The sequence below is a fragment of the Bidens hawaiensis genome, unplaced genomic scaffold (assembly GCF_021521415.1).
Source record: "Bidens hawaiensis isolate Kalapana, Puna unplaced genomic scaffold, B.hawaiensis_p1.1 tig00001143_1, whole genome shotgun sequence".
NCBI classification, from domain to species: Eukaryota; Viridiplantae; Streptophyta; class Magnoliopsida; order Asterales; family Asteraceae; genus Bidens; species Bidens hawaiensis.
In genome coordinates, this window is record NW_027491065.1 from 2,843,507 (window position 1) to 2,894,889 (window position 51,383).

At 39.2% G+C, this 51,383-nt stretch overlaps 3 protein-coding genes across 3 annotated transcripts; 1 reads left to right on the top strand and 2 right to left on the bottom strand.

The window, feature by feature from the left end:
- Nucleotides 1-13,858: 13,858 nt before the first annotated feature.
- On the top strand, nt 13,859-17,316 carry LOC143560507 (uncharacterized). The gene is made up of 5 exons (XM_077048800.1): nt 13,859-14,477; nt 15,444-15,596; nt 15,842-15,907; nt 15,993-16,145; nt 16,232-17,316. The coding sequence occupies exons 1-5, from the start codon at nt 13,863-13,865 to the stop codon at nt 17,240-17,242; spliced, it is 1,998 nt and encodes a 665-aa protein (XP_076904915.1). The 5' UTR covers nt 13,859-13,862; the 3' UTR covers nt 17,243-17,316.
- A 12,043-nt stretch (nt 17,317-29,359) lies between these two features.
- On the bottom strand, nt 29,360-34,448 carry LOC143561298 (vacuolar-sorting receptor 1-like). The gene is made up of 12 exons (XM_077049420.1): nt 34,157-34,448; nt 32,864-33,556; nt 32,692-32,780; nt 32,546-32,615; nt 32,341-32,424; nt 32,184-32,260; nt 32,023-32,104; nt 31,724-31,806; nt 30,703-30,769; nt 30,500-30,628; nt 30,301-30,407; nt 29,360-29,651 (listed from the first exon to the last, which is right to left on the bottom strand). Exons 1-12 carry the CDS (start codon nt 34,446-34,448, stop codon nt 29,553-29,555), a joined length of 1,872 nt encoding a protein of 623 aa, XP_076905535.1. The 3' UTR covers nt 29,360-29,552.
- A 1,336-nt stretch (nt 34,449-35,784) lies between these two features.
- Nucleotides 35,785-38,399, bottom strand: LOC143560120 (BTB/POZ domain-containing protein At3g08570-like). Its single transcript, XM_077048498.1, has 2 exons — nt 37,153-38,399; nt 35,785-36,333 (listed from the first exon to the last, which is right to left on the bottom strand). The coding sequence occupies exons 1-2, from the start codon at nt 38,356-38,358 to the stop codon at nt 35,785-35,787; spliced, it is 1,755 nt and encodes a 584-aa protein (XP_076904613.1). The 5' UTR covers nt 38,359-38,399.
- Nucleotides 38,400-51,383: the final 12,984 nt, after the last annotated feature.

Sequence of the window (51,383 nt, forward strand, 5' to 3'; positions counted from 1 at the left end):
TAAAACTTTCGCGCAATAACTTAAAACTTCAACCATCACATTACAAAACATTCATTTTTGTCTTAACATACAAATTGTCTTTCCATTAACATTAATTAAAACAGTCATGACACTTCTTCGTAGATGCCAGTCTCTTCCGTTCATGCCATGTGTCCCCCTCCTCAAGCCAGCTGCCTCAACCTATTTGCCTGCATGCATACTAAAAGTCAGCTATGCTGAGTGAGTTCTAGTTAATCAATTAACATACATTACATTCATATCCTCACTCATACGTATCCGAAGATACGTATTCATACCTTACCTGTTATTTCTTCTTTCATATATACTTTACATACATGCATGCATTCTTACATACTTTCTTTCATATAACCCTATGGTATACCATAAGCTATTCTATCTTAAATATCACAGATATTATAAGGGTCTAGTCCCTAACATCACAGATATTATAAGGGTTTGTCCCTAACATCACAGATATTATAAGGGTCTGGTCCCTAACATCACTGATATTATGAGGGTCCGGTCCCTATCATCACAGATATTATAAGGGTCTGGTCCCTTCTGTCTCGAATAACCTTACATTTATCATACGTGCATACTTTACATATCTTCTAGTTATAAATATATATACATAATCGTTCATACAATCATTATGTAATGATACATTCAATGCGCAATCATACACGTATCATACACTCACCAATCAAGTAAGCGTATTATCTACCACAGAGGAGTATGCACATAGCCCCGAAAACATAACAGATAAGGGGCTAGAACTCACCTGGAGTCGGTTTCTCTCGCCGTTGATGGTAATGCCTTTCCTTAGTTGTGCACGGCGAACTGTACAATACATTACGCGTGTCAATTATCTGTTACTAGTATCTCTTATATCTATGCTAATGAAACCCTCAACTAACGGGGGTCATGGAATTTCTCATGGAAGAATTTCTCTTCTCATGGAAGAATTTCTCTTCTCATGGAATTTCTCTTCTCATGGAAGAATTTCGCTTCTCATGAAGTTTCTCTCTTCTCATGGAAGAATTTCGCTTCTCATGGAAGAATTTCGCTTCTCATGGAAGAATTTCTCTTCTCATGGAATTTCTCTTCGCATGGAAGAATTTCTCTTCTCATGGAAGAATTTCGCTTCTCACGGAATTTCTCTTCTCATGGAAGAATTTCTCTTCTCATGTGAAAAACCCATTTTTTACATCTCTTTTTTTTGCCATTTTAAAGCTATTTTACTCCGTGACTCTTCCTTAGGACCTGATTTTACCCTTTTTATGGGTTTTGGGTTGTACCAACTTTGTATACCCGTGTTTTATGAGGTCCGAACATCACCTTTTTGTCCTATAACATACCCGTGAGGTTTTAACTCACCAAGTTTATGTTTTTCTTACATTTCACAGCCCGATCTATCATCCTATTAGTTTGCATGTCGAAACCGACTAAAAACTTAACCATTTAAACTGAAACCTACCTTTTGCTTCGGGTTCAGTTCGGATCCAAGACGACTCGAGGATCTGGACGTGATTCTTGTTATTTGAAGACACTTTGAGCACCAAGATCTTCCTTACTTTAACCCGGATTTGGATTCGGGTCTTGAGAGAGTATGTGTGTGTGTGTGTGTGTGTTTGTTATGTTTTTGAAAGAAAAAGAAAGTGTGGGGAAGTGGTGGATGTTTATAGGAGGCTATGGGCCCCACCACCCACTCTCAATTCCAAATCCAATATTATCCAAATACCTAACACACAATTAAATAAACGACACACGGTCAATAACAAATCCTTCTGTTATTTAATATTCTGAAAAATACGGATGTTACAAGTCTACCCTCCTTAAAGAGGTTTCGTCCCCGAAAGCTAACTATTACCACTAAACAAATGTGGGTAAAAGTTGCGCATCTCTTCTTCGACCTCCCAAGTGGCATCTGATCCCTTACGGTGCTTCCATATCACTTTCACCAAGGGAATAACCTTACGACGAAGCTGCTTTTCCTTGCGGTCAACTATCTCAACAGGCTGCTCAACGTAATTCAACTGTTCATCTACCTCAATGTCTAGAAGAGGTATGTGAGACGTATCATCAGCGAGACACTTTCTCAAGTGAGAGACGTGAAACGTAGAGTGAACTCCTTCCTACTCATCGGGTAGATCAAGCTTGTAAGCCACTTCACACACATGGGCCACGATCTTAAACGGTCCTATGTACCTTGGACTCAACTTTCCCCTCTTTCTAAAACGTATAATCCCCTTCTAAGGCGAGACCTTAAGCATCACGTGGTCTCCAACACTAAACTCGATCGGCCGTCTTCGTTTATCGGCAAATGACTTCTGACGATCTTGAGCAGCTTTCATTCTGGCCTTTATCTGATCAAATCTTGAAGAGGTTTCTTGCACCACTTCCAGACTACCTATTTCCTTTTGACCAATCTCTCCCCAACAAACAGGAGTTCTGCAACGTCTTCCATACAACATCTCGAACGGCGGCATACCAATACTAGAATGGTAGCTATTGTTGTAAGAGAATTCCACCAAGTGTAGATGATCATCCCAGCTTCCTCCAAAGTCTAACACACGAGCACGTAGCATATCCTCAAGGGTTTGGATAGTCCTCTCGGATTGTACATCTGTTTGAGGATGATACGCCGTGCTGATGTTTAACCTCGTTCCCATAGCTTCATGTAACTTCTTCCAAAATCTTGAAGTAAAGCGGGTATCTCTATCGGACACGATCGACAATGGCACCCCATGCTTTGTCACAACTTCCTTAACGAACATATTTGCTAACGTTTCTGACGAGATGGCCTCTCGTATGGGCAGAAAGTGAGCACTCTTTGTTAAACGGTCCACAATCACCCATATGGCATCATGATTTCTAGCTGTATGCGGTAGCTTAGTTATGAAATCCATGGTGATGTGTTCCCATTTCCATTCGGGTATCTCCAAAGGCTGTATCTTTCCATACGGTTTCTGGTGCTCTGCCTTGACCTGCAAGCAAGTCAAGCACTTAGTGACATAATCTACCACCTCGTTCTTCATACCCGGCCACTAGTAGTCCTTCTTCAAGTCTTGGTACATCTTAGTTGATCCTGGATGAATCGAGTATCGAGCCTTATGGGCATCGTCTAGGGCTCGATTTCTAAGATTTGCATGTCGAGGGATCCACATTCTATCAAATCTGGTCTTTAACCCATGAGTATTATCCATCAACTCGGTCTGTTGCCCAAAAATTCTCTCTTTCTTCATCAACCCTTCATCGGCTAACACTTCCATCTGCACTTTGCTGATCTCTTCAAAGAAATCTGAGTTGATGATCAACTTATAAGACTTGATTGTCGCGATAACTTCTGCGTTCTTCCGGCTCAAGGAGTCGGCGACCACGTTAGCCTTTCCCGGATAATACTTGATCTCACAGTCATAATCCTTTATCAGTTCTAACCATCTCCTTTGCCTCATATTCAACTCTTTCTACTCAAAGAAGTACTTCAAACTCTTATGATCAGTATAAATTGTACACTTAGTACCATACAAGTAGTGCCTCCAAATCTTGAAAGCATGCACCACGGCTGCTAACTCTAAGTCGTGCGTCGGGTACGTACATTCGTGAACTTTCAATTGCCTAGATGCATAAGCTATGACCTTCCCTCATTGCATCAACACGCAACCTAACCCCTGATATGAAGCATCAGTGCAAACTACCAAATCCTCTTTGCCATCAGGCAGAACAAGGATTGGAGCCTGTGTGAGTCTCTTCTTCAGCTCTTCGAATGCCTCTACCTGAAACTTACCCCAACTGAACACCACAGTCTTTCGGGTCATACCGGTCAACGATGAGGCTATCTTGGAGAAGCCCGGAATGAATCTCCTATAATAGCCAGCTAACCCTAGGAAACTGCGTATCTCGGTTGGGTTTCGCGGAGTCTTCCAATTCTTTATCGCTTCAATCTTGGTTGGGTTCACAGCAATCCCCTCAGGATTAATTATGTGACCTAAAAACTGCACTTCTAGTAACCAGAACGCGCACTTCGATAACTTAGCGTACAGTTTCTCGACCTTCAATACTTCCAACACTTCTTTCAGATGCTTGGCGTGGTCAGACTCGCTCTTCGAATAGATCAATATATCGTCGATAAAGACGATAACCGACTTGTCTAACATCGGCCGACATACCCTGTTCATCATATCCATAAATGTTGCGGGAGCATTTGTTAAACCAAACGACATTACGAGGAACTCGTAGTGTCCATACCGCGTCCGAAACGCTATCTTAGGGATGTCAGCCTCTTTCACCTTCAGCTGATGATAACCTGATCTGAGATCTATTCACGAGAACCAGCTTGCACCTTGTAGCTGATCAAACAAATCATCAATCCGTGGCAACGGATATCTATTCTTTACCGTAAGCTTATTCAACTCCCTGTAGTCAATACACATTCTCATGCTTCCATCTTTCTTCTTAACAAATAACACCGGTGCGCCCCACGGGGAAACACTCGGCCTTATGAAACCTTTTTCGAGGAGTTCTTGCAGTTGGGACATCAATTCCTTCATCTCGGATGACGCCAGACGATAAGGTGCTTTCACGACGGGCTGTGCTTCTAGTATTAACTCTATCTGGAATTCTACTTCTTGTTCCGGTGGTAACCCTGGAAGGTCCTTAGGGAACACTTCTGGGTAGTCACACACTACAGGAACATCTTTCACTTCTTTCATCTCGACTGTAGTTTTGACAACATACGCCAGGTAGGCACTGCACCCTCGCCTTAACAAACCTTCGGCTTTTATCATCGAAATGACATTAAGCCCTGAACTTTCTCTATAACCATAAACCGTTATCGTACCACCATCCGAAGACTTCAGTCTTATCAATCTACTCTTGCACACTATTTGAGCTTCGAATTCAGACAACCAATCCATCCCCAGCACTACATCGAATCCTCCTAAGGTCATCACATACAGGGTAGCAGGAAATTCGTGTCCTTCCAACTCTATCTTACAACTCTTAACCATTCTCAAAATTTTAACCGAAGTCTCACTGGCGGTCTCTACCATAAAAGTTTCAGGCACACGACAACACTTCATCTTAGCTGTTTTACAAAACGGGGTAGCTACAAAACTCCTAGTTGCACCTTAGTCAAACAATACGGAAGCGGAAATACCGTTTACTAAAAATGTACCTGTCACGACATCTGGGATCTGCTTGGCTTGTTCTTGTGTCAGCATGTAGGCCCTGGTCTTTGGCTTAGATTGCTCAGCAGTCTTCTTTCCGCTTCCCCCAGCTTCACCTTCGGTACACTCTCTTGCCATATGGCTCGTCTTTCCACATTTGTAACAGGCGGGTTTCGCGTTACATTCGTTTGCATAATGCCCCACCTTTCCACATTTATAACAGGCATTTGACCCTAGCCTGCACTCCCCTCCATGGGTCTTCCCACACCTGCTGCACACATCACTACTCTTACTCCACTTGCACTCACCGCCGTGAATTTTCCCACAAGTCTTGCATGACTTTTTCTCCCGCACCTTCTGTTTCTTATCCTTGGGGTTCCACATTTGAGTACCAGGCCGCTTGGCAGGAGCAACCCACTTCTTCTCCTTCTGCTCTTCCACCACCACATCATCCACAACCAGGTCATCATAAACCATTTCTGCAGGTTCGACAGCAGAATCAAAAGTAGCAGGTTTACTAGCCCGGACAAAGGTGCGGATATTTTGTGGCAGTCCCCTCAAGTAGCACTTAATCCTCTTCGCTTCAGTGTTTACCATGTCAGGGACAAGTCTGGACATACGGTTGAACTCTGTGGTGTACTCGCGGAGTGTCATCTTCCCCGCCCTCAAATTCAGGAACTTCATCTCTACCCTCTCAATTTCAGCATCCGCACAGAACTTCTTCATGACCATCTCCTTCAAGTCTTCCCATTTCATAGCCTTAACTTCAGCGGCGGTCTTCCTTTGCTTAACAGTTTCCCACCAAAACATAGCTTCGTCCTCAAATGACTGGGTAGCAAAACCTACCGCTTGATTGGGACCGCATTCGCTAATTCGGATAACCTTGTCCATCGCGGTTATCCATTAGAGTGTAGCGATTGCATCCCCTGTACCAGACAGCTTTGGAGGGTCACAACCCTTGAACAACCTGTAGCTGCAGCCACCTCGGCCTCTCTTATCGTTGTTGACTTTCACAGATCGGTCTTCACTCGATTCCTCTCTCACAGTCTCTTCACCTTTCTTACTACTTTCCCCTGTCCTCTCAGCGGTTCTTTCACGGCTCTCAGTTGACTTTTCCTGCTGCTGATTCTGCACCGCAGCAACCACTGCCTGAGTAATGGCTGCTTGGATAGCAGGGTCGAGCTGATACCCTTCGCTTCTCACAATTGGGCTTCTTCCCTCATCAGACTCGATAATCGGTTCCTCGAGGGGTACTCGGGTAGCTCGTGGTCTACCACGGCGTCTCGAACTTTCTCTTTCCCCAGCAGTCTTCTTAGAACCATCCATTCATATTCTATGGGAAAACACAAACATCATCACTTTAGGAACCATTTAGTACAAGGATAGTAAGGCTAACAAGTAATAACAGTGACCAGTTGTGATTAGCCGATCACGTTACTCTCCGTGTTCTATATACTTCCCTTTGTGAGTCCACTTGTGCTAGTTTCCTACTTATAACAGTTCAACCATCATACAGTTCACATCATCACATATCAAAATCTATTCTACTTCTAGCAAGTAATCTAACTTCCTTACAAATTCTTTTAATATACAGAACACCATCAACTTACTAAGCTTTCTCGGGTGACACATGGTATTCTCGGACTGGCATCTTCTTTCTCTTATTCCTTAAGTCCCATTCTCTATTCGAGTCTAAGCATGTAGGATACTTATTTCTCTCGAACTTATGCTCTGATACCAACTTGTAAGGCCCCGTTCCCGATAACCCTACTTTGGTGTTGGATTTACTCATAAACACAATTCTAAAATCAGAGTCAATTAAAACTTTCGCGGAATAACTTAAAACTTCAACCATCACATTACAAAACATTCATTTTTGTCTTAACATACAAATTGTCTTTCCATAAGCATTAATTGAAACAGTCATGACACTTCTTCGTAGATGCCAGTCTCTTCCGTTCATGCCATGTGTCCCCCTCCTCAAGTCAACTGCCTCAACCTATTTGCCTGCATGCATACTAAAAGTCAGCTATGCTGAGTGAGTTCTAGTTAATCAATTAACATACATTACATTCATATCCTCACTCATACGTGTCCGAAGATACTTATTCATACCTTACATGTTATTTCTTCTTTCATACATACTTTACATACATGCATGCATTCTTACATACTTTCTTTCATATAACACTATGGTATACCATAAGCTATTCTATCTTAAACATCGCAGATATTATAAGAGTCTGGTCCCAAACATCACAGATATTATAAAGGTCTGGTCCCTAACATCACAGATATTATAAGGGTCTGGTCCCTAACATCACTGATATTATGAGGGTCCGGTCCCTATCATCACAGATATTATAAGGGTCTGGTCCCTTCTGTCTCGAATAACCTTACATTTATCATACGTGCATACTTTACATATCTTCTAGTTATAAATATATATACATAATCGTTCATACAATCATTATGTAATGATACATTCAATGCGCAATCATACACGTATCATACACTCACCAATCAAGTAAGCGTATTATCTACCACATAGGAGTATGCACATAGCCCCGAAAACATAACAGATAAGGGGCTAGAACTCACATGGAGTCGGTTTCTCTCGCCGTTGATGGTAATGCCCTTTCTTAGTTGTGCACGGCTAACTGTACAATACATTACACGTGTCAATTATCTGTTACTAGTATCTCTTATATCTATGCTAATGAAACCCTCAACTAACGGGGGTCATGGAATTTCGCATGGAAGAATTTCTCATGGAAGAATTTCTCTTCTCATGGGAGAATTTCTCTTCTCATGGAAGAATGTCGCTTCTCATGGAGTTTCTCTTCTCATGGAATTTCTCTTCTCATGGAAGAATTTCGCTTCTCATGGAATTTCTCTTCTCATGGAAGAATTTCTCTTCTCATGTGAAAAACCCATTTTTTTACATCTCTTTTTTTGCCATTTTAAAGCTATTTTACTCCGTGACTCTTCCTTAGGACCTGATTTTACCCTTTTTATGGGTTTTGGGTTGTACCAACTTTGTATACCCGTGTTTTATGAGGTCCGAACATCACATTTTTGTCCTATAACATACCCATGAGGTTACAACTCACCAAGTTTATATTTTTCTTACATTTCACAGCCCGATCTATCATCCTATCAGTTTGCATGTCGAAACCGACTAAAAACTTAACCATTTAAACTGAAACCTACCTTTTGCTTCGGATTCGGTTCGGATCCGAGACGACTCGAGGATCTGGACGTGATTCTTGTTATTTGAAGACACTTTGAGCACCAAGATCTTCCTTACTTTAACCCGGATTTGGATTCGGGTCTTGAGAGAGTATGTGTGTGTGTGTTTGTTATGTTTTTGAAAGAAAAAGAAAGTGTGGGGAAGTGGTGGATATTTATAGGAGGCTATGGGCCCCACCACCCACTCTCAATTCCAAATCCAATATTATCCAAATACTAACACACAATTAAATAAACGACACACGGTTAATAACAAATCCTTCTATTATTTAATATTCTGAAAATACGGATGTTACAATTTCATAATAGTCTTTAGTAACATTGTGGTGCAAACAAAAAAAAACTAATTGAACTACAACCGAGTTGATGAAAGTTTAATGCAGTATGAATGACATGACAGAAAATTAGAACTTCATTTTTCTACAGTATTGAATATAGTTTTCTGCTACAATCATAATTAAATGACCTAAATAACCTCAATGTTAAATTATAAACAACATTAATTGCAAACCATTCTATAAGGTCAAATGTAGTATATGTTAGTTGTTAATGAAAATTACAAAAACATTTACAGAATAGAGAACTATAAACATGCCTGGATATTATTATTATCAATGTTGTGATGTAACCATAACAAAAAAACTTAAAACATAATGATGTAAATTCATAGTAAAAAAAATTCAATATCAAATATCATAGAATCAATCAAACAAAACATGAACTGGTTGATCTTAACCATAAAATTCACGGTAAAAAAAGTTCAATGTAAAATATCATAGAATCAATCAAACAAAACATAAACGGGTTGATCTTAACCCTAATTAGCCCTAAACACAATGAAACAACACTAATCTTTAACAAATATAGTTTATTCAATGTAAATACAACCCTAAAAAGTTACAGTCATTGACAAACAGGACATTGGAGAATTCGTCAATGGAAAAATTATACCGATAAAGATGCAGCCCTAAACACACAATGAAACAACACTAATCTTTAACAAATATAGTTTATCAATGTAAATAAAACCCTAAAAAGTTATCGGCGTTTGATGAAACCGGATCCTAGAGAATTCATCAATGGAAAATCGTAGAGATGAAGATGCATAATATATATCGCTGAAAGATGCTTCAAAAGTCGATTAGTATGAAGAAACATTGAATAGTGGAGGAGTTAAGAGGTTGGTTGAAGGTATTAAGGTTTTGATGGAAACAATTGTGAAAGAAACGGGTTATTTCATATCCAATTTGGAGGATCCGAATGAGAACCGTTGACCCGCGAATTCCTTTTAAAAAAACCCAAATCAATGAGAGACCATCATTTTGAAATTGAACAATCTGGTGGCACAATAGGGGGTGGGGGGGAGCGACGTAAGGCCTCCAATCATATGCAATTATATATATTGATAGATATTCTAAATATATTATTTTATAAACTATATGAAATTATAATAATTGAAAACGTGGATACAATGAAATACAAATAATTCAGTTATTTTATAGTCTGAATTTTCGTTTTCTTAGTTAACAAATTCTAATCTAACTATCTAATTGCATTATTATGGTTTAGTTAAGATATGATCTTAGATTTCTTATGGTATTTTGAAGTATCAAAAGAAAAACATGCTCAAGACATTTGGGGGGTTTGGGATTCCTTATTTTATCTCCTTGTAACATTTTCTATAAGTTAATAAGTTACAACTTTGTAACTTATTAACTTATCTCCTCACAATAACACACAATACCAGACACCTTTTAACTTTTTAATAAGCCATAAGTTGCTTAAAATAAGCAATCCCAAACACCCTCTATATATATATATATATATATATATATATATATGAAAAATGAAGAGATTGCACGTGAGGAGGATGCAGTCTTAGCTTTAAATGTTGAGTCTAGTATTCATAATTCAGTTTACAACGGTATATCTGGTGAAGAATTTGGAACATTTGCAGCATATGACACCGAAGTCAATCCAGTTTTGGAAAATGTTTCATTGGATGAAAGAGAAATGCAAGTGTCCATGTGTTCATCTTTGATTAGTATGTTAAGATTTTAGATTTATCAAAACCTGATAAGAAATTTGAAACTTATTGAGAAAACCTGAAATCCAATGGGAAATTACATGATTAATACCGATGGGTTTCGGACGAGCTTTAACAACCAATTACAGGTTTGGGATTTTACTTAAACCCGATCCATTGCTATCCTTACTTACACCAGCGTTTGATTTGATTTTTTTTTTGAGTTCATAGAGGGTTATTGTTTTTGTGTGTGTAGAATATTGGTAGAAAATTTTGCTTTTGGTTAATAAAATTGGTAAAATAAAAATAAGGTATTTAAACCGTTAAAATTTCTTTTTCTTTTCATATATAATTTTAATGTAACAACTTTATTGCCGTTGGATAACGTTTACAACTCATAAAATACCACTGGTATCACAACCCGAAATCATACCTTTCAACAAGTACCCCACAATTGTGACCAGTGCCGGCTCCGATAAAACAAAAAAAAGTTTTTGATCGAATGCGAAAAATTTTTAGGCCTTAAATAAAAGGAGTATTTTATTGGGTTTAAACAGTCAAATGCTTATATCGGCTTACTTGGTTATAATTTGGTTTGGGTAAAAAACTTTTGTATAAAAAAAGATAAAACATGTCTCAAGTGGGGCTAGAACTCACAACCTCTTGATTGTGTGTAATATCCATTTGCCATTAGACCAAGCTAGTGGTTATATAATTGTGCTTAAACATTAAATATACATAACGTTTTTAATAAAAACACATATAATTTTTTTCAAAAAAAAAAAAATCGGACCTAGCAGGGTGTCGGGCCTATAGCCGTCGACCACCAAGCCACAGCCGGCCCTGATTGTGACACCTGTTTATTTCACATGCTAAAGGTGTGCATAAAACCGAAAAATCCAACCTGAAACTAAAAAAACCAAATAAAAAAAACTAAACCGAAACAAAAATCGGCAATTTGGTTTTATGTTTCCATAAAAAATGAGCTTAGGATTCAGTTTTGGGTTTACATGTAACAAAAAAAACCGAACCGAATTTCTAGATTTTTATTATTTTTTTAATTTGAGTCATTTGTAAGAATTTAACAAATGTGTAAGCCAAATATTTTTGTCTAAATGCATACTAACCAATTAGTTATTACTAATTGCAAAATGGTTTATATCTAAGTTCTATATTTTGGTCTCTAGAACATACATAGTCCTGCCAGATTGAGGCATTCAAATTTGATATAAGAAAGAGTTATTTAAAAAGAATATTGAAAAAAAAACAATAATTGAAGTGGGAGTTTGTGTAAAATAAAAGTAAGGATTTTAAGTAACATTTGGTTTTGGCGCTTCATTCGGTCTCAGCTTCAGCTTCAGCTTCAGCTTCAGCTTCGTTCTTCGTTCTTTACATGAGGAAGCTCCAACAACAAAAATGGTAATCTTATTTCTTTCTTTCTTTCTGTTTCTTCATTAGCACCGCACTCTTTAACTTTCTTTCCACCTCCCTCACCACTACTTTTCGATTTAGGTTTTCTGCTTCAATTTCTATTTCAATTTTAGGGATCTAATTTAGACTCTTTATTATTATTATTATTATTATTATTATTATTATTATTATTATCATTATTATTCAATTGCTGTGGATTTTTGTTATCTCAACATTTCACTATCAAATCCTTCCGGTTGTTGACCTAATTTAATTAATTATATCCGTATGGCTGCAAAACCTAGTTATATCCTTACTCACATTATAGGCACTTTCAATTTAGATATGCATTCATGATTCATGCTACTCATTTAATACTTAATAATTCAGTGGTTCAGATACTATGCACTTAATGCTGAAATATATCAGTATTATTAATATCTTGCAGAATTTACATATATAGCAATTTAACACTAACAATTCAGTATACTCAACTTGCAAAACAGTATCAATTGTAGCAATCAGGAACTGATTAAGACTTAAAACAAGTACAATTGACAATTAAGACTTAAAACACTGATATCGGGAAAATCACTCAAGGGACCGATACATCAGTGATATCGACTGCATAGTTTAGATATGCATTGAAGGCTAATTACCGAGTCAGGTCACGTGAACCACGCCTGAGATGTCTTGGCTAGGATTATGGGTTTTAGGGTTAATTTGTTTTCTTGTTAGCCAAGTCGGGTGGGTTAGCGGCATGTGAGATTGTTGTATTAAGGTTTTGAATTATTTTCCTTGATATAATAAAAGTGAGTTCTCTTAAATTGTGTGTTTATATGATTATCGTTTGATTTACTGAGACCTTGATGCATACCTCCACCCTTTGATGATTACCTTTTAAAAGAGGTGTCAATTTCAACCCATTTACCTCAAGATGAGTTAAGTAGGGTAATACCTTAGCTCCAAGTGATATAATGAGTAAAATAACGGGTCAATGGTCTCCCAACGTGCATTTCACGGCCTATAAACTCCTAAATCACTGTTTGGAGAAAGCTCATAATATTATTCAAAGTTTTATTACTTTTCACTTTTGTACTTGGTTTAAAAAGGCGCGCATGAGGCGTTATGGAAAACGCCTTATTTTACGTGAGGCGAGAAAAAACATGAGGCGCCCTGAAGTGGCGCATCAGCGGGTGAGGCGCGAGGCATTTGAGGCAGCGCTTCATGTGATGCAGTCTAAATTAATTAAAAATGTAACTGCTTGGTCCCATTTGCTTAAAATATTAACGTTGGGGCCTCTCTGTAAAACATTACCAGCCATATTATATATATTTATCATTCTATCTTCAACTCAAATCACTCTTTAATTTTCATATTCAAAGTTTATCTGCTCCTCGGTTATTACTCCCATATTTTTAATCGTTTCAAGCTTATCTACTCCTAATTAGCACACATCTTTTTATGACTCAAGAGGTATGTTTTCTTCATTATTCCTTTTTACCATACATTTATACTTTCTTTTATTATTTAACACTTGTGTAATACATTTTTTTATATTTAATCAGCTCATTTTTTAAAAATGTTGTTTTGCAACTTTTAAGTATGTTTTTATAATGTTTAAACTGCGTATAAAGTATTCATGTTTAGTTTTATAAATATGTTTTTATCTTTATGATTGATTAAAAAGTAGAATATGCCATGTATAATTAATTTTTAGTACTTTTTGTATTGAGCGCCTCACATACGTGAAGCTCTCGCCTTGCGCCTAGCGCTTCGTTTTTTTGGACCAAAACGCCTCAACTCGGCTAACGCTTTTTTAAACCAAGCTTTTGTAAGCGTATTTGACGAACGACCTATTCACAAAAGGTAAAAAAGAAATTGTACATGTAACATTTTGTTTTTGCGACATCTACCCCTAAATGTTTACACTTTTTGTTAAATAATTAATTGGTATGTTGCATATTGTGTTTTTACATTTTAGTTCGAGTCCTAATCTCTCAATCATGCAGGCTTTCAATACAAAATTCTCACTTCCTTCATTCCTTAAACAAGTAAAAAAACTCACAGATAACCAGAAAGACTCCATTAAACGAGCAGGATTTGGCAACTTGTTGCGCATTCCAGATCACGTCTTAAGGCGGACCCAGTTATTCCAATTAATGGAAAAATGGAATTCTGAAAATCAAACATTCACATTTCCTGCCGGAGAATTAAAAATAACCCTTTTAGATGTCTCCCTAATCTTAGGACTACGTGTTACTGGTCAACCCGTGGTCCTAACTGAAGGTGCACCATTAACAAGTTTAGAGAAAGAATTTGGTGCCTCTGTTTCAAATAGGGCACTTGGTATAGAGTTGTTAAAAGAGAGACTTGAGTCGGTTGGTGAGCGGGATGATGAATCCTTTGTTCGAGTTTTTTTGTTATATTGTTTTGGAACATTATTATTTCCGAGTGTAAATGGGAAGGTGGATTCGAGATATCTTTGTCTTCTTGAAGATGTGGATAGTGTGAGTTCCTTTGCATGGGGTGCTGCTGTTCTTGAAGATCTTCATAATTGCTTGACCCAAAGAAAAAGTAAAAAAACAAATAATATTGGAGGATGCCTTATTCTTATTCAAGTAAGTTTCTTTTTACTTTCAAATTCATTTATTTTGGTGATTTGACTTTTTGAACCATTGCTCTTTTTGACTAGTGGCAGTGGGTTAAAAATCGCAATGAAACATATCACTTGCCATTGCAATTTTCAAGTCAAACATTGCAATTTTCACTTGCAATGAAACATATCACTTGCCATTTAACCCATTTTTTACAACTAACTAACTTTTTGAACCATTGCTCAATTGGGTTAAATGAAACATCTGACTTGCCAATATTATATTTTATGCGTCTTGAAAATTGCAATGTTTGACTTGAAAGTCTAGGGGTGCCAATCGTGTCGGGCTGGCGGGTTGAATTGTTCAACCCATACATGATCCGTATTTTTATTCGACACATAAACGCCAATTCTAACCCGTACACACTGAAAATCGTGTAACTCGAACACGACCTGTTTATCATTTATCTAAACATGTCAAACGGCTTGGCGGGTAATAATCAAGTTGTAAGCGTCTTAACTGGTTAGTGGGTTGTAAAAAATGGGTTAAAATGGTCATAAACAAGTTAGTGAGTTGACCTGTTTAACTAAGCTGGTTGGTGGGTCGACCTGTTTGACTAAACGGGTTAAACAGGCCGACCCAAACATGACCTGTAACTAAACAAGTAAACCCAAGCACATCCCACTCTTAAACGGGTTAGATATGCCTACCCAAAATCTGATTATAGTTTATAAAAAAAGACTTTTGATCATTGGCTGAATGTTCAATGACATTTAATATAGATAAACATTTACATTTGTTGATGACAGTCAAAATTGTTAATTTTAAGGACAAAAAGGTAAAATTGGGTTAAAATAATTACAATTTGAAGTGTTAAGCCTGAAATTCTTAGTGTTGGTTTCTGTAGATTTATGTAACTTGATTAGTGTTATTTTTTTGGTTTTAATTATTATAAAATTCAATATCTAAACTTGTTATCATTGTACACAGATATGGTGTTATGAGCATATCCTTACTGGAAGGCCTAAATTACTGGATTACCCCTTCATATTTCCTCGCGTAAGCCGATGGGAAAGCAGTGCAAGGCACTACTCAATGTCTTCCCAATACAATATCAATTTTGAGGAATTAGAGCATACTCAGGTGGCAATCTTGGCCCGTTTACTTATCATTCAGAAAACTGGATTCTAACTGAAATAATATAATGTTTGCAATCTTGTTTGACACACTATTTATATACCAAAATTTAAAGGTTTTTTTTGACAAAAAGGTTATGCAGTTCGATTGTTTTGATCTGTACCAATGTTAACCGTTTTGACCCATTACAACCCACCAATTTTGCCAGCCTTATATTTGTAGCATGCACTAATGTATTAATATATTATCAGATATTATGGAAGCTTGAACCGACATTAGTGGAGACGGAGATTGATATAATCAGGGAGATCCCACAAGTTAGTTTCTTTACCTTCTTATATACATCATGACATGTGTCCGAATTATCTGATTATTATTATTATTTTATTGAATTTCCACAAGGAATGGTATTTAAGAAGTGGACCTGGAACAATTGAGCAGCCAATTGAAGTAGAAAGCCAAAGTGCAATTAGATCGGTTACAGCACACATGGAAGAAGTAGAAGAAGAAGAACCACTGAGTCAAGAAAAGTCAACCGTCTGCGTCATAAGCGATGTAAGTTTGATATTTTAGCTAGTAATGTTTCTCAAAATAAGATCTTAGACATTGAAAATGCATGTGGTTTTTTTTTTTATTGCAAGGATGAGGAGTCAAAGGGGATTGAGGATCTTAAAAAGGAAAATTTTGAATTGAAGATGATTATAGAGGAAAGAAAAGAAACGGAAGCAAAGAAGAGAGTTGAGGATGAAACTGAGATTAAAGAACTTAGCAAGAAAGTTCAAGATGCAGAGGAGCTAGGAAAGAGGCTTCAAGGTGAGAATGAAGAGTTACAGGAGAGGGTTCAATATGAGGTGCAACTAAAAAAGACGGTTCAATTTGAGAATGAAGAACTCATGAAGAGGGTTCAAGATGAGGTGGAACTAAGAAAGATAGTTCAGTATGAGAATAAAGAACTCAGCAAGAGGGTTCAAGATGATGAAGAACTAAGGAAGAGGGTTCAAGACGAAGATAGCCTGAGAAAGAGAGTTCAAGACGAGAATGAAGAATTACGGAAACGGATTCAAGATGAGGAGGAACTAAGAAAGCACATTCAATATGAGAATGAAGAACTCAGGAAACGGGTTCAAGATGATGAAGAACTAAGGAAAAGGGTTCAAGATGAGAATGAAGAGCTAAGGAAGAGGGTTCAAGATGAGGACGAGCTGCGAAAAAGAATTCAAGATGAGAATGAAAAACTAAGGAAGAGGGTTCAAGACGAGGACGAACTACGAAGAAGAATTGAAGATGAGAATGGAAAACTAAGGAAGAGGGTTCAAGATATGGACGAACTAAGAAAGGGAGTTCAAGATGAGAATGAAGAATTAAGGAAGAGGGTTCAAGATGAGGAAGAATTAAGGAAGAGGGTTCAAGATGAAAATGAAGCACTAAGGAAGAGGGTTCAAGATGACGAACAACTAAGGAAGAGGGTTCAAGACGAGAATGAAAAACTAATGAAGAGAGTTCAAGATGAGAATGAAGAACTAAGGAAAAGGGTTCAAGATGAAGAGGAACTAAGAAAGAGAGTTCAATACGAGCATGAAAATCTGTGTGACGAAAATAAGTTGATGGATGGATGTATTTCGGATTTGGAAAAACTCTTTATCAAACGGTAGTGTAGATTGGTAGGAAACTCAACCATGCGGCAGTTGGTCCGAGGAGAATATTGGTACAAATCTGATCATCGAACTCTATATGTAGTGTTCTTATGTATCAATATATTATTTAATAAATTGTACTACATACTTTTAAATATCTAAACAAACTGCTAGAGCAAAGTACAATGTACACTCTTGTGATAGTTCAATAAAATATACAAATTGAAGAATACATGTGGGGGTGGGGTTAGCAACACCTAAGAGGGAGATAAGTTTACTTCATTTCATCTTTCTCTACCATTATTCTTGTAAGTTATAACACTTTCAAAACACAAGCCTACCATGCATAGAGTAAACAGAAAACAATAGTTTTTTAGACCCTCATGGACCTACTAAATGCCTTGATAAACTTGGAATTCTTTAAATGTGGGATGCTGTCTTTTCTTTCTTTCCGGTTGCCAAAGACGGACTTAATCAGCTTCTTCATGACCTTCTGAAACCCCAACCCACGGTGGTGGCCCGGTGGCGGCAGTGGTGGTTGATACCTAGGTGCAAGAGGTACAGAAAGACTCCTACCTAGAATGGCTTGATTCAGTTGCACCTCAACTGAAAGCCTTTCAAACCTATCCAGTAATGTGCTTTGTTCATCACCAAATCTCTTCATAACCACTTCTATTTCGTCCATTCCCATCTCTCTCATCACTACTCTGTCTCTCTATGATATATATACATATATATTGATTTTTTTTCTTTGCTGTCTCTATACTTTTACCTTTTACTTTACCATTCTGTATGCTGTAAGATGCCTGAATGAGTGTGATGAAAGGTAGTAACTTTAGTAGGTAAGTCTATGGCTTGAAGGAAGCCAAGGGAAAAAAGAATCTAATGCCAAGTAAAAATGACATATGAAGGCAATAATATAGTTTTAACACTTAAATTTTCAAAATTTGTAGTAATAAGTTTTTGGTAAAAAAAATGAAAAATGACAATTTACTGAATTTTCATTAATGAATTCTCATTTAATCATAAAATCTATATCTATCTATATATCTATTAAAACAATTCATTTTACTACATTCCTATTGGATGATTTTAGTAATTTCCATAAATAAGAATGCATTCCTAGAATTTTCTCTTAATTTAATAAATAAAAAAGAAAATTTAATATTCAAGATTGGATGGCCTTTAAGCTCCTAATAAATTTGGCTAAGTTTTTTTCTTTACAAAAAAGTATTTATGATATGCATAAAATATTCACCAAATATAGAATCCTAGTCGTCCATCTGCAGACGCTTTTTAACATTTTAACCAATCTAATATCTTTTTTTTTAGTTTTAAATATATTTTCAGGAACCATTTAATAAAACTTTTACAGCTTGGATGTTTTAATATAAATATGTATTTCTAAATGTTTTTTTTCAATATTATCGTATGCTTTAACTAACAATTTATGTCATATCTTAATCTTTTGTTACTCAATTTGTCTTTGCATGTTGCTTTGGTTTAGAAAACACAGGAATTGTATGGATGCAGTTTCAGTTAAACTAATGCAATAGCCTTTTCATTAATATTAATATTAGTAATATCTTATAATTATTAAATTCAAAAGTATAAATTAATAAATTTTCATCTATGGTCATCTTTTTTCATTTTGACAGACGTATGAAAAATAATCCGTTTATTGAAAAACCAGTATCATTACATTTCTTCAAATAGTTAGATAATTTGCGTGTGTGTGTTTTCAATTAACGAATTTTCTATTTCCACCCGTGTAACACACGGGTAAATAACCTAGTGGTTATTATAATTAGACTTTGAATACTATACTATATATGTCTGGGTAATGAAGACAAACTAATCAAAATAGACAAACTAATATGGAATTAGTGAATTCTTTTTTAGATATAGGTTCTGCAATTTAAAAACGGGTAGCGTCGCAGCTTTTTGCCCGCTTGCCTTCTGTTTCGATGTAATTTAATATAATTATTAATCATCTAAGATATAGATGGTCTAGAGAAAAACAAAGTGTTTCTAGTTCCCTTATATATAATGAGCACCTCTACTCTAGGTAACCCGCTAATTGTTGCTGGGGTGGCATGCAAATGATCGAGTTGCAAAAAAGTACACACCATGTTAGATCCGTCTCAAGGGACAAGGGGACCATGTGAGTCCACTTAAAGGCACACGGTCTTCACAAATAAGTCAGGTCTAGCAAAATGACATAAATGAGCCCCAGTAGTCCGACCAACATTTTGTAGTTTGTGTAAAATCCCCATATTCCTTGCGAAACAAACAAATAATAAATTTAAATAATGAACCGTTAGTGGTTTAGTGGTATGATGTTTGTCTTTCCATAAGTAATGTGATAGGTTAAAAATTATATTAAATGTTTCATTCTATTTAATCCTTTCGAATTCATTCAATTACGAACTAGACACAAATTCAGTTCTATTTCACCAAACCTTAATGTTCTTACTTCTTACCGCCCATGTCTTGTTACGGGAAAGTTAGCGTTTATCTTTTTTATTATTATTATTATTATTATTATGTAAAGATATTTCTTTTCTGTTTGTATTATTCTTTCTATATGAATGATCATCACAAAAATTTATCAGCCAAAAAATATGGAGCCAAGAAGCCAAATTTGAAGCTTCAGCTACGCTGCATGTGATTTGCTTTATTCCAGACAAAAAGTTCTATTAAGATTTAGGATTATGTTTCATGTTTTCTACTTAGAATTATGTACGATTTGTACTATGTTTGCGTGTCCTCAAGGATAAAATATTCGCTATATATGTTACCTACAAATATATTTCATGAGTAAGAATCAATTTACAAGCAAATTGAATATAAATAACAAAATTCTAACGAAAAGTTGAATCAATTCATGTGGCAACTTTGCTACAAAAATATAGGAAATTGTAATAAAACAAAACTAAAATACAAAGTATCATTTATATATGTGGATTATTAAGTTGTTTACTAGATCAAGTAAACTATTTATGAAACAATACTGGCTCGATCTCTTTGGTTGAATATAATATATATGAGAAGGGTGGAGAATTGAATATCCAATTGTGAAAATGTACATATATAAATAGTGGGGAAGGTTCATGTACTTTTTAATTCTAACGTAAGAACGTAGGAAACAATACCAATTTATAAAAAAATGAGAACGCAAGAAACAATACCAACTACAATACCAATCTACATAAACAATGATTTATAATAACAAAGAAAAAAATTTAAAAATTACAACAAAATAATCAAAATCAATAACAAAATAATAACAGCAAATACTTATAACAGTTAAAGAAAAAAATCTAATAATAACAACAAAATATAAATCAGCAATTAATACTAATAACGTCTCATAATCGAAAATTAGCAAATACGAACAAAAAAGTAACAGCAAACACCTATAAAAATAAACCTAATAATAACAGCAAATTGGTTCTCACTGTTTTCATGTTAAGAATAAAATGTATTTGATCATGTTTCTATAAATAGCATCCAAATGCATGTCTCAACCTTTTGTGAAATTTTGAATGAATAAAATCATATTAAACATGTAGGAATAAACTATGGTTGTTTGTCGAATTGTCGGTATACTTCAGAAACTACCTTTACGTAGCGTTTGGTATGCAGGAATGACAGTAGAAATGGAATGATTCATTACGTGGATTATGTGGGAATGAAAAAAGTGGTGTTTGGTTGCTCAATGAAATGGAATCATCCATTACACATGGAATTGCATTTCATCAAAACCATTTCTTCCCACCCCCCTTCTTTTTTTTCATTCCATTCCTCCTTCACCCTACTTTCTCAACAACACTACCACCACCACCAACTCCGCTGACACCACCGCAGCCGCCGCCACCGCCACCACCATTTTCGTCGCCGGAGCTACCACTGTTGCCATTGTAGGGTTTTTTTTTTTGGGGGGGGGGGGGGGTGGGGGGTGTTAAAAAGTATTTTGAGATATGAGTGTTTTCTATTTTATTTCTACAATTTTTTGTATACCAAACAATAAAAATTAATAATTGATTTCATTCCTATAGGTTAACCAAACAAGACATAAGAATGGTAATGATTCATTTCATTCCTTCTCCTGTTCCATTCTCCCTTCATTCCATTACCTCCAACCAAACATACCCTTAGTCTTTGCATATATAAGTTGCTCATACGTAGATCAACTTGTATAGTTTGCTAAGTAGTATAAGTCGATATGACACATAATTTCTATATATGATAAACTTGTAGTCAGCAAAAAGGGAAAGTCAACCTAAAATCCAAAACACACATAGGCTGAAGGGCTTACATAAAAATAACCTGACTATTTGTGGGCCAGCAAGAAGACTCCCAGCAAATGTTTCACTATATGAGTGTCGGCTACGACGAAAATCAACATCTATGTTTAGTACCAATAAACTCAATGTAGTACAACCAAAGATAAAGAATCAACGAAAGAATGCACACATATCTTTGCAGGAGTGTGAAGATTATAAGTTGCGTTTGTGACTATCAAAAATCTCACAAATACCCAAAAGACTGAGATGTGGATTCTAACGAAAGATTGTATGTGTCGCATATATTTCAACTATATATCTTGATTTTTCAACAAGACTCACATTGATATTATGCATTCGGACTTAAATGTCTTTTAGAACAAGAATCTTTCTCGATCAATCCCCTTCCCCTCATTCTTCGATAATCAGAAAGATTATTTTCAAGTTTGAATTTGTTCATTTGGAATCGGAATTCTTCTACTTCATTTTTTATTTACTTATTTGATTGATTTTGATTTATTTAATATGAATATTTTTCCCTCTCTTTTTTAATATTATTCCTTAAGCCCCGTTATGCTAATAAAGAGAGGACATTCTTGATAAGCTTTAGATTTTACATGTTTTATAAAATAACTTGCAACTATGGAGTTTTTAAGCAAGGAATTGATTTAAAGTGACATAAAAAAAGTAAGAAGTAACTGAAGTTGTCGTTCGAAAAAAAAAAGGTTGTAGTAACTTTTTTCTTAGAGTGCAATTGATCTTAACAAGAAAAATATCAGAGTTATTTGTAGAATTTTTAGAGATTTTTAATGGGGCGCTTCCGTTTTCCTCACATCAGTCTAAACACCACTCCAGGAGGGAGGCGTTTTGAAGAAATGGAATTGGGGCGTCGGGAAGAAAACGACGTTAGGCGTAGGTTAGATGATTCTTAACCCTTTTCAAGCAATCGCCATCACCAATTATATTAACTATTTAATTCATTTATAATTTAACTATTATTGTTTAGTTATATGAGACGGTGAAACCATTTCTTATATTATTTTAGGGCATCTACGTGATGAAGCACTCAATTAATTAACCTGATTTATTGAAAAGTCTAAACTGTATAATAAGGTTTTCTTTTGTCATGTGTCATTCTCTGGTACAATCTTACTCTTTCTTTCCGTCTCTCTCTCCTATTAATTATACATTAAACATACATATTTTTTAAATTAATTTTGATTTTATAATTCCTTTTACAAAACATATTTTATTTTTAAAAAAAGTTAGGTTTGTTTAAACATTTTTATAAATTGAACATTTTTCGTTATTTAACTTCTCTAATATGAATTATATCGTTTTTTTTTATATATAAAAACATTTACAGATATATGAATTATTTTAGCCCTTAAAACTTACTCGAGTTCATTGTCAAAAACATGTGGATCTTTAACTGAACCCGACCTGTCTTCTTTTTCTCTGTAGCCGTAATCTCTTTCTTTCTATCCATATATTGCTGATCAAAACCATATCGTATCTCTTTTACTGCATATTCTTCGATTAATCGGAAGCTTTCTTCCACTTATGACAGGTTCGTTTTCTTCCGATTGTAAAAGTTATGTTCTCATAATACTATCCTACTTTAATTATCATATTTTTAGTGTATCATCTAATGTTGTATGGAAAGAAAAATTTAAAGATTTATGATTTATGATTTATTTTTAAGTTTGTGAATTATAGTTGCAATTTAACTTTGTACTCATTTAATGTAATACTCAATACTTATTTAATGTAATACTCAACTTTACACTATTCGTTTATAATATTTATATATTTTTTGAATTTAAATTTTAGGAATATTGGTTTTAAATAATCTCAATTATGGCCTAGTGGTAAATATCAGTCCCAATTTTACTTTTGTCTGCTGACCGTCCCAACTATTGATGTATTTGTTTTTAACGGGCCGCGACTAACGGATGTTAACTCTGTTAGTGGATTTGCTTACGTGGACCTTCTTCTCCGGCCGGAAACTTGCCGGAAACCTGCAACTTGCCTCCATTCTCCCTAATATCGTTACACCATCTCTCTCTATCTTTCCCCTCATTCGAAACCTAGCCGACGTGCCGCCGTTGTTGTCTCCGGCGAAGTCCACCCTCGTCAATCGTGCACCATTCGAGGTAATTGACACATCATTCGACTCGTTTTTATCCTCTTAACAAAAGCCCTATGCTTATTTTGTAAATCGTGTAACATTGATTTCAAAATTTTGAAAATAAAATCGGGTTTGGTATATAGGGATTGGCCATGAAAGAAGATGAAATCTACTTCATTTTCTAATTTCTGATGTCTTTTGAAGAGGGAGGGAGACGGTGTGACGATATTAGGGAGAATGGAGGCAAGTTGCAGGTTTCCGGCAAGTTTCCGGCCTGAGAAGAAGGTCCACGTCAGCAAATCACTAACGGAGTTAACATCCGTTAGTCGCGGACCGTTAAAAATAAATACATCAATAGTTGGGACGGTCAGCAGGCAAGTGTAAAGTTGGGACTGATATTTATCAATAGGCCATAGTTGAGATTATTTAAAGACAGAATTACAAATTTTGTCCTTTAAAAAAAGCCAAAAACCGGTTCGTGTCCTTTTCTAAGTTTCCTTGCAGGCGGTGTACTTTAAACTTTTTTTTTCTACACGTTATGTCCTTTACGCTAACTGGGTTAGAAAAACTCAGTTAAATGCCCTCACGTGAGACGCATGTGAGGGCATTTTTGTCTTTTCACCACCTGCAACTCCTTCCTTCTCTTCCTCTTCCTCCCTCGACGCTTAACCCCCTCAGGCTCCATTTCCCCCAACCGATTCAGATCCAAATTCAATCAAAACCTAATCCAATCAACAATGACATCACTTATACATTTTCACAGATCCCAAACATAAATCAATGGTTCATAAACAACAAGAAACACTCAAAATCCAACCTTTAACAAAAATCAAAAACACCCAGATTGCAAACGACACAGAACAAACGACCCAGAAACAATAAAGATCCAAGATTTAACAAAAATCAAGAACACCCGTAAAGATCCAAGCTTTAACAAACAAAAATCAATAACACCCAGATGAAATTGACCCACAAAGATTAAATCGAATGGTAACCTAAAACGATGCATAAATCGATCGATGTAGAAATTGAATCGTACCTTGTGAAGAACAGTTAGCCGCCGGTAATAGATCTACGGCGGTTGTATGGCGGTGGTGATGATGGAATGGGAGGTACAGGCGGAGCGTTTTTCCGGTGGGCTCTCCGGCTGCCGGAAAACGGCGCCGACTCGGAAGCTGAGGTTGTATGGCGGCGGACGTTGAAGCGGCGTTGAGGGAGGTTGGTGTGGTACTGGCGGTGGAGGCGGCTGTTGGAGGTTGGTGGTGGGAGGAGGCGGCGGGAGAGGAAGAGGAGAGGTGGCCGGAATTTATGGCTTAGAGAGAAAGAAAAGAAAATATATATAATATATTCCCCTGTTAAAATTACAATTATGCCCATCACATGTCTGGCACATGTCATACTTAACTGACTTTTTCTAACCCAGTTAGCGTAAAGGACAAAACTTGTAGGAAAAAAAAGTTTAAAGGACACCGCCTGCAAGGAAAGGACACGAACCGTAATTTGGCTTTTTTTAAAGGACAAAATTTGTAATTGGGTCTTATTTAAAACCAATATTCCTAAATTTTATTTATCGTAAGGAAGTTAATGATATACTTAGGATTTGATTATGAAAGGGTTTCACAAATAAATAAAATGATATAACCCGGTTTAAAAGCTATCTGGGTTCAGTGAGACCCATGACCCAACTATAAATTTGTTTCTTAATTGTAAATATACGGTTTTAAAAAAATTGATATTAATTTTTAGTATATCCCTATTTTATAGGATTTTCATATCAAATATGTGGTGAGATAAATTTTTAGTATAACGAGATGTTATAATGTGTTTAAGGGCTATCTAGGTTTGGTGAGACCCGTACCCATGAATTCGGGTCAAATGTATGAGAAGCCCCCATTTACAAATAAAGCAATCTGATGGCTTGATAGAATATAAGGAGCAACCAGAGAGATTTTAAATACTTTGTTTATATACATATTTAAGATTCTTTTAAGTTGTTCAACCCGTGTAGGACACGGGTACGTAACATAGTAAGTTAAATATTTCTAACATAGGTGGCATATGAACAAATTGTCACATAAGAATGGTAAAAGGGTAATTGAATGCTAAAAGGGAAAATATGTAATTAAGAGGCTTAATGAGAGATATATGTAAAAATCCTTAAAAATTATTACTATTTTCTTAAACTACTTTTGTTATAATAAGTATTATTAAATAAAAAATTAATATTAATTTCTATGATTTTAACACATTTGCTTCTGAGTTTACTAACCTGTTTTCCCCGTAATATTTACTTTTAACAAAGAAATGTTTCTTAACGATGTCCTTTTACAATATTTGTTTTAAGATTTTAATATAACATTCCATTGTTTTTTACTATTTAATGACTTATACAAGATAATAGTCTTAATAATGTCATATTAAAAAGTAAATGCTTTAAATTTTATACTTGATCTTATTTTTAATTATAACTATAAACGACATTTAACACTTTAATTCTTGAAAACCATTTATTATTTTTAAAATCTTTCACTTTCTAACTATAATTATAACTTCTATGATATTAAATGATAATAATAGCGAAAATTACTGTTTGTGTCCCTGTGGTTTAAAGGCAGGGGCATGTTGAGTCCCTCGAAAAAAAATGAACTAGCTGAGTCCCTGTGGTTCGAAAAGTGACTTAAATGTGTCCCTCCGTCATCATTCTGTTATAAGCAACGTTAAAATGAGGGGTAAAGTTGTATTTTGACACACAAAAAAAAGAAAGACAACGTCGTTCATCATATTCCCTAGATCAATTATAATCAAAACCCTAACTCACCATTTTTCATCTTCATCCTCGAATTTTAGTTTTTATACTCAAATCAATCAGATACACACTCTGAGAGTATGTTTGGGATTGAGTTTGAAAAATGCTTATTAGCTTATTGGTGTTTTTAAAAAGTCAATAAAATAAAATGTGTTTGGCAATAAAAAAAAACTTTCTTATTTTAGATTTTTGAAAGGGTTGAAAACCATTTTTCCAAAAGCCCCAAATCCTGGCTTTTCAAAATGGCTTTTTATAAAAGCCAATAAGCATTTTTCAAACTCAATCCCAAACATGCCCTGACTCAACATCATGTCTCAATTCGAACGTTTGAAACCCTAATTTCAATCCACGTTGTAACAATGTCACCAGGGGATCTTTTATGAAGAGGATTAGGAAAAAAGTGCATATGTAAATACATAAAACCTTCTAAATCGTTTTATTTCAAAAGTTAGGATATTAATAAAATTTTATAGACAAAACATCAAAACTAGTCCTTTATGTTTGCACGGTTTTTCAATGGTTGTCCTTTCGCAAACTTAATGACATAAAGCATCCTTTATGCTCAAAAACTCTATCACGTTATGTCCTTTGGCACTAACCCAGTTAGTTTTTCTTGTTAAATCCGGTCATGTGCAAGGCACATGAGGGTAGTATTGTAAATTTACATATCCCTTTGTAAAATAACCCCCCCCTTCTCCCCTTTTCTTTCTTTCTTTCTTTCTTTCTTTCTCATCTCTCCATTGCACATGAGGAGGTGGTGGCCGGAGCGGTGGTTGAAAGATGGAAGAAGAAATGGATGTGAAATGGAGAGAAGAAGAAGAAAAAAAGAAAGAAAGAAAGAAAAGAGGGGAAGGGGGGGGGGGTTATTTTACAAGGGATATGTAAATTTACAATACTACCCTCATGTGCCTTGCACATGACCGGATTTAACAAGAAAAACTAACTGGGTTAGTGCCAAAGGACATAACGTGATAGAGTTTTTGAGCATAAAGGATGCTTTATGCCATTAAGTTTGCGAAAGGACAACCATTGAAAAACCGTGCAAACATAAAGGTCTATTTTTGATGTTTTGTCAATTTTATATAGTAATCATGTTTGGCACACTGGTAATTTATTTAATACTTGAAGTTTCTGAACAAAAGTGTTTTTGGTCAAACCTATTTTGATCTGCTACCTAACGCCCCTGATCTTGCCACTAGTATCCAGGTTTGTAAATGAACTGAACGACCACAAATAGGGAATGTCCGTGTTCGTTCATTTAATTTTAACCGAACAAACGATCAAACACGAACAAGTTAAACGAATGAGGTTTTCTTCTTCGTGTTTTCCTGCAAAGAAAGTAAACATTCATGTTCGTTAATAGTATAACGAACGGCCCATGAATGCAAACGAACGAACATAACTTAACATAGATGAATGAACATAACTGAGTGCACACCACTTAAAAGGTAAACTGAAAATCAAACGAATGTCCACTAAAGAAATGAACTAACGAGGGATGTGTTCATGCTCATTCTTTTAACTGACCAAACACAAAAAGTTGCTCATGTTTGCTCAATTATTAAATAAACAAACTTCCCACTAAATGGTTTACTGAGCGAGTGAACGTTTGGTTCGCTTACAGGTCTACCAGTATCAAATCTTGATGTACTCTGGTGGACTGCTAACTTTAGGTGGTTTTCTTTTCTTCATGTTTACTGGAAGCATATCTGCAATTAGATTTGGTGAACTATTTTGGGATTGTCTGTTTATAATCTAAAATTATTGAAAAAAGGGGAATCTTCTGTTGCTGCTTTGAAAGGCCAAACAGGTATAAATTAGTTTTGAATATATCTAGTCATGAAGTATTGCTAGTTGTTGCCTATACGAGTTTGATGAAGAACCGTTGGATTTGCAGCCATTGCTGCAATAATGTTCCTGAGAGATCTACGCTTAGTTTTCTCGGTGAGTGACAAATATTTATATATCTGTAATCTATAAATATATATATATATATGTATGCTTGTGTGTGCTAATTTTCGTGACGCTAACACATGTCACATTTTTATTTTTACAGAGACCATATGTGAATGTGACTTCAAAAATTCTGCTGGGATGTTTAAAGCTTGCATTTAATCATGCAATTTTAATCTTCATGTTGGAAATTTTGTTTTCATTTTTATTGTGCAGTGGTGTGGCACTAGCATTTTATTTATATCTCTAGAGTCACATACTCTAGTGAACAATCAACAGGAGCCATTTCTTAATTCCAATTATTTCTTTTTAGTTGATTAGGTTCACCAGGGTCTGTTGTAGTTATCATTTGCTACAATTAATCAAGTCGATTCATGTTCTGTTTAATCTCTAACGAGCCAACTTAGTAAAGTGCATGCAAAACCTTATTGAAGTAGGAGATCAACTCATGTACGAATATATGATTCGTTTATGTTTCAGGTTTGAAGTTTTGGCATTAGTTGCGGTCTGGTGTGACGAATGGCTTGGACTCTTTCTCAATGCAGAGTTTGGTGTATGCTGATTCAGATTGGAATCCAAAGTTTTATGATCTTGATAGTGGTAGAATTAAAAAGAAAAATAATAATAGTTATAAGCGACCTTCGACTCCTTATTCTGCGTGTTTAAAATGTAATGGAATCCGGTTTTCGACTTTGTTTTCTTCATTTTTTGAAGCACATGAGTGATTTAATATAACGTATTGAAGAAAAATGCCTTCTCCATATATTTTTATTCTAAATGTATTTGACCCAAAAAGGTCTAACATCTTTAGCATATAAAGAACAGCTTGCCTAAGCTGTTTTTGGCATAACGAGGATTCTATTTTGGTACCAGCACCAACTATAAAATTAGTTTCTAAATATCCAAATATGTAGTTAGTTTGCTTGAAAACAAAAACAAATACTAAACTTGTAGCATCATCCACAAAGTTTAAAATGGTTTTTATTATGGCATGCTAACATAAATAAACAACCCCAATAACACAAATCCTTAAGTCAACTCGAGCAGCCTTGGAAAAACAAGACCGTCACTGAAACATATACACAGACACGTCGAACAAACAAAACACGACCCGTTAACCAAATAAAGGTCGGTCTTTGCATTCTGTTGCTACACATTTCCACGAGTCCCATGAACTTCAATCTCTGCCTGGTTGTCCAACGGCATGTACTGTGCCATGATAGCCCGGATCTCGGAATCCATGTATCTCTGGACATCATAAATCATTAAAAAATCAAAATGAGTGTTAGGTGGCAAGATGAGCACCATTTATTTGTCCAATTTTTACTTGCATGTCCTTGAATAGAATGATCTAGGAGGTTTGTTTATATTTATATAAGCATTACACAAACACTGAGTCCACCTACTTTCAAGGGTGTCAATCATATCGGGTTGGCGGGTTGAATTGTTCAACCCTGAACACAACCTATATTTTTATTCATGTGAAAAACATCAACCCTAACCCGCACACGCTTAAAATTGTGTCACCCGTACACGACATGCTTAACTCATTTATCTAAATGTGTCAAAACAGATTGGCGAGTAATACTCAAATTGTAAATTTGTTAATCGGGTTGGTGGTTTGTAAGAACATGTGTTAACGGGCAATAAACAGGTTAGTAGGTCGACCTGTTTAACCGAACAAGTTTGTGGCTTGTGGGTCGACCTGCTTAACTAAACGGGTTTAACAGATCAACCTGAACACAACCCGTTATTTTAAACAGGCTAGATATGCCAACGCAAAACATGATCATTTCGTGTCGTGTTGGAATATGCCACTGAAAAGTTTATTTGACCCATTTGAGATTAAAATAATTGTTATCAAGTAAATGGGTCGATTAAAGGAATAGTTGCTTACCCGGACCCTGTACTTATAGAATGCATATCCCGCGGCTCCACTAGCTGCCAAACCGAGAATAATGACCCACACAAAACCCCAACTGACTTCCGATTTACCATCTTTACCTATAAAGAAATTAACGTATGAATACAACATTGAACATTGTATATATAATATATTACTTCAGAGATTTGAATTTTAGAATAGAGAAACTTACTTATGCAGGTGTCATGTTCTCGCATGTACAACAAATTACCACTGCAGCTACACTCATAACTGCCCCATGTATTCTTGCATTTGCACTGAGGACACTGACACGCAGTCTTCTCTTTGCATTCATCAATATCTGAAATGTTGACCCGTCAGAATACAGACACGCATAAGTAGTTGTTTTATGTTTTAGTAGAGAGATGAAATGACCTTCACAACTGTTGACTCCGTCTCCTTTAAACCCTGGTGGACACTTGCAACCTTTTGTATGGTCATCCTGGAAGATTAAAAAAAAGTTGTTAAAACTTAAAACCACAGTGTGGTTCTATTACAAAAAAAGGTGAACAGAAATGTCGACAGATATGTATGTACATCTGTCTGAGCGTGTATATATAGATATGCATACATATATAGGGTGAGGTACTGAGGTTATTGCAAAAACAAAAGGAAGACACCTAAATCGTATAGCTTTTTATCAATGGTTCATATTTTAAACAAATATTCTTGCATACAAATGAGTGTCTTATTTACATAAATAACCATTAAGCTAATTTGTTCATATGTTTGTTTTCAATTTTAAACGTTTACCCATACATGTGTAGATAATATAACCTAGTGTAGACTCTATAAATGAATGAAAGTTGGTCATATTGTTTTTGAAATTTCAAGAGAGATGAATAAACTTAGCATTTCAACCACTTAAATTTTAAAAATACTATAAAGATCGAAGAAAACTTTAAAAGCACTTTCTTCTCACAAAAAACTGTGTTCTGCCTAGAGACCTCCCCTACATATGTAATACAAGAACACGTGTACGCATGAGTATACACACACACACACACAGCATTCATTTATTTTTTATTTATCTAAGATTCTAATACGACTATTAAAATATATCACCGTTACATGAATGTGCTTGAATTGATATATGCATATGTGTGTAGATTAGTTTGTGTTCATATATTGTAAACATCTACACACGTGCAGATTCACTATAATTCTATGATCTAAACGTGTACGAAACTTGTTATCAGGAAGATAAATCACTAATATATTACAACTATACTTCTTTTCATTTAACTTTTAATAATAAATGAATGGTTTATATTGTTCCTCACATTTCTTGCATTATTCGTAGTTCTACATTGAACCCTCACCTATGTATGTGTGTGTGTGTATAAGAGAGAGAGAGAGAGAGAGAGAGAGTGAGAGAGAGAGAGAGAGCACTAACAATACAAGCAGAGTAGGTCCTGCCGAGCTTGGTGCCTTTCCAACAGCCTCCATTGTTAACTTCACAGCGTAGTGCTCCCAAAGCTGAAAGATATCGACGAAAAGCATCAATATTTGGTTGTATAGGCTATAATAGCTAAGGGGATGTTTGAATTTGCTAACTGAAATTAGCATATCAATATAGCAATAAGCTCCTCTGATTATCCATCAAATAATCATTTTTGATATTGATTATTCAGTTATTACATAATAACTTCCAAATATAATTGCAATAGACACAATGATTATAAAAAAGAATACCTTCACAGTGTTTATAACCATCACCGGCAAACTTTACACCCTGCACAATTGGGCATTCACAAACTCTCCCTCTAAAAGTATCCTATAACACCAACATTAGATTAGTTTAAATACCCATCACAATAAAACAAAATTAATAAACTGAAGGCGCATAATAGTACCCTGCATGCTGTAACATTAGCAGCTTCATCCTTCCAACACCCACCATTGTTATCCAAGCACTCATTTGTTTGTATATCTGTAAACAACATAACCGAAACTATATTAAAAAAAAACACGTTTGCTAGTTATTATTGTTAACCAAGGAGGGGTCCTGACCATCTCTCAAACATACGGCTGGTTCAGTGGTCTCTTCAAATCCCGAGCAAATAGCCTTCAAAACCGCTTGTTTTGCAAGCTTACCTGAAACAATTCAAACAAATTATGATAAACATCTGGTGAAAAGACCCTTTTGCCCCCTTCCCAAACACACAAGCACACACATTATACTTCTGGTTCCAGACAAGGAAACAAGATAGTATACCTCTATACTGTCTGTTGTTTATGACAAGAGTTGGCAGTATTGTTACATCCCCACGTGTACCTTTGCCTATCTGCACAATTACAAACCATCAGATATTAAAACTACAAAATCAACCTCAATATGTTACAAATCATTCACATAGATACCTGTGTTTCTTGCTCGGCCTTGAGGACCGCGTTCTCCTTATCCGCTTCCGTGTCACCAACACACTCATCAATTTTCTTCAAATCAACACCTGAACACTCATTTTACTCAGAAAAGTTAAATATTATCATAATAACATAATCATATTACTAATACTTTGTTTAACAAACTCACCAAGTGACTTAATAACTTCATCTGCGCACTCTTTATTATACTTCTTATCCTTCATTGGGCACCGAATCGAAAAATCAGTCACATAATCCCACCAAAGCCACGGTTTTCCGGTCTCATTCGCCACCTTATAGAAACACGCCTGCCTTAAATTCTGAACCACAACATCTTTCCCATCATACCCTTTACTAAAGTCGTTCTCGGGATCCGGAGCACAATATCTCCCATGATTAATACACTGAGACTTACATTGTTTGCTCAACGTGAACGCCTCAGGACAATACCAAGTAATATAATGAGGTGTAAACTGAGTGTACCCTTTCTTTTCAAGTATTTGAGACGCCCCTTTAAACTCTTTAACAAAATTGATTTGACTATTGCACTTGGGCCCACACTCGTCGTTGCTATTGGTCCAAAACTCGTACTCGACGCGCTCATCCGGGTGAGGTAGGGCTTCGGTCCAGTCGAGTTTTATATTGACCATTTCGCCCTTGCTTAGAGCCTTCTTTATTGAATCACCGAGTGCTTTGCTGATGAGTGCAGACGGGATGGTGATGTTTTGTAAGTAATCTGCAGGCGCGTTATCTGCTTCAGGCATGTCCATGGTGATTAACGGCTCGGGTCTGTCATCTGCAACTAGAATAGCTGCAGCTCCCGCGTTCTGCGCGTTCCATGCCTTTAATGTGAAATAACACTCTGTCATAACAATATATTAGTATACTTAAATTGGTACCGTTAAGTCGATTCGTTATGGGGGTTAACCATAACCATAACTGAGCTTTGGTTATAAAAGATTGCTTAACCAAAACCATAATTGAATGGTCAGTTGACCGTCGGTTTTGGTTAAGTTCGGTTAATTGTCCAATGTATTTTTTCTTTTAATCTTTTTTTCTTTGTTCCGGTTGAAAATCGTTCAGTTATGGTGTTCTAGACTCAATTATTAAGTTTCAAAGCTGATATACGCATGTTCCAAGCATGGTTATGGTGTTCCAAGCTCGGTTATAGTTAATTGCAGCATGACTGAAATAGATTTGGAAAATCATAACCATACAAGGTTCGGTTTTGGTTAAAGCCGGTTAACGAAGTCACACTGACCATAACCATAATCGAATGGTGAGGGAACCAATTCAATTAACCATAAGTCCATAACTAATCGGTTTTGTCAGTTAAGGTTAATTTCAGTTTTCGGTTATGGACCCCAAGAAACTATTTTTAAGCAATACAAAACTGGAATCAATAACAACTTCCTTCAACTGAAAACAAATCATTAAACCTCAATCAAGAAAGAACCCTTACCGCCACGATCAAGCAGAACGAAAAGTGGCAGACCGCCAGCAGTTTCGGACTTCAAAGATGAATCAAACCGCTGACACGCCTTCTGATTGGACTTGGGGTAGTTGACAACACCGGTCAATGTTCCACCATACTGAGGGACACCAAAATTACCAATAGCACATTCATAGACATCCTTCAAATGATCAGGTGACGTCACCCTCAAGCTATTCTTCTCCACCACAAATCTACCCAAGCATGATTCAATCATAAACAACAAACAGGAAACAAAGATTACAAACCCTAATATCCCCATGGTCAAATCAAACCTATAGGAGTTGACCCAGATCAGTAATCACTAGGTTTAGTTTATTGAAACCCTAGATGATAATTAAGTAAAAGTTGTGAGCTTTGTTGATTGAATCGAAGGGGTTTTGACTTGATATCGTGACAGAGTGATATAATTAATATTATTATACTTATACGTGTGTGCAGGTGTTAGATTTGAGTATTGGATATATACAGCATTAAAGCTGAATTTAGAACAAGTGTTGCTTAAATAAACAAGATGATGATGATGATGGTACTGCAGGAATAATGTTATGTGACAAAAAAGAGAGAGAGAGAATTGGAAGTATTCTAGAATTATAAAAGATTAAAGATTAAGAATTTGAGATCTAAATTCTAAACTGGCTGGCTGCTGCTAGCTTCATCAAGTCTTTGTTCAATTATTATTTATTATTTGGTTTAATTAACCTGCAAGTAAATTTTGGATCTTTCCCTTGCTCCAAATCTTATAAAGTTCAAATTGGAAAAAAAAAATATATATATATATATATATATTTTTTTTTAGTAATTTAAAAATATACACATGTTAATAAAATAAGTTTTGTCCAAGCCCGATTGACTTTTCTTATGAAATGTCATGGGTTCGAGTCTTTTCTTCTGAAATAATTTGTTTCAAGTTGAGCTCTGTGATTTTTTAGTTGTGGTTTTTTTTATGAGTGGATTGGTTTAGTCATTATGTTATGTTCTTTAGGCAAAGGGTGAACCTAAGTGTTAGGACATTAATGCTATTTCGTTATGTTTAATTTTTGTAAACAATAGTGGCCTGTGATGAATGCTTGTTAGGTCGTTGTAGTTGTAAGTCACTACTAAACAATCATAGGAACATGACAAAAAATGCTCACAAGCACGTTTTAAATGAAACTTAAATTACAAGAAAAATATAAGAACGTAATCTGATATGATAGCTATTTAGATACGAAACTGTAAACTGATAGAAAACCCGAATAAAAAAACCGGGCCCGGTCCTGATCCCGGTCCAATTCACCAGTTTACCCGGTTTGAAATTATAGCATTGAAACCCATTTGGATCTGGTTTAACAGAAACCTATTGAAAAAGAATGGTATTATTTTTTTAGTTTCGAAGTTAGTTTGGTTAAACCTATTAACGTTGTCCAAGTGCCCGACAATGTGAGGGTGGGAGAGAGGAAGAAATTTTGTCTAGCCAGGCGAAAAATCTAAATAAATCACAAGAACACAGAACACACAAATTGAAAAGTACTTCAATCTACCAAATTTCTTAATCAAATTCATTACTAAAACCAAACTAAAATAAAAAACCACAGGTCAGACACAACCTCTCATACTCAAGAAAGAGAGTATTCCCTCCTCCGACTGCCCGACCTCGACTTCCTCCCGACCCCGGTTCCGGTTCCGGTCCCGGTCCCATGCTTATGTTGGTTGCCGTTCCCGGGACCCGCAAACATTCCAAACTTCTTGGATATCAAAGTCAAAAACGTCTTCCCGTTACCAGACTTATCCATCATCCCTTGCTTCATGCAAACCTGTTCCTTCTCCAAGTCACTTAACCTCACTCGCATTCTTGAAATCTCTAATTTCAGGTCACGATTCTCTCGTCTTAGAGACGCGTACGTGTCACGTGGAGACATGGCTGCACTCGGTGCACCGCTGCTGCTGCACATCTTTTGTGACATGTAGCCGGACAGAGCTGAGGGTCCGGTCATGGTGATAGCTGTCTTTAGCCGAAGCTGTTCAAAGTAGAGCACCCGGATAGCCATGTGGGCTGGGAGCCGGTCGTTTTGGGCTGCGTGGTTACATGCTTCTTGAGATAGCTTTTCACAGTCTATGAACTTGCAAATTTTTTTACGCACGTGCTCGGTTAGCATCGGATGAGCCTAATCCATCACAATAATAATAGTTAGACGTGTGCGCTCAAACCATCAAACTGTTAAACAGTCAACACGGTCAAAGCGGACAACTTTTTATCTTTATCCAAACTTTTCGTTAAATAAATAATTACTGTATCAAATAGGGACGTGCATGGGTCGGTTTTGGGCTCAACCCGAACCAAAAACCAAAATTTCGGCTTTCGAATGTTTGAAAACCGTTTGGTTTCGGTTATTTCGATTTTTGGTTTGGGTTTTGTTTTATTTCGGTTTTGCTATGTGGGATTACAAACTCTTTTGATCAAAAAAATTTTGACCCATAATAATGAATTTGGACCCAAAGTTTGGGTGTAAATCTTTTTGATAATTAATAATTAATTAATCATTATACATTTAGGCTAAAATATTAGGGTTACACTATTTATTTAGCTTTTGTAAATATTCAAAATTCAAAACTAAAAATGAAAATCCATAAGTTCCGCTTGGTACAGTTTTTACAGTTTTAATTATCCAAAACCTGAAGTGAACCGCAAGTTCACTTTTGATGATAACCAAATACCAAATCATCGGTTTTTGTTTAGGTTCAGTTATTTCTGTTTGGTTTTTCTGGTTACGGATGGGTTTTTTCAGTTTTTATGAAAATTAAAAGCCACACCGTCAGTTTCTGTTTGGGTTCGGTTGTTTGGTGCAGTTTTCTTGGTTGATCAGGTTACCAATCGATTTTTTCGGTTTCATGCACATCCTAGACTGTCAAATATGATTACAAAAGTGAAAGAAATCATCTCAATAACTTTTTACTAGAAAAGATGATTACGTGTTATAAGTTACCTTGAGATAAATATCAACAGCTCTATAAAGTCCATCATCGATAACCCGAGCATAATCAGGCAATACTTCAAGCATAGCAATAAACTTTTGAAAACTCAAGTACGGATCTGGAGCAATTTCTGCCAGGTAAGCATCAATAAGCCGACCAACTTTCAACAATGAACCATGGCTCGGTGAACCCATATCACCTTCTGATTCATACCCACAATCTTCATCATCTTCCTGTTCAATTATTTGAAGAAACTGCACTAATATCCTGTGAATCGTGTCAACATCAAATAAAGACTCACCATTTTGACCAGACGGTATCAACAAATCATCAAGCGAAACCATTTCTAATCTAACAGCTATCCTTCTTTCCAGAGCAAGCCGACACGCAAAACTTGAATCCACCATAATCGCCATTCTTAACATCCCAAAAAGAAACTCAACCGGAATAGATGCACCTTTCTCAGCTGGTAACAAACTCACAAGAGTTTCCACAATTACCCTTTGACTGTCTTCCACCGCCACAGGGGTCGTTCTTGCAGGATTCCAAATTTGGGATTTTCCAATACCCTTTAAAGACGATTGTGCATAATGCATTATGGATGCAATTACACTATCTTGTCTAATGCCTTTACTTACCATAACCGAAATCGTCCGTTGATAAAGTTCAATTTTTAGACCCGAAAGATCTTCAATCCACCATTCCAAGCACCTGTTATTTGCATCTATACGCGCGCTATCGCATTCTAAACGAGAGAGTCCCTCGACAAGCTGTTCTTTACACACGTTGTTGGCAATAGCATCAACACATTTGTCAATAGTTCCTAAACTATCCGCTAGGGGTAATATCGTCTCACATGAACATAAAACTTGTACTGATTTCTCAAGACTTGGTGTGACAACCTCGTTTAGATACACTTCTGTGCGTGTAAGTAAGTTATCGTCTCGATAATCGTCTGTCATTTCTAGGTACTCAGCAGCACAGTGGAGATGTGCTATGTTTTCGGTTGTGATTTCGAAGTTCATACCGTAACAGAACTTTGCAGCGAGCTCGAATGACTCAGGTCCGCCAGGAAAGTTGGCAAGGTCCAACTTTGACAGATTTGGATCCTTGGATTCTGCTACCATTTTTCTTATTTTTCCACTTTGTGATACTAGAGGGAACTTGTGGAGTAGAAAAGGGGTATCATCAATGGTGATAGTGATATCTCCAGCCATATCTGAAAAGATACTGGACAAGCGTATATAGCCCTTTTAATAATGTGGTATAAACTGCATACTTTGGATGCAGAAGTAAGTAAAATAATGATACTATTAAGAAACCCTAGAAGTAGCATGTATGAAGAACAAGCTTCATAATTGCATCATGCATATACCATAGTGTTGATTGGTGTTCAAGTGAACAGGACAAATAGATTCACAATGCAGAGAGTAATATTAATTTGATAACCAGTAAGACCAAACAACATGAATCTTCATAATTAGGGGTGTAAACAAGCCAAGCCGCTCGTGAGCTACCGGCTCACTAAAAGCTCGAATCGAGCTGGGCTTAAACAAGCTCGAGCCTAAAAAGAAGCTTGTAAAAGCGAGCCAAGGCCAAGCTTCAGTTATCAAGCTCAAGCTGGCTGGTGAACCTAAGCAAGCCTATTATCTATATAATTTTATTTAATATAACAACTTCATATTATGATAATAATTAAAACGATCATTGTACATAAAACTATGATAAAATAACTAAATAGCATACATTATACTATATATAAAAATCAATTTGATAGTATGTATATATAATAATAATAATAATTACAAGTGTAGTGTATATAATTTAGTTAATAATAATCATGAATGAATAATAAACAAGCGGAGCACTTGTAAGTTAAATGAGGTAGGGCTCAGTCCAGTGTGCATTGAAATCTGGTGCCCTAATTCCTTTCAAATAGTGCATACATACATAGAATAGAAGCCTAGCATTTCAAAATTCATATTCCGAAGCCGCAAATCCCTAACTCGAATGAAACGGATAGGTTTTACTTTTACATAAACACTAAAACCGAGGTTGGAAGATGAATTTAATGTGAATACATAATATAGAATGAGAATGAAGTGGGTACCGATTGGCGAAGGTAGTAGTAGGCGTAGAAGAAGATGAGAAGGAGAGTACCATCGCCTGTCTGTCTGTCTGTGTGTCTTAATGCACAAAATAATATAATAAGTAACGGAGGAGGATTTGAAGACAAAGCTTTATGATGTTGGGCAAATAGTAACGGTATAATGAAGCAGATGACCAAAAATGGCGGTTAGGTGAGTGAAGATTTAGGTCCCACCCAGTTGGAGGACATCTGCGCAAGGACCAACTGCTTTCGCAGGACCCACCATGCTCAGAGATGAAGACCTTACGCGCAGTACGCCAGCTGTTCCCGCAGGGAAAGCCTCCTAATGGTGAAGTACCCCGCTTGTTCCCGCAGCTGCGGATACAAGCCATCAGGGAAGGCTACCCGCACTAATAGCAAGGCTACACGCACAAGGCACTAACTCGATACTTCAGTAGTCACCTGAAGGAATGAGCATGGCGGGAACACTCCCGCCCAAATGAGCCAGTCCGTATGCTTCTGGAAGATCTTTTGTACTATACCTGCCAAGGTATGGGCAAAATAGACGATCTGACCAAAACAGCCCATGAACCAATCACAGGGCGACAGCTCACCGACAACAGTACGAGGAGGAGCACCCTCTAGTACTGTTTGTCACTATTAGCCGCTGCCTACTCACCAACCCTCACTGAGGGACGTGCATAGCCTACAGTTGGTGGAACAGTGCATAGCCGGCAGTAAAGGAACAGTATACAGCCGGCCTTGTCACTATCTGCCGCAGCCTATCCACCAACCAGCATGGCTTGTGCGTAGCCCACTGTTGGTAGAACAGGAATACTATTCAGCCGGCTGTACCTTCTTGGAAACCTACCTTCGGCTATACATACTCCAACACCTTGGAATGGTAAGGACATTATCTGATATCTCATTATCTTATCTTCTCTAGCAATCTCTTAATATACACTTATATTCAGAGCAATCTAGTCTGATTCTCACGCCGGAGGGTGGTCACAAGGAGGAACCCCCCCTTCTCAGTGACGAGCTTACGGTGTCTGTTTTGCAGGTCACCTGAAGAACAACTTTCTTTGCTGGACCTCATCCTCGTGGGAAACATCTATCTAACCCCCAGATTATCCGTAATCTGCCCGAGGTCGATTAGTGTTTCTTCATTGGCGCCATCCGTGCATAAAAGCTAGAACTAATTCTTAGTTTTTTCAAAATTTCTGAAGAAATGGTTAACGTTACTCCGGTCCCAAAGCCAGTAAGTGACCAAGAAACCCCGGTAACCACAACCCCAGCAACTGGGGGGAACACCGGCGGTTATACAAATTTTACGAACACTACCCCGATTACCCAAGCCGGGACAAGTGCAGTAAACAATATTTCACTGGGGTTCACTGATGCCCAGTTGGAGAAACGGACGAGGGTCCCTCGCCAAACACTCGATCAAGTTAAGGCGTGGGCCGAAACACGTCAGAAAGAGTTCCAAGCTGAGTTGGATGAACGTTTGCGTTCACTTCAACAGGCTGACGAATTCGGCAGTACTCGCCAACATCTCAACATGAACAGTGAGTGCGAGTACTCGGACGATGAGCGGGAAGAATCCGATACCGACGCAAACTCTCGCCATAAGGCAAAAGGGAAGCGTAAGGAAACGGACTTCCAACCGACAAGGAATTTTGGAGAAACCTTTAAACCAACGAACGCGGGGAGAAACCCACGTGACTTCTCCAAAACCTTTAGACCAACTGCTGCAAATGCAGGAAAGTCCAAGTTTGCAAGGGACATTGCGGAAGCAATCGCCCCGAGAAGTGCCAAACAAATGTCCAACATCGGCACTTATGATAGTCTATCCGACCCAGACGACCACTTGAACAGATTCATTGCGGGGGCAACCGTCAGTAACTGGACGGAACCCACGTGGTGTTATATGTTCCAGATGACTCTGGTTGGAGCGGCCAGGGCATGGTTCGATCGTTTACCGGTCCACCACATCTATGATTGGGCGGACTTTCAGAACAAGTTCAGACAACACTTCAGCCAACAGAGGAAATATACTGAAGAACAGTGGACGATCCTCAACTGCGTTAGAGAGGAGGATGAATCTTTACTAGACTTCATCACTCGCTTCAACTCCAAAAAGCTGAGTCTGGGCAACATAAGTGAAGATCTTGTTCGCGCCGCTTTCATCCAGGGCGCCGAATACCCAGAGCTTATCCGCACGTTGACGGGTAAGGACGGCATGCCATCCACATGGGATGCCATCATGACGGCGGCCAAGCGCTTTGCCGAGACAGAGAAGCAACTGGGTAGGGATCTTCCCCAGAGTACACACCTCTACACGCAGAGGACCAGAGAAAACAATGTTCGGATCGTCCGGCAGAACAAAAAGAGGAAGCTAGGTATTTGGCAGTCAAGGGTAAACTTTGACACCTCATCCAGCTCTCGCCCTCTTGTTGGCGGAAGGGATAACACACGCCCTTCAAGCCGAAAACACCGGTGGACGCCACTCACCAAAAGCGTCACGGAGATATCTGCCACCGAAAAACTACCATGGGCAAAAGCTCCAATGATCCGGCAGCGACCTAATGCGGATCAAAGCAAATCCTGTGACTTCCACGGGACAAAGGGTCATAGTACGGAGGAGTGTACATCCTTGAAGGATATTGTTGAAACATTCGTCAATGATGGAAGACTTGCACACCTTGTGGCATCAATCAAGAAGGGAGGAAGGAATGATAACCGGTACAGAGGCAACGGACGAAAGCCCGTTGACATCAGCATCAACATGGTTCATTGCAACATCAGAGGAAGAAAAAGGCGAGCGACAGAACCATGCGCGTGGAAGGAAGCTGAAGTGCGCTTCCCGCGAGTGCCAGGAGGACCCAGCAAAGAAGGCCCTATCGTCATCAAAAACCAGCTGGGGCACTACATCACTTCTCGCACTCTTGCTGACAACGGCGCCTCGTCAACGGTGATGTACAGGCAGTTCTTCGACAAGCTAGATGACGAAGACAAGGAACGCCTGGAAACGGTCTACGCCTCGATGGAAGGGTTCGACGGCAGCACAAACACCCCCCTGGGTATCCTATCTTTCCCCGTCACTCTTACGGACGGGAATCACTCACGCACAGAAGATGTGGATTTTGTCGTGAAGAGGAAGCCACACCACACATACGACATTCTCTTCGGAAGAGACGGGATGGCAAGATTCAACGCCGTGGTATCTTCAGTCCACGGCATGATGGGATGGCCAACAGCTGAGGGTGTAGCGATGATCACCGGCATTCCCCAGGTATGCATCGCATCTGTCTCATCTAAACCCAAACCAAAGATGGCTAAACCAACCATCACCGAACCGGAAAAATGGGCCTTCAATGGCAAATACCCTGACCAGGCCGTTACCATTGGCCCAACAGTTGTTGATCCCACGCGCACCTTACTCAAACGCTTACTACAGAAAAACGCTGACATCTTCGCGTGGACACCAGCTGACATGACTGGCGTACCCCGAAGTAAGGCAGAGCATAAGCTCAAGTGCGACCCGGCTGTTACGCCAGTCGTACAAAAGCGCAGAGTAATGGGGCCAGAACAAACTAACGCGTGTAGAACCCAAGTCAAGGAACTCCTTGACGCAGGCATCGTACGCGTTAGCAGATATCAAACATGGGTTGCGAATCTCGTTATGGTACCGAAGAATAACAAACAATGGCGCATGTGCATAGATTTCAAGGACTTAAACAAAGCATGCCCCAAAGATTGTTATCCGTTACCCGAAATTGATCTTAAGGTGGATTCGTTAGCACCGTTTCGCCTTAAATGCTTCCTGGATGCGTATAAGGGGTACCATCAAATCCACATGGCCATTGATGATCAGGACAAAACCGCTTTTCGGACGCCCGATGGCACATTTTGTTATCAAATGATGCCATTTGGACTTAAGAATGCCGGGTCCACATACCAACGCCTGATGGACAACCAGTTTCATGCCCAAATTGGGAGGAACTTGGAAGTCTACATGGATGACTTGGTCATCAAAAGCCCTGACGCAGAAGCGATGTTGAAAGACATCGAAGAAACTTTCAACACGCTCAGGAAGATAAACATGAAGCTCAACCCAAGCAAGTGTGCCTTTGGAATGGAAGAAGGGAAGTTCTTGGGGGTCATCGTCACTAAAGATGGCTTCAGAGCGAACCCTGAAAAGGTCAAAGTCATTATCAAAATGGAATCACCTACTACCATCAAACAGGCTCAGACACTGAATGGACGACTAGTCGCACTTAATCGCTTTTTGGCAAACCACGAGGATAAGTCGTTTCCTTTCGTGTCAACGTTGAGAAACTGTTTAAAGAAAACGCACTTCCGCTGGACACCAGAAGCGGAAGCAGCTTTTCAGGAGATTCGGTCACGCTTGATCGAACTCCCAACGCTCACAGCACCAAAAGCGGGGGAGGAGTTAATCCTATACCTTTCCGCAACAGATAGAGCAACCGGGGCGGTCCTGCTAGTTGAACGGAAAGGCATCCAGATGCCGATCTATTATGTCAGCCGTATCCTAACAGACGTAGAAACCCGGTACTCTACCCTCGAAAAATTAGTCTTAGCACTTATACACGCTTCACGCAGGTTAAGACGATATTTCCAGGGCCACCCAATCACCATTCTCTCCAACTTCAAACTTGCAAACGTTCTACGCAAACCCGAGTTATCGGGACGCCTAGCCAAATGGGCAATTGAGTTGGGGGGATATGCGATAAAGTATAAGCCAAGACCAGCCATAAAAGGCTAGGTTTTGGCCGACTTTATTGCGGAAGTGCCTGCATCGCGGGAAAAAGAGTGCCAGGAAGAGGCTCAACCCTCTCCAGCACAGGACATCAATGATGTCTGGCGACTCTACACTGATGGAGCAGCCAGTAACGAGGGTTCAGGCGCAGGGCTGAAACTAACCAACCCAGCACGCCAAGAATACACTTACGCTATTCGACTAGATTTTCCAAGTACGAATAACGAAGCCGAGTATGAAGCATTCTTGGCCGGGCTGAGAATTGCGCGTAAGATGGGAGTGAAACACTTGGAAGCCCACGTAGATTCCATGTTAGTAGCCAACCAAATCAACGGGACGTACACGGCCGTGAACGACACAATGGCCCTGTACCTCGCACAAGCAAAAACCCTTATGCGCGATTTTAACGATTGCAAAGTCATACACGTCAAGCGTAGTGAAAACAAATCTGCGGATGCGTTAAGCAAGCTTGCATCATTAGCCTTCACCCACTTGGGAAAGGACATCCGCATTGAACTCCTCGAGGCACCTTCAGTCCCGCACAGGGAAATTTGTGTCATCCAAACCGGCACAGAAACGTGGATGACACCAATAATAAATTACCTTGCGGCAGGTACACTACCAGAGTAAAAAACATAGGCAAGAAAACTACGCTGTAAAGCACTGAATTATCAACTCATCGATGACATCCTTTACAGACGTAACTTTCTTGGCCCACTCTTAAGATGTGTGGACAACCAAGATGCTAACTACCTCCTGAGGGAAGTACACGAAGGCATCTGTGGAGTACACGCAGGTCCACGCGCTGTTGTAGCTAAGCTAAACAACGCGGGATACTTTTGGCCGGGGATGCATACGGATGCGCTGGCATACATCAGAAAGTGCAGGTCTTGTCAGCTCTACGCACCCAACACGCATCGCCCGAAGAATGAACTTGTTCCAGTCACCTCTTCATGGCCATTTCAGAAGTGGGCCATCGATGTGACAGGCCCATTTCCTACAGCAGCAGGAAATGTTCAGTTCCTAGTGGTAGCCATCGACTACTTCACCAAGTGGATAGAAGCAAAACCCTTAGCCCAAACAACCGCGAAACATATCAAAAAATTTATTTGGGAATTTATTATTTGTCGTTTTGGACTTCCACAGAATTTGGTGAGCGATAACGCCACCAACTTTGCTGACAAGAAGTTACAAAAGTGGCTGGAAGAACTTCAAATCACCCACACTTTTACCTCAGTGGCGCACCCGCAGGGTAACGGTGAGGTAGAAAGAGCAAATAAGAGCATCGTCGAAGGCATAAAGAAAAGACTCTTGGAACAAAGATCCGGCTGGGTGGACGAGCTTCCGCACGTCCTTTGGGCAAACAGAACGCTGAAAAAGGCCAGTACGGGAGAAACCCCGTTCAGTCTCACTTATGGCACTGAAGCCATGGTCCCGGTCGAAATTGGTTTACCCTCACCAAGGGTCTTGATTCAGCCAGAAGACAACAATACGGAAAGACGGTTAGACCTTATGCTAACCGAGGAACGCAGAGACTTAGCCGCAGTGCGTGAAGAGAACTACAAGCGACAAATGCAAAAGTACTACAACACGCGGGTAAAACTCTGTAACTTCAATGTAGGAGACTACATACTGCGTAACAACGAGGCTTCGAACCAACAACGCCCAGGAAAACTGGCCCCGGTCTGGGAAGGGCCATATATTATCAAAGAAGTTCTGGGAAAGGGCGCGTAGCGGCTCGAAAGGCTCGATGGCACTCCCATCCCAAGAACATGGAATGGAGCTCAATTACGCAAATGTTACATGTAGATCAATTCCAAACTTGTAAAGAAAAGGCCTAGAGCCACTTCTAATGGAAATGATTCTCCTTTCACAATGTGTTGATAGCCTTACCTTTATACTTATGAACTTCCCACACTGATGTTCCGGTATTCACCGCATAAATATGGGAAGAAGTAAGTCGTTACGTGTGGAAGGCGGCAAAACCCGCATAAACACATAAAACGGTAAAAATTTCAAAAGAAAAGATAAGGAAAACCTCCACGCAGGTCAGATGTAGGCAAAGTTTAGCCATCCTACTAAGTGCAAGTGACGGTCTTACCCGCACAATTACGAACGAGGAAGCAAAACTTCAACCTATTATCTACCACGTTCAAAGGTTAACTTATTCTAAACACTTAGAAAATTTCAAAGGAAAAGATGAGGAAAACTTCCACGCAGGTCAGATATAAGTAAAGTTAAGCCATCTTACTAAGTGTAAGTGACGGTCATACCCGCACAATCTTGAAAGAGGAAGCGAAACATAAACTTATAATCTGCAACGTTAAAAAGTTAACTTATCTAAGTACTAAAGAAATTGCTAAGTTAAATCAAAACATGCGTAAAAAAAAAACAAGGCAAGGAATTAGCACATAATCTTTATTCCATCAAAATTCAAATATTACAAAGATTGCTGGGTGCATACCCGCATACAAAAGAAGCTATACAAAAATAAAAATATACTCTAATGGTGGAAAGGGATCTTCAGGATCAAGCTTCAGGACCACTTCCACTTGGACCAGCACCATCAGTAGAGCGTGGCGGTTCAAGGAAAGCTTTAAGGATAGCTAGCCCATCATCAGCAGAAGTAACTTCGTTCACCTTCTCCACCACCGGATGCGGGAAGGCGGCATACTGGTTCACTGCTTGGTCATAAACAGCTTCAGTATCCACATCATACAAAGGGAAGTTGGAAGGCGGGATGCCTTTCTCAACGAACCCTAGACCAAGCAGGAAACCGGCCTTTTCCCCATCCTCATGAGAAGCGTTGAGGGCTGCGCTCATGGCATCGTCGTATGATGTGTCCGTGAAGACTCGATGCACAACCTACAAGAAAAAATACAAGTGTCAGAACCTTTTCTATGTGCAAAGAAAAGTGTAAAGATATGAAATTACGCATACCTGAGACAACGCTTCTCGAAGAAGCCATTCCTTGGTAACCAGAGCTTCCTGGAGGGCAGCTTAAGCTTGGTTACGGGGGCGTTCGGCTTCACTTTTGTTGAGGTTGGCAAGCAACACTTCTTTAGCCGCAGCCTCTTCAACGCCCTTTAGCTTCCGCTCAGTGTGGTCAAGCACCCCCCTCTGGTCCAAGATCTCTTGGAGCTTTTTGACGTCTTCCATCGCCAAGGCATCATGAGCCTGTTGGAGCGCCTCTAGTTTGGCTTTAAGTTCCTCATTCTCGAGGCGTAGAGGCTCAGCAACAGCTTCAGCCTTGGTGGCCCTTTCAGTTGCGTTCCGAGCAGTTTCCTTAGCCAGCCGAAGCTGTTCGTTAACAGCTTGGGCAGCCTTGGAACGGGCCTCGAGACGGGCCTGAACTTCAACTTCAAGGGCCTTGAAGGCCTTCTCCTTCTCCGCAGCAACGGCGGAGAGCCTCCTATTCTCCTCCCGGACAGCCCGCGCCTGAGCTACTTCTTGGATACGAGCTGCTTTTAACTTGTCGTTTTCACGACAAAGCAGCTCGACGCGCGGCTGCATCCGGGCCAGGAGAACCCGAAGCTCATTGGTTAGCCTACCCTACTGGTAGCTAGCCATGGCTTCCCCCAACGCACCACTGGGAGCTGCGTGACGAGCCCACTCCACGCACTCCACAGGCGTGCGAAGGGTTGTTCCTCGGCGGATGTTCCATCGTGGAACATACACTTCATTGGAATCCGACACTGCAAAAAACAAAAAGCAGTTAGGAAAAGATGATATAAAAAAAAAAAAAGAGACCAAAATAACCCTACGCACCTGTAGGGTCGACAACAGGCCGATAGCCGCCAAACCCATCACCTGAACCCAAGGGAAATCCATCCAAGAGGTCAGGCAGATGGGAAGGAGGCAGAGGTTGGCGAGAAGCCCCAAGCATACCTGAAGGATCGGCCGTAGCTGCCGACGTCGGAGGAGGCATGGAGGCCGCCGCGGTAGAAACCAACGGAGGTGAACTCACCGGAGGTGAACTCGCAACCGTGGTCGCCGCTGCGGAAGTACCCGCAGGAATAGTCACCGCCGGCTCAGTAACAGATTCAGTAAATATGGCACTGACAGCCGGCGGAGATGTCATCGCAGTTGGAACAGTTGGCTCAACTGGGTGAGCAACTGAACCAACTGAAGCAGGCGCAGCCGCCTGGGTCATCGCCTCAGGTAGGTTGACCAAACCTACCGTCATGGGTCCGGAGGTGCTCCTCCCCGCTCCACCCTGGAATGCGGTAACATCCACGCCTGCACAAAGAAGATATAAGTACAATGGCGGAAAGATATGAAAAAAAGTAAAGTTTGTACTTACGGGTTTTCTTGAGCCTAAAAGTGCGAAAAGGCGGGGACGAACCCGATGGAGCCGGCCTCTTCACGCCGCTCACCGTCGTTGTCCTGGGCTGCTCGGAGGTGACGGTCGTCTCAGCCTCCGGAGCAGTGGTCTTATCGCCACCAGGGTTCCCCGCCACCTCCTCGCTCTCGGTCTCCGAATCAGACCGAGGCACCGGATCGGCAGTGAAGGCAACCTTCGCCTTCCCCTTCCCGCCAGCAACCTTCTTCTTCCGCACCAACGGAGGACCATCTGCGGATTCCTCATCAGAACACACGATTAGAGGAATTCCAGCAGAGGTTTCAGCATTGAGGGGTCGAGGGTTGAATAACTCCTTACCTGGCCGCCTGGCGCTCAGGATCTCGTGGCCTGGCGGGTAGACCTCCACGAACCGATCTGCCGTCTGTTCAAGGATGGGCAACTCGTTCTCATCTAGAGCACGAGTACCCATCCGAGCGGGACTATCAGCCTCCCGCGGATGCAGGAGCGACTGCAAGTCGTTCCCCTCTGAAATAAAAGAAACAAACAGTTAGAAGACAAACCTATATAAACAAAGAAGACAGAGCATACCGTAAGGGACAGAGTTCAAACCGTATTCGAGGACGATGGGAACCTGTGACGCCTCCTTCCACACCCGGCTCATCCCAAGCATCACCATCCCAGACTCCGCAAAGCGGTATACCGGAGTCTGGACCAGGGAGATCTTGGCGAACCACTCCGCCTCCTGGTAGTTGAGGGCGTGAAGGGCGGGGAGTGCTCTCCCATTCTTAAAGGTCATCGCAAGGGGGATGACGCGAGCGAAGATATAAAAAAACTCACGCTTCCACGACCGAAGACTGCGCTCGGTAGCGCAGATCTTCAACCCCTTGATCCGATTGACCAAGGTGTACCAAAGCTGGATGCACCTCCAAGAATAGAAGGTCATCAACCGGTCAGCATGGGGCTCCACGCCCAGAATGAGGCACACCCACTCAAAGTGGCAGATCTTGGCGATCGCCATCGGGTGTACCTCCTTCAGATGCACGCCGTGCCTCTCCAAGACACGGTATACAAACTTCGTCAATGGGAACCTGAGATTCCCATAAACGAAGAATGCAGCGTACACCCCTATCTTGCCCTGGGGGGCATCGTACACCGTCTGGTGTGGCTCCGGAAACTCAGGCTCGAACGACTCGAGCATGAACTTCCGGACGACGTACCGATAGAGGTCGGCCGGAAGAGCACACTGGCATTCGCCAGCAGTGCTCTTATCGTCTTTATCAGACGTAGACGTCGGGATCTCGACGTGCACGTCAGATTCTTTGGCAGCAGCTTCAAAATCGTAGGTAGAAGACATGGTTTGGAGGTAAAGAAGAGTGATTTCAGGAGAATGCTTGGCAGAAAGTATTCGCCGGAAATCGTTTACAAGAAGAGAAGAGTGAAAGTGTGAATTACAAGAGACCCTCTCCCCCTTTATATACTCATCGCAATTAATGCGATGAATTTAATGCGGAAGAGAGAGAAATCGAAGGTGCAATGAAACTATGACACGTGGCAATGAGCAAGCTGGCAACAGCTGTTGAAAGGACGCGTGCCATTAATTTCGCGGCCACGCGCCCGAAAAATCACGCCCACGCGCCTGAAAAAGCGCCTGGAATGACCATATATTGTCACGTCGCCATAACTTCCTGCACGTCCTGACACAGTCAGAAGGAACCGTCGGATGACGTTTCAACAGTTTGGACTGTTCTTATCCTTTCACCAACTTTTCGAATTTCAAAATTTCAAAAGGATTCAAAAGTAAGCGGGAAAATACCCCTTACCTTGGCAACCAAGTAACTATAAGACAGGTGCGGGTACAGTGTTAAGGCAAAACCCTTCACATACTTAGCACCCGCAGGGAATTGACGCCAGGAATACCTTGGAAGTAAAGTAACCGTAAGACGAGTGCGGGTACAGTGTCAAGGCAAAACCCTTCACATACCTAGCGCTCCGCAGGGAATTGAAACCAAGAAGGATCTTCTGGGCCATGCTTGCGGAAACGGGAATAACATCCCCGCATAGCGGGAACGTCGATAACTATATTGTTTGAAACTCCAATATGGAATTGGTGGTTTTAACATAATTGATCACTATGTTCAAAACTACCAAAGCCTCATGGAGAATCCACACAAGTGGGACTTAACGCTCCTAACTTGCGAGGAGGTTACAGACCTACCCGTATCATACCCAAAGATCAAGCAGAAAAGTCGGGAATTTCTGCGTGGCATTAGGAAAACCGCGGGAGGAATCCCCACGGAAAACCTTAAAACTAAAAACCCTTTTCAAAACCCCTTGCTAAAGTCCAAAAGTTCACCTCACTTATTAGTAATTCATGAGAAGAACATTGGACTGGGGGGACTTGAAGAGGTAGGTCCCAGCAGAGCCCAGTTGGACCCGCAAGACTCACCTTGAAGAGGGACGTCTGCGCAAGGACCAACTGCTTCCGCAGGACCCACCATGCTCAGAGATGAAGACCTTACGCGCAGTACGCCAGCTGTTCCCGCAGGGAAAGCCTCCTAATGGTGAAGTACCCCGCTTGTTCCCACAGCTGCGGATACAAGCCATCAGGGAAGGCTACCCGCACTAATAGCAAGGCTACACGCACAAGGCACTAACTCGATACTTCAGTAGTCACCTGAAGGAATGAGCATGGCGGGAACACTCCCGCCCAAATGAGCCAGTCCGTATGCTTCTGGAAGATCTTTTGTACTATACCTGCCAAGGTATGGGCAAAATAGACGATCTGACCAAAACAGCCCATGAACCAATCACAGGGCGACAGCTCACCGACAACAGTACGAGGAGGAGCACCCTCTAGTACTGTTTGTCACTATTAGCCGCTGCCTACTCACCAACCCTCACTGAGGGACGTGCATAGCCTACAGTTGGTGGAACAGTGCATAGCCGGCAGTAAAGGAACAGTATACAGCCGGCCTTGTCACTATCGGCCGCAGCCTATCCACCAACCAGCATGGCTTGTGCGTAGCCCACTGTTGGTAGAACAGGAATACTATTCAGCCGGCTGTAC

Bases quoted from the DNA above. Each gene is read 5' to 3' on its own strand.
- LOC143561298 (XM_077049420.1), bottom strand. From the start codon at position 34,448: ATGGGGATATTAGGGTTTGTAATCTTTGTTTCCTGTTTGTTGTTTATG. The intron at 32,425-32,545 runs GTATACTATCTT...GAATTGTTTCAG, and splicing joins AAACAACAGACAGTATAGAG to GTAAGCTTGCAAAACAAGCG. The intron at 32,261-32,340 runs GTCAGGACCCCT...TGTTGTTTACAG, and splicing joins AGCCGTATGTTTGAGAGATG to ATATACAAACAAATGAGTGC.
- LOC143560507 (XM_077048800.1), top strand. From the start codon at position 13,863: ATGCAGGCTTTCAATACAAAATTCTCACTTCCTTCATTCCTTAAACAA. The intron at 14,478-15,443 runs GTAAGTTTCTTT...CATTGTACACAG, and splicing joins GATGCCTTATTCTTATTCAA to ATATGGTGTTATGAGCATAT. The intron at 15,908-15,992 runs GTTAGTTTCTTT...AATTTCCACAAG, and splicing joins TAATCAGGGAGATCCCACAA to GAATGGTATTTAAGAAGTGG.
- LOC143560120 (XM_077048498.1), bottom strand. From the start codon at position 38,358: ATGGCTGGAGATATCACTATCACCATTGATGATACCCCTTTTCTACTC. The intron at 36,334-37,152 runs GTAACTTATAAC...GTGATGGATTAG, and splicing joins CTGTTGATATTTATCTCAAG to GCTCATCCGATGCTAACCGA.